Source organism: Heptranchias perlo, chromosome 9 (assembly GCF_035084215.1).
Source record: "Heptranchias perlo isolate sHepPer1 chromosome 9, sHepPer1.hap1, whole genome shotgun sequence".
NCBI lineage: Eukaryota > Metazoa > Chordata > Chondrichthyes > Hexanchiformes > Hexanchidae > Heptranchias > Heptranchias perlo.
Window position 1 is genome coordinate 26,459,210 of NC_090333.1, and position 61,739 is coordinate 26,520,948.

A 61,739-nucleotide genomic window follows, 5' to 3' on the forward strand; every position below is an offset into this window, starting at 1 on the left:
GAGCCACTCAGCGTTGAGTTTGAGGGAAAGAAGAGCTTTTTCTAGTGACGGCATTTAAACTCCTTTGCAGCACACTGCTGACAAGTTGATATTTCCCTATTGCAGAGTTCCAAAAAGCTGAATTCAAACCCAGTAAAAGAATGAGGTTTGCATTTATTTTTTTCTCTCTTTTTTTGTCTTTTTAAGGCTGTCAGAGTACGTTAGTCTCTCAGAAAATTAGTCGTTTGGATCATCTTCTTACCAAAACAAAATCTGAGCTTTTTAAAGCAATACCGGATTATAGCAAGAGGCTTTGTTTTGCTAAATCGAAGGATTAGAGAAGATTTGCCACCATAACGTTGTGGTTTTATCGTCCCTTTATCCCTTCGTGTTGGTAAAGCTGTGTTGCTTCAGGATTAGGGTTTTACAAAGACCTTCCTTGTGCTGCTCTGAGGCAGATAGGTGCAAATCCACGGATATGGGAGGCTTGCCTAGGTTGCTCCTGGCCACAAATCCGCATGTAAATTCTACTGCCGCCAGATCTAGTGGCCAGCAATATGGATTTTTTTTTCGTCTCCATAGTCAAGTTTAGAAAAAAAACAGTTATACGACGAGGCCCTTCACATGGTTCTTTAAACCGTTAACATCTTGAGGATTTTTTTTGTACAGAGTCAAAATATGTCAACGATAGTGCTCCGTAATACTTAATCAAAGGAAGAGCGCCTTTATTTGTATCCACGTACTCTTGATGATCACGTTTTCCATTTAAAGCAGTCTGTATATGTGTGTAGAGGAGGCTTCCAAATAATGTAATTAAAGTCGCCTAGTTCGAAAGCACACGACTTTTGTAATACTATATACTGACACACATATTAAAATAATAGGCTAATAATATTGCATATTTTATTTTAATTTGACATGTTAAGCATATCATGTACTGGTCAATAAATTATATTCATGTTTGAGTATTTTGTTCTCCTTTGTAAAGTTCAGCGTTCTAAATGTATTCAAAGTGTGACAGGATATGATAGATATCATGATAGTGGGTATGTAGGTATGGGTGGGTCTTTCTCCCTTAGAGCTATATACATTATTTGCTTTACAACGACCCCGCAAAGGGCTCAATTATATCACACAAATATTGCTCACGCGGTTAGATTTTACCTGTGGTTATTAATATCCTGTAATTGCATGATACTGGCATATGAACCTGTCTCACTCACTCAAGTGAAGATTTAGATCCTTTTTAGAATTGCTGATGAACACCAAACGCAATGTTTTCAAAGTACACTTCCCTCGGTCCAAAAAAAGTACAGAAACAGAAAGGGAGCGAGAGATAGAGAGCGAAAGAAGGACCTGGATACACGCACTAAAACATGTCCATGCCCAAACTCAAGCATACACATATACACACACAGGCACTGAGACACACATTGACATGCACACACATACATATACATACATAGACAGACAGACAGAGCCCCAGAATACTGAGGATCCCAGAAGTGCGCCAGAAAATGTTATTTCCATCATTTCATTTAGTTGTCTGTAATTAGTACAGGTTAGAAAACAAACCCAGAGAATCGGCCAATAGGATTGAACAACCTGGTGATTGGGAGAGTCACTTGTTCATAATTGTAAATATACAATGTAAATCGAATGACGGCATTGGTGCAGGTTCATCGTATATGTAGAATTATTTCGTCTCCTGCGCCACTGTTCAAATTAAGTTTCATATGTTTGAATATAATTTAATGAGTTTTGAAAACCATAATAGCTTCTTTTTTTCCAGAATTACGGGGAACTAAACAGATCAAATGTAACGTTTACAATGTAATAGGCAGACTATGTTTTGATTTGGGGTAAACAATACTTCCATGTGTATATGGAACTTTCAAGAAAATCGTGGTTTTGCAAAGGTTATGAAAAGTCTAAGGCGATTCAAATGCTATCTTCGGTCCTGAACCTAGCCATATTAAAACCTGACAGCTATTCAGTGAGGCAGAGAATTTGTGCCGCGTTTCATTGATCGGACAGGGAAGTGGAAGGGGAAAGAGAGAGGGGCAAAATAAGTATTTAACTTACTTATATCCGAATGTCTTTAAAAGTTCACTAGCTTCCCTCTTAAGCACTACCGCAATAAATATATATCTACTGTGATAAATATATCTTCGGATAATACATGTGCTTTCAAAACCTCTTCTTGGGATCTACAAAATGGATTTGATTTATTTAGTTTTTAATTGTGGTTGTTCTTTTTATAAATTTGAACACTAATTGTGATTGTAACGGGAACGGGAGAGGGGGGAAACGCAGTTGGTCAGGTAGAAAGTCCTACCCCAAGGCTGCGTTTCTCAGATCATCAGGTTGCTAGAATTGGGGCACAATTTTAACTGTAAAGTGCTTAGTCTTTTAACTTTTGTTCTTACCATTTGTGCAGAACTTCCATTCTAATTTACCTGGTGTCCACCAAGTACTTAATAACTACAGAACCTGCTGATTCCCGCCGTGCGATATTTCCTCCATGTGACTTGGAATAATATTAGTTCCCAAACTTTTAAAGAGGATTCCAACAGTAATGTTGGTAGAAACCCTATCTGTACACGTGACGTTAATCCAGAGAGTTTGCAAAATTCTATTGAAGAAATCGCTTTTCTTTGATAAATCCTGCAGCCTTTTCAGATAAGGCCCTCACAATATGTAATAGGGAAATGTGTTTACTATAGGTAGTAGTTTCTGTTTGATTGAAAAAAATTAAAATAACCTATTAAACCGAGTGTACGGCGAAATTCGGTATATAAGAGGTCGAAGCAGATGAAAGAGAGAAATAAAAGTTGCACACGGACAGATCCACACACACCAGGAGGGATTGTGCCATTAACTCACTGGAGCTATATTAAGACCTGGAAACAATTTGCATCTATCAGGACCAGGATTGAGTTCATATCAGAAGTGTTGATGTGCAAGTTTGGTCCTATATAGAGCTGTATAGTCATCTATATTTCTATGTATCCCTGTCATTTTATCAAGAGAGACGTTTGAAAGTGTGGAATAATGCGTACAAGGCCACCTTAAAGTTCACAATGAAAAGAAAACGGCCTTAGCAATGGACAGGTTATGCACACGTGCGCGTAGATGCAGGGATTTATTTTGCTCCAACCGCACTAATCTTACCAGTCAAACGTGAATGGAACTTTTGCCCAAAGATGTGTGTATCTCTGTAAGCACAAATTGGTTATTATACTATTGGGAAAAAATGATCCAAAGTGTCATCTATATATTTTAATTGAAAATCTTATGTAGATGGGGCAGTTTTATTGATATTCTGCTACAATGCCCTCATTCTATTACATATCGTAAATTAGAGGTGTGGAGAAAGGTGCTTAATTATTGTTAGACATTTTGTTAGACTGAGGTGGTAATAAAAATAATAAATGTTAGTAAGTTGCTTAGAAGCTGTGTTTTTTACTGCAGTAATGAAGTTTCAAATGCCAATTACCTCGCAGAAGGAATTGCAGACCAGTACAAGTCAAGACGAAGCCCTAGATAGGAAAGAAGTAAGAAAGAGAGAGAAAAAGAAAGAAAGAGGAAAAGAAAGAGAGAAAGAAATAGAGAGAGAGAGAAAGAAAGTTTTATGAATCAATAATTTCTAGTCAAGGAAGTCCGTTTCATTTAGCAACTAAACAAATACCGGCCGTATTAGGTTCAGAGATGATTAATAATTTATTACACTTAAAGTAATGACAATGTGGGAAAAACAAATCTTTTGGAAAATTACTTGTCCATTGCAGCGAATTGTGAAACTGCCTGTTCAACGATATTGATCAAATCTTTTATTTATAGACCATTCAAATATATTTACTCAGTAATTTGACTACAACACGCTGAGTAGACTCCTAGTCACTATAACCTTTTCGACTGAAATTGGAAATTATTTTTCCTGCTATTTTGCTGAAAATGCTATAGAAAATGTCCGAACTGAGCTGGTAAGATTAGTGCGCTTGGACTGCGATATACTCCCTGTAACTAATGGGACTTGATGTCATCTTCAGGAATTTGAATTTCAGTCGTATATTAGAACTACAAGTTATTAATATATGTGCAAGTATTTGATAAATTGATTTTTTGTTATCTTAGATCATTATTTTGGATTGAAATTATTCGGTTTTAAAGATGACGAATACAAATGTTAAAGAATTAATTACTAGAATACTTAAAGCGAATGAGCTCGGTAATGTAGAACACCATTCCCTTTGTGACATTCAAATCACCTTAAACTCCTTCTTTGGGCAGTTGTAAAAAAAAAGAAAGAAAATGACATTCCAGTCACCTAAAACTTTCTTAAGCGAGATTAGAAGGAGAATTGGCGGCTCTTGTCATCAATAAAACGATTTTCTTTTGGTCGGTGTGTGAAGTACAGGTGTAGGAGAGGAGATCCTCGCTAACAGGTAGGTCTATTCACACAGCCTGCTGCCTAATTCTCCCACAGCCCTGCTCAGACGAAGCCCACGCTAATAACATGTCGTAGAGATGGCTGCTGGCAAATTGCTTTGTTATTCTTGTCAGAAGAGGTCCCTAGAAACCAGTCAATTTTAAACGATACATCAAAATGATTAATTGCCTTTAAATGAGCAGCTGTTGGGTACCCTTGGACGGGTTAGATGCAAAGGGGGGAAATAGAAAAGAGCAAGGGGCTGCAAATATAATGTATTCATAAAGTAAAAGTGATTAGATCTATTAATTAGCTGACAGCCGCCAATAGCTTCCCTTTTCTACTTTCAGATGTTAAGTTGTTTTAAGAGGGGGGGGGGGGAGAGACAAGAGAGGGTTAGCAATGTGTTGACGTGTCTGTAACTCTGAGGAGCCTCAGAGTCATTCCGAAGCTTTTTGTGGGTCTTTTTTCTCTGCCCGTCTCAAATATTATTGCACATCGTCCAGAAAAATAAAATTGATGGCGCATTGTTCTTATTAATGGGCCCACTAACAACATTCCCTCGTTAATCAGTGTTTCACTAGAGGAAATAAGAGAAATAAGACTGAGCGTGAAGATAAAAAAGGAGATAGATAAGCCATGAAAAAAAGAAAAGGATAAGTTTTTAAAAGAAGGCAGGCAAGTTTTTGTGAGCTCGCCAAATAAAAAATTAAGAGAAGGGGTAGAAAGAAGGGATGGAGGGAAGGTTATAGAGAAACCAACCTTCTTAATATTTTACTTCAAATCTTCTGATGGGCTGGACGCTAGTCTGCATTAAGCCCCACTGAAAGCTGGCTTTAAGGAAAAGCTGAGAGGAATTTATTCTCGCTTTAATTGCTTTAGAACGGCTCCCACAATGACTCATTTGAGAGATTTTGCGCCCATTTAAGTCCCTACTTTCAGCAGTTCACAAGTTAATCCCCTTTCATTCTGCAGACCCGCAGTTGGCATGAGACAAGGGAGCCTGCTAGACAGAAACTTAAACATATAAGCAGCCAGTGTTTTTAGCGGGCACTTCCAAACAACAGCAGCAACAGCAGCGTGGAAACAAGAGAACTCTGTGAAAAAAAAGGTGTGAAAGAAAAGAGAGATGAAAGAAGGATTGGAGAAATATGCAAAATAAATAAAAAGGCTGAACAGAACAGTTAGTTAAGAACAGGAAAGCAGAGCTAAATCTTGAAATAAGGTAGAAGTAGCATCCAATGACAATAAGCAGCTACACAATCTGTTTAGATAACCAGACACAAACCTCTTAGAGCAATCTTTAAGAGAAATGTCTCAAGTGTTAATCGGTAAAGGTATAACCATCCCTATATTAGAGTAAAGTTTTCTTCCGTACTATGGGAAGGAGACGCTATCTAACACACATCAAGAAGAGACGGGCATTATTGTTTTAATCCTCTTACCAGTAGTCATTTTAAGGCAGTTTTTTGGTGTGTGGAATGGCGTCGTGTTGCCCCAATCACAGTTTAAGCCGTCAGGGCTGGGAGAGATTGTATGGGAAGGACCCGGGGCTCTATTAGCAATATCCAGAGGGTTAGAGCCGTCCATTCTGCTGCGAAAAGCATGACAAATCTGAAAAGCAAATAAAATCAACGGTTGAGTTCGTCAACTCTGTACCAAAAACTGTCTGTACAGCTCTCACTAACAGAAAAATGATATCCATGTACAGTAGGCACTCCCCACTTAAATACTGTGCATTGTTTGTTCTGTGGGGAGGGGAAAGTTGGTCCTTCTTGTCGAAAATATATTAGAAATTCCTTATTGTGTTTTAATGTTTGAAGCTGATTTGATCTGTGTAGATAGGAATGTGACGCAGATTGTTTTACAAGAAGTTTGTGCAGAAGTGAGAAAGGGAGCGAGAGGCCATGTTTTGATTGACATATTGAAGGACCATTGAGATCCTGCAGACTTGCTCTTGGCTCCTGAAGCACGCCAGTGATTCTGTTTTAAAATCCTGCATCAGCCTACTTCCCAGCAGATGGCAACATACCCTGTCATTGGCTGCAACTTTCTAATGTAATCTGCAAGAGCGGAGTGTGAGAGAGACTGAGAGAGAGAGAGAGAGAGGCAGGGTGATACAAAAAGAGAGACAAGAGGTGCCCGTAGACAGAAGTAAAACGACAGAACTGTCTTACTGAACAATTAAGAGTCCTAAGTGTTATATATTCGGCCTTATTATTGAGGAGCTCTTAAACTAGGGGTGTATCCTCCGTGGGCTACTGCAAAAGGTTCAGCTTTAGAAAGGTAAGTGTAGAATTTAGTCTTTTAAATTAAATATGTATACTTAACAAAACTGCTCTGCTTTCTCTCTGTTTTTGAATATATAGCTGGATAGATAAAGACGTATATGTATATATGTATACCTATGTATAAATGTATGCAAATTAATGAATTTTCCCTGCTGTTTGGTATATTTACAGGCTGCTAGCTCGGATCTGATTGCCCACTTGCCAAGTTTAATTTGTGCTCGTCTGATAGTAACAATTTGGGTTGCTGGTGGGTCCCACCATCTGACTTCCTTCTTTCTCCTTTTTTTCTTTCTTGTTTATTTTATGTGATTATCAAACAAAATAGTGTGCACGCAATGGAAATTGATCCTGTTTTTTTTTAAAAATACGCTATTTATCAGAATAATCTGATGATTTCAAATATCTCATAGTGAGAAAGCCAATCTTTCTAAAGCGTCCCTTGGTGTCATTCTCTGTTAAAAGCCAACACTCATTCTCTTCACTGGGAACAGCTTCACCAAAACGGGTCACACCTGACATCCAAATATAAGCTGGTCCCAGTTCCGAATGTCTATATTAGTTACACTGCTCTGTATGCGATCTTGTAAGTTGACAAGTTTTATAAAGAAAGATATAGATAGATAGATAGAAGATAGATAGATAGATAGATAGATAGATAGATAGAAAGATAAAAACGAACAGACAGATAGCCCTAAAAACTGAAGTCCTTCTGCGAAGGAAATTCCTATTCAGAAAAAAAGCATAATTTGGATTTACTTCAGAAATTTCTCACAACAATCAAGAATTTAAAGATACTAAACTTGTGGATGCGCGTTGCGATATTTTACTCGGCAACATTTCCATGTTTATTTTTCGGCGTCAGATTTTTGTAACAGCACAAAACGCCTCGTTTTCTATGGCTAGATCTGTAATACACTTCTGAGTCCCACTCTTGAGTTTTACTGAAACACGTCTTTACAGGAGACAGTCAAAGGGGATGCAGATGTCATTCTGTGGCGGCAGAGGGTGATTGAAAAAATGTTCGGCTCCTGAATCAGTCCCATCTTGTCTTCCATAAAGAATTATTCTGGCGCTGCGGAGGATTTTTAATATTTGCAAAAACGCTTTAACTCAGTTCCGATCATTTAAGAAAGGGGCAAAGGTGAATAGTAGAGGATCAACGTAGCCCAAATATTTTGGAGGAAATTTCCTTAGCAAAGTTTCAGAATGTCTCCTTGAGTAAACTCAGCTGGAGTTTTGAAGGTCTCCCTAAGTCCGGTATATTTACCTCCAAACGCCATCATACCTTTGCGATAAATTGCTCAGGAACAGTATGAAATAGGATCTCCAAGCTACGTACCTCATTCAGCTACTTGTGGGTCGGTTCTAGGTTCTTTCGGAATTTCGAAGACGTTGATTACTTTTACCCTTGTGAATTATTAATTTAAATAGTAGTTTGGTTGGATGAATGGAGATTAGATAGATAGATAGATATACAGACAGACAATCAGGAAAGTGGTTGTCTTGCTATATATATATATATAGAGAGAGAGTGTAAAAGAGAAAGTTAGCAGGAGGATATCTGAATACGTATCACTGCTATAAAAATGTAAATGTATGAGATTATTTGGCCATGAAAGCACGGTCAAGTTGTAATGGAACGAGCCATTGCCCATTTCAAAGTACACTCGCCGTTACCCTGTATATTTGTAGCACCTTTGTTGCCAATTTAGTCTTAAATTATCTGGTAAGCTCTGCTCTGATTGGACACAGGCCTGCGTTTTACTTCCAAGAGTGCCAAACAATTAACCACCCACCCACACACGCAAGCAATGTGAAATAAGGAGAAATTGGGGGCAAAACATTGCATATTAGTTTAGTAGTTGGATAGAGCACTGCGCAGCGCTGTATGTGTTACAGGTTAGGCAAACATAGATTTAGGTCAAGAGGAGATATAGAAAGGGATATAATAAATCAAGTCGAAGAGAGAAAAACAATTCAGAAAGGCATATTGCTGAATGCGATTTCTGAATAGGTAAAGTTTCAAAAAATCTAAAATGAAAAACAAGTTTAAAAAGCTGTTTTTAAAAAAAATACACAGATTAATTGACAGGGGGTCAATGGTATGGAAAAGGAGAGGCAGAGTGGGAATATAGGTACTGAGAGATGTGTACACAAATATATTATGCATCAATTTTAAAAAAATAAACATCGATATAAATACATTAAATATTTATGGTATTACATATATCCCTGCCTGTGTCAATATGGCAAATATTTACAAAGCTTGTGCATATATAGATGCTTAATGATACAATATATCTACTCACATATAGATATTGTGCGTTATGCATAAATAAGAATGGTAAGAACAGTCAGATAGGCATACGTAGAGGGAGGAATGTTGGTCACAGTCGTAGAAATATGAATAGTTGGACAGGTGTGCCATCAAAATATGGCATTGGGGAGAAAGAGAACAAAATGAGGATATGGAACTAGATGAAGTAACGGTGAGGAGTGTACAGGATCTGAATAGAGACATTGCAACAGAAATAAAAATGAGAAAGGAGCAGATTCCCTGAGAAGTATATAAACTCTGTGGTGTATCTTTTGAGTATGACTATATATATATATATCTATATATGATCAGCAAATAAGGTGGGGGGGGGGGGAATCAACCTGGTGTCAGAGAGGATGATGAATGAACCGCACTGCAGTCGAAAGCTATTTCCACTTCTATTAGGTCCTGAGCCAAATGGGGATCAGGATGCATATTTTAAGGAATATCTAATAAATCTTGCCAAACTCGCCCCTACGGCAATGATCCCGATGCAGAGGTGACTGCTGAATGCTGGCCTACTTTGTAGCAAAGTAAATGTTTAGGAATCGCCTCTGTCGAAGTAATCAACATTCCTGGGCGCTGCTGTAAATCTCATTTCAATGAATTTTTTAAACTGTTTAGCAAGTGTCCATAAATAATTAGTTTCGTCCCAATGTACAAAGACTTAAGGAACCGAGCCAGCCCTTATAAATGGTAAATCCCAGCGTTCTGAATTAAATCTAATTCAAGTGCAATTCTATAAATCACAATTTTAAAACTTATGCGTTTTGCTTGTATTTGTCTAATATGTAATCAAGGCCCATTTGACTTTATTTAATAATTAACAACAATTAAGAAATAATTAATTTTTTTGCATGAGGTTTTAATTTTACATCTGAATATAATTGCTTTCAATTTCACTTGGAGCGACGGTCCACAATTATATACTCTTTAGCGCACTTTGACAGCGAGAAAACATCTCAATTAACTATAATTAGTACATTTGAATATTGTCTGCCCTAAAGCTACACCCTAAAAAGATTTAATTATGAAAACTTAATTATTTAAACTAAAGTTACCAATGTTGCAATTATAAGTACAAACCCCTTGGAATGCACAGCAACTATTTAAATGTATTTGTAGGTTTTGATATGATAAGTTTATTTTATTATCTTTAGTTGTAAATTATTAATAAGCTCTCTAATTAATTTGTTAGGATAAGGAATTTATAAGGAATTTATTTGTAAACAAGCTAATGTTTTAAAAACTTACACCCAGAGTTTCCAAAATAGTCAGTGATTGAGTGAAGTAAAAGGTTTATTTTATCTAATGATTATAATTCTATTGTGAACCGAAATGACAAATGATTACAAAGATTTTAAAGTGTAGTAATGCCTCCTTTGGTTGTTAAAAAGTCGGATGTCTTATCTAAAAAAGAGACTACATTTCTCCTCTCTTCGCTGTCCTCTCTCATCCTCTTATTCTCTATTTCTCTGGCTTGCTTTGATTTATGCAGTTCGATTAGGATTACTGTATATTTGGTTCCAGATCGTCGCTGCCGTTAGATTTGCCTTTGCAGATGTAGATGATAGTAATAAATATATAATCATGTCCCGCAGCAAAGAACCCTTACGGCAGCTCCACCATGCCAAACTTTTAACACTGTACAAACCAGGAGATTATCAACTTGAAGAAGGAAATGCAGTTAATAGTAACTTTTGTTTCCCTCTAATTTGGTATGATTAAAAACTCAGAAAATACATAGAAAGACATGCGACCCGGTTTAATAATTGTACCGTAGGTATTTAGTTTTTGCGATTACGATCCTGAATATCATAAAGGAATGCCAACACCACTTTCATAACCCAAGTATCTTATTTTTAATTTTTGGGGGGATAAACATATTTGCTGGAAATTGAGATAAAATCTCAATTTAAAATATGTTTAACAAACATTTATTATTTGATTACTTAAGTGTGCTGGGTCTAACTACTTTTTTAACGTTGGCTCTAAACTCGATGTCTCATTCAGGGTATTTGCTGGTTATCTGCAGATGTTTCGGGTTAGTTCCGATGCTGATAATTATTAATGAACTTTAGAGTGCTGCCTTTCTTGCATTGAAGTCGCTTAGCATCTGCCTCCCTCCACGGGCAATTTGTGAATCAGATAATTCCCGGGATAGCAATTGTCAAAATAATACCTATACGCGTTAACAAGTACAAACCATCATCTTTTCGCCTTTGATAATCTCTCTCCCCCCTCTCTATGTTTATTTCTCTCTCTCGTCCATCAGCTATATCTCTTTCTTTGACACTCGGCCCCTGTTTCTATCAATCACTCTCTAACTTTCTCTTTCCGTCACCCCAACATAGATAAGCAAACCTGCTAATGTTTCTCAAATTGATAATATACACCCTAAGTTTACTAACTTTGTACAACTCTTAACCCGGTAGAATGTATGCGTCTGTTTCTGAGATCCCATTTGTTTCAATTTACTGTAGTAAAATGACATTTTAAACAAAGTCCACTGTATGAGCAATCTCTTGGTCTAATTGCCGTCGCACCTTGAATCGGTGGGACATATCCTGAAACATTTTAACAATCTAATACGGCTATTTGACATCACTGATATTCGACATTTCAGTGGCCAAGATTATAGTAAATTTGCTCAGTCTCCTAAATCCCAAAGGGAGACACAGCATAGGCGTCCATTTATATGCAGATTTACTGAATCAATAGAAGGCAGTTTAAGGCACAAATATACACCGTATAATCTTGAGGGGGTGGGGGGGGGGGGCTATATATAAACGAGACAATCTGAATGTATATACACATCTCCATATTACATAAAGACATTAACACCCATGCATTGATACTGAATAAATAGAGAGAAAAGCAGCTTGATATGTGGAATCTGTGCATGCGGAATACATGAACGAGATTACTGGTAGATGGGTAGAATGAATCAATATCAATGGAGGAGACAGAGATATCCTTCAGTAATTATGCAATTAAAGTTTGAGTTTAACCGGATTTATGTCTCTTAACACGAAACAAATCGCCTGATTAAATTCGACAAAAAAACGCATCAGTCACACTACATTAAAGAGGATGGAGATAATTATACCAATTACCTCTTTGTAATCGCGTGGTTCATAATTAATGGCTTTTTCCCCAATAGATAATTTGATAATAATAGATAACACTGTTGCCGAAACAACTTGTCACCCTGCAGGTCACGTTCCATTTAGAGAGAAAACGGGAAAGAAACTGAATTAGGACAAGTGGAGAAAGTTTTGCTGCCCATTAGCATCAGATGGAACTGTTACAGCAAGAACGCGTTTCCTGTTCTCTCACAGCTCTTCTATTGACTTTTCGAGCAAACAGCACTTGGTATTGCTTTCAAGCCAAGGAATCGGAGACAAGGGGTTGTTAAATAGGCTCGTCTATTGACAGTCTGTATTGAGCCCCGTGTACATCAGACTGGAATTTTACTGCACTTTTTGGAGACTTAAACCTGTGTAAGACGACCCCTTGGACAAGAAGTCTCACACCTCAGGGCATTAATGCGCTTGCTAGTCTCCTTATGCCTTGATGCTCATTCCACTTCGCATTGACACAAATGTGACAGTATTAATGCAGCCGGACACAGTGATATAAGGGTAAATTCGCCGATCATGTGGTCCCAGGGGGAGCTGTGTGCAAATTGGACCACTTATTCCGTGGAAACTAAATGGGGTAGAGTAGCAAAGAGTTCTGGGAATACAGATACATAAGTGGCTAAAAGTAGCAACACAAGTTGATAAGGCCATAAAGAGTCCAAACATTGTACAGGGGCTCATTTCTAGAGGGATAGAATGCTGAAGGAGGGAGGTAATGTTACATTTACATAGAACCTTGGTTAGATCACACTTGGAGTACTGTGTGCAGTTCTGGTCTCCATATTATAAAAAGGATTTTGAAGCACTGGAGAAAGTGCAGAAAAGATTTGCAAGAATGTTACCAGAATTGAGAGGACGCAACTATCAGGAAAGATTGAGCAGGCTGGGGGTTTTGATAAGGTGGATGTGGAAAAACCGTATGTACTTGTGGGTGAGTCCAGAACAAGGAAGCATACATATAGGATAGCCACTAACAGATCAAATATATGATGTGGATATGCCAGTGATGGACTGGGGCGGACAAATGTAAGGACTTGCACAACACCAGGTTATAGTCCAACAGTTTTATTTTAAATCAGAAGCTTTCGGAGCTTTGCTCCTTCGTCAGGTGACAAAGGAGGTAAGCTCCGAAAGCTTGTGATTTAAAATAAAACTGTTGGACTATAACCTGGTGTTGTGCAAGTCCTTACATAGATCAAATATAGAATTTGGGAGGAGTTTCTTTACACAGAGAGTGGTGAGAATTTGGAACTTGCTGCCACATAGAGTGGTTGAAGCAGATAGCATTGACACATTTTAAGGGGAGGCTTGGTGTATACGCAAGGAAGAAGAGAATAGAGGGATATGGGCGCAGTGTGGTAAAAGGTAATTAGAGTGGGAGAAGTCTCATATGGAGTATAAATGTTGGCATTGATCATTTAAGCCAAATGGCCTGTTTATGTGCTGCAGATTATATGTAAAAATTAAAGCTAGGCGTACAATAGTATAGTATGGATTTTCCAACCTGCGCTCTCTTCAAATATGGCTCCCTGCTGGGATTGTGCGATTGGTGAATTTATCCTATAATGTCAGTCTATATTGGGTCCTCCATTCAATGAGAAGGTCAGTCTAGTATTAATTTTATGTTATTGATAAGTTAGTTGGACTTATGCCAGTTCATGGTTAGATGCATATCTGATACATATTGAACTTGTGCCAGTCTATAGCTAGGACTGCACATAATAAACATTCTGATCTTGAGTTACTCTATATAACCCATTGATTAAATACCAGTCCACAATAAGATGAAATACATAAGCTTATCTAATATCAATCTATAGTGATGCCTGCCAATCTATAATGAGCCATGTTACCATGACAATGTGATAGTACGTCATTCTTTGTGGTTAACCTGGAAATATCTTGAATGTTGGCTTTCTGTATCTGGTTAAGTGGTTCACATATGTAGCTATGAAAGCAATGTAAACAAATAATAATGCAATTATGTTGCTGATACTGAGCATCTGCAATGGCTCAGTTATAGAGGCACCACGAAATGTGAAAGTTGGCTATACAGACCAGGAAAGTCCTAGGTTCAATCCATGGTTGAGTCAGCCATGGTGTTGGCTATCCTCAGCAATCCTGGGCTAAAGAAGGGAAAAAGCAGCCAAGGTTCCAGCTCTTGATTGCTCTGCTGCAAAGTGCACATTCGTGGTTGTCCAGTTGAAGATGAGCTCCAAGGCCCTCCCCCTCACCATAATTCAATGGCCTGCAGACACACTCATGAAAAAATGGCTGTAAGGATAAGATATGGGAAGGCAGCTGGTACCCATAATTCCATATCTTCCATCTATGACTTGGTGTCTTTGGGAAATATGGGGAAAAAAATCATACCAGTACCATTTTTGGAAATAATATGGTAGACAGCACAGCATTACTCTGCCTCATCACATCGCTCTCTAATTAGAGAAACCAAAGCTCAGCTCATCGACCTGTAACTGCCAGAGAGATGATTAAAAGTAGAAAAGACCTTTAGTTTTTTCCACACATTAAACAAGTTTGCAGTTATACTGCCACTTTTTAATTGATGCAATACAATGTTCAAAGGTGCAAAAATGACAATATAACATAGGTGTTAACTTGGCATACCGAGGGCTGAGTGTATTAAAGCAGAAGGAGCAAAATCCCTTCCTGTCGGGGTTTCAATGTGCAAGCAGCAGTATATCTCTGGCCTGAGTTCAGCTATAGAGCACAATGTTAGATGAAGTGCTAGAAACCATTTAAAGTTTTTTTTTCTCCTCACAGAGTCCAGTTGCTGGGAATAGAATCCACTGCTTTTTACACAAATTCAGACAGACTTTTAACCTACTTTTGCAGGATATGTATATGCATGAATAAACATTCATAATTGTGTGCATCATTATCATGCCAAAGGAATATCCTGGAGCCTGATACCAGCTTTCCTATTGCTTAAGAAATGCAGCAGAGCTGAGTGGCAGTATAACTCTGATCTATCTAACTAGTGTGCAATCAAGCAGGTACTGATTTCAAAATGATATACACAATGGAACTGATTCCATAAAGTTCAGTGGACCACCTGAGAAGTTTCAAAATTTGATCCTGCACTGATTTCAACTCGATTGCAATCAACAGAAAACTGACATGGTGAGAGACCAACTCATGTAGAAAAACATTAAATCAACTCAGCTTCAGCATAGTTACGCTCCAGTTGTACCATTTGTTTTACATCAGTATGATATGAAAACCTCTTCACACCAACTCAAGATGTGCTGTATACCAGCCCCATTAGAAAGCTACTGAAGTGTTCTTTTAACTGTCTTTATGGGCAGGGGTTTCTCTGAAATTCCAACTCAGCTTTTCTTGTTCCTATTAACCCAACACTTTACAGAATTTCAACCATGCAAGTGAGACATTATAGCTGCCCTCGGTCTCAGTTACAGAAACAGCAGTGTCCAAAAAAGACTGGTGAGTGCCTTTCAGAGACAGTTTAGAAAAATATTGGTACTTTTCAGGATTTCCGAATAAAAAACAAGTAAGATGAATTCAAATGTTCTTAATATTAACTCAATTTCAAAACTGGATCAATGAAACCAGCACTATTATTTATCACTTTACTGATCACATTCCATTTAAAGAGGGGGAAAAAACTAAATGATAGGACAGCTAGGCCCAAAAGCACCAGGCAGAAAGTTTATAGAAATAGAGGATATCACCACCATCCAAGCTACATCCTGGTGCCTGTTGGTCGGTTTCAGCGGCGAGACATTCTGCCAAATGGCTTCGACCGTCTGGTTGGGAAACTGCCGATCGGATACATCCTCTCCTTTCCCTGCAGGACTCCCAGAACGTTCCGTGCCAACCACTGCCTGATGGCCTTGTGGTCGAAAGGTTTCCTCTTTAGGAACTTCTCCATCTGGGACAGGTGGTGGGGTACGGTCCAGCTGGATGGGATGTCCTGCATCTGATCAGCCAGCAAGGCCAAACCCAACCTTCTCAGTGTAGTGGACAGGTAGAAACTCAGCACATAGTGACACTTGGTGTTTGCGTACTGGGGCTCTAAACACATCCTGAGGCAGCCACACACAAAGGTGGCCATCAGAATCAGGGCAGCATTGGGGACGCCCTTCCCCCCTTTGTCTGGGGCTTGTACATGGTGTCTCTGCAGACGTGGTCCATCTTGGACCTCCAGACAAAGTGGAAGATGGTGGCAGAGTGACCTGACTCTGGGGTGAAACTGAGAAAGACTGTCTTATCCATGAATCTTCTCTTCACATGCTCGAGAGTCAGGCCAGGCTGACTTTGGATTTACACTATAACATTAGCATTGGTAAAAAGCAAATCTTCTTAGCCCCAATGCTACAGCTCCAGAGTAAAGCCAGCCTAAAATCATGAGAGAGGGGAGCTCTATATATACATCCATCACTTGCATAGTGGTTGCCTGAGCTTGAATGCCAGTGAAATGTTTACGGTTAGTAATGGCATTATACAGGTACCACATTGAGTTATTCTACTTGCTCTGCACCATTCTTCCACAAGGCAAAATGGAGTATGTGCAGAGCTCTGTCCAACAGTGTTCAAACACTAGTTAAAGTTTTAATGTCAAAAGTACAGTCAGCTCATTGTGAACATTTAGCTGTTTAAAAATCATGGTTAAAAAGTTCCCAGGTAATCCCCCAAAATGGTGCGAGACCACCTTCCCAAAATGATTTCACATAGCTTGCCAGAATACAATCTGATTAATTTCATTATGCTGCACAATTCACATCAATGTGAAACCAAAACTGCTTTGTATGGATGCAAATTGTGTTATATAACTGACTTGTAAAGAGATAACTAGCCTATTGATTCTGTTACTAACAATATGATTTTAACGGCAGTCTAGTGGACTGACTAGGCATTTTTTAAATTGTAAAACTGAAGTTTAGAAAGTTGCCTTTGCACCAGTTGCAGTTATAGTGTTTGAAACTGAAGTGGTTTGAGACTGCCTTCTTAATACCAAATGCTTAACTGATGCCAGTTTGATTGCAATTATTTAATACCACAGAGTACATTTTATGAATGGGAAATCATAGGCATGTGTCTGTGATTTCCCAATATGCACTCCCGGCAGGTGAGGGTCTGTGCCAGCAGTACTCATTCATAAAATGAATTCTAATGTTTACAACTACTTTGTCGTGCTGGAAACAATGCAACATAACTGCCCTATTTAGATATGGAGAAAAACATAAAATCCACAGGAAATATTTGGAATGCATTTTCTCTGATCATGATATTTCTCTGTTCTATGACTTTTGTGCTCATTAAGATGAGGTTGTCAGTGCCTTAAAATGAAACATTTTCCATTTTGGCACCCAACACCAGCACCAGGCAATCCCAGGTCAGGTTTAACATAGTTAGATGGATAATAAATCTCTTTAGTCGGCCTCAATAATGTGTATCAGCCCCAATCTCAGAAGCACATAATCCGCTGCACGTGATATTTTTCAATTTCTTACACTAGCCATTTTGTTGCCCTATTTGAGCAATATTAGTGCAAATTAGCATCAGTTTTATTGCTGTTAGCCCACTCCTACTGGAATAGATCTTTTTGTCATCTCTAGGATGCATAGTTTTCATTAATGACACTGGAGGTGAACAGTTCTTCTGAGAACAATGTCAATTGCAACATCAATAGAATCATAGAAATACAGCACAGGAAGAGGTCATTTGGCCCAGAAGTAGGCCAATATGATTGAGTAATGTTTCGTTTAAGGATTTTGAACATTGAATATTATAATTTTTCACAAGGAACCTTTATTCAAATATATATATTTGTGTGTGGCCACTCCTCCAGGCTGGTAAACATTACCAAGTCACAGGATAATTAGTCTTTTTAAGGTGATGTGCACATGAGCAAATGGAACTTAAGTATGTCACATCCAAGCAAATTTCCATCAATAATATGGCAGAGGTTTTTACTGTTGCTTGTGAAGTCTATTTTTCCATTTCAGATTTACAAAACATTACAAGGAAAATAAAGTGAAAACTCTTTTTAAAAGCAAAAAGCAAGACTTTTAGGTCTGGGTAAATCCATAACCCCCGCCCCAGGTGTTTAGAAGCTTGTTTATCCAGCGATTTGCGATTTTAAGCCACTAAATGTCAATTTTATGTATATTACTGAGTTTCCAACTCACAGTGTAAAGATTATTGAACTGAATTACCACTATCACCAGAAAATTAGTATCTTCTGCTCATTTTCCTGTTTTGCCTTTTTATTGAATTAGAAAATCATAAAACATCGTGCATACTTCATGGATGTAATTCATAGTTCTGGACAATATTTAATGGTCATTGGTGCTACTCTGTAATTTTGTGATGTTTTATCTGAATCAAAACTTGACAACAGCCTTTAAGATTTTAACCGGTATTGGATCAGAAAATAACATTGTCATATTTCTGCCAGTTTTTGTGGCTCAGGCTATTTAGTAAATGTTCTGAACAAGAGTTTGTCAGGATCTGTACATATTCACTTCAGCTATTGGTCTCAGACTGGTAACTGTAGTGCAGGTTCCAGGCAGAATCCTGTTTAGACTGCTTGGCTCCTGCCTGGCTAGAACTTTAACTGTCCTGTTTAGGAGAGAGCTCAGCACATGCCTGAAAACAACCATGCCAGAGCTGTCTCCCAAAAGTTAAAAATTTAAATGTTTAGAGCATAGAGAGGGGGAAATGCCAGCCCTCTAAACATTTAAATGAAGGTCAGATAGGTTTACAAAGTGTCCATGGGGCACAACAGACCCATTGAGCAATTTGTAAACCAGGTTTGACACTGCATTGGATTTACATTCCACACAGTGTCAAACCTTAAGCAATGTGAGGCAGCCCCTCCAGGGAGTATCACTCTGCTTTACTCCAGAGGCAGGTCAGGTCCTCACTCCAGATTTACACTTTCAGTTTTGTATTGATGCAAAGCTGAAATCCCTATGCACTGATGCTAAATTTGTAGCATAAATGCTCCTTAAAAATGACACACATGAAAACCCAGATGACCTACACACTAAATTAAAAATAGCTCCCTATTAAGCATTTTATTTCAATGTAAGTCTGTTTGATATTTGAATATTCATCAATCATGACTTTTATATAACTGCTTGCGTTATACAGGAAGGATCTCTTGATAATAGATTTGGTTCAAAACCTTGTAAAAGCAGATGAACATCTGTTCCAATCTGTGATGTGCTCCAGTTCTCAACTAGTCCTGTATCCTAATATACAAACCTAACATTACATTAATAAATGGAGATCATATGTACATCAATGGGTGCAATACACCATATATTGACCAATTTTTTTAAGGCATTGACTAAACTTTGCATGAATGTCAATTGCCCCTTTGTACAGAAGCATGCAGTTAGCTCCAAATAAATACCCATCTGATCTAAGTATGATTCTTTTTCTGGTTTTCCTCTTGTGCTCAAGCTGAGGAATGCTAGGGCTGGGGAATGGAACTTTTCCAATTTCAGGCACCCAGTATTAGCATCAAGTACTTCCAGGTTAGGTATAGCACAGGTAGATGCAAAGTAAATCTCCCTCTACTCTGCCTTACCAACATGCCACAGCCCAAAAGACCACCCCCTAATGGACCAATGTGACAATTTTCAATTTCCCACAACAGCCATCCTGTATCCTCTATTTGAGTGAGATTGCCAATTAATGCCAAATTAGCAGCAGTTTGTGTGTAGGAACACAATGAATTAGGAGCTAGATTGAAACTATCTTCATTTTGTTGGACACTTACAGACAGCAGGAAAAGAAGATTTTTCAGCCCTCAGTTTAGGCTGGGTTTAAACTCAGGTCCCTGAGGTGAAAGCACAGTGTCCAACCCACTGTATCACCCAGGTCCCTTTCAAATTCAAATGCAGGCAGAAAATTCCAATGTACAAACCTGCCTTTCTATTTAATCCTATTGCAGAAATTGTGTTTAATGCACAGCAATTAACTACAAAATCCTGATTCAATCGAAAACAGTTCTGAATACTTGCTGCAAAAATATAACTAATCCACTGCCAAATTTTACCCGGGCATCGATATAAGAATATGTATATTGGTCATATTTTCTGTAATTTTTGTCTGATTACACTTCTGTGAAGAACCTTGGAACATTATTATTATCAAACCCTCTTGGTTGATTCATAACCGATTGCAAAAATCCCCTCTCCCATCCTTAATGATAAAGTGATGATATTTAGAGCATTTGCAGGTCTAAATTAATTGCAGATCTAAATAAGGATTTATGTAGCTATACAATGGGACTTTGTGTAATTGTAGATTGGAATTTTGTATAGGAGTCATTTTTATTGATTCAACTATGGAAATTCAATCTTGAGACTCCGTGATATCCTAATGGATAACTACACTGTATTCCAGTATATAGCGTTCCAACTGTATATCATGCCAAGATGTGTATTTCTAGATTGTGGTGTGCGTTGGAGTGTTGTATAACTATAAATTCAGATATTGTGCACTATTTTTTGAGAAATAAAAGAGAAATCAAGTCCCAGAGTGCAGAAAACCACCAAGGTTGAAAAGAAAAAAAATGGAGATAAATCTGATATCAAGTTTGGGTTTGAAAAGTCTCAAGATTGTAGAAAGAAGAAAAGACCATAGGAAGTAAGGGGTTCCACCGTTTTGCGGTCCTGAATGAATGAAAACCAACGGAATTAATTAAAGTAGAAGATTGTGGCATGAGTCTTGATTTCAAATCATTGAGGTTATAGGGGGATGGGGTTGGGATGTGGTATCATATATTGAAGCAATGTAGTCGTACAGTGGATACTGCATTGGAATGTGTTAGTACTGATACTTCCAGTGTATCAAAATATGATGTACTTACAACTAATGAGGAACAAAACAAGAAAGGTCAGAGGAACACTGCCCGTAATAATATTGATTAAAGGATTGTATTGTTATACATTGGAATATTGTGTTGTAATATATGTGGCTGTAAATTGGGATATTGTGTAGGAGTACATTGCAATTGTACTTCGGGACATTGTTTTGCGATCTTGTGTATTAGTATATCAGGATGATGTGCACTTACAAATTCTCATTTTATGTTGGGATGTGGTATATATTGAAACAATGTAGTTGTACAGTGGATACTGTGTTGGAATGTATTATTACGGATACTTCCAGTGTATCAAAATGTTGTGATTGTAGTATTGTATAGTTTTACACTATGATGTACAAGTTTACATTGGGTTTTGTGTTGGGATGTTGTGTAGTTGTGGATTAACGTGTTATACAGTTATACATTGGGTTGTAGTGTAGTTGTACTTTGAATATTGTGTGGCAGTGTTTTGTAGTTGTACATTTCAGTATTGTGCTTGGAATCTTGTGTATTAGAATACACGTAGTTATCCATTAGGATATCATAGTCTCAAAATTGAATTTCCATAGCTGTTGAATCGATAAAACGACCCCTATTTACACAGTTTTAATCATGGCTTAGAGAAGCCCTCGTGCTGGTCGCCCGATCTGATCCGTTTCTAGTCAAAATGTAGCGCAAAATTAAGGTTAATCATAGAAATTTACGGCACAGGAGGCCATTCGGCCCATTGTATCTGTGCCGTTAATATAGGCACGTTTTGAAATGTGGGAACAAAGAATACTTTGCCCATTGTCATAATTTTGTGATTTTATACTTTTATCCCGGTGCATTTTATTTAATTTTCGAAATTATATTTTAATTCCATTAAATTTGAAATTTAATACATCTGATCTCAAGTGCACAGAAATCGCCAAGTGTTCAATCTGTGAGCATACCCGTCGGTCTTAGCGATGGGTAACCACTGTTCTTAGTGCCCAGCATCAGACATGAGGAACTGTCCTTCTTAATTGTTAATCAGTCAAATAATTCGGACAGGGTGGAAGGAAAGAAATCAACACATCAGAAACATAGAGAAAGTTAGCTCTGGTGGATGTGACGCTGGATTGCAATACAGCCTGAAAGTTTCCACACTACTGGTGTTGAAAGATCCAGGAGAAAATCGAGATAAGGAGAGAAATGATCTGTTTAGGAAATGTTAATAACCCACGACATTGGGCAAGGGCGAATGTGGGAGCTGTTAATGATCTTTAAAGTCTGACACCTTCAAAGGAAGTGAGTTTTCACGCGTTGTTTTGAAAGTATCTTTAACAGACGGTGAAATGGAAAAGATTGTATGGATTCATAATTTATTGAAACTTTTTTTTCCTCTTCGTTTTGGTGTCTCGGCAGCCTGGTTGTAAAATAATACGGCTAGGATGCAACTCTACTAAGTTGGAAGTAGTATATGTTTGGTTTGAGTAAAAGATCATACTTTGGACACTCCTAGTTGGAAAAGTATCTCTTCGGGGTGCTCAGAAAAGAACACCGACACTGCTTCCAACTGATTAGGGTTGCATCCTAGTATTGTTTTACAATCAGGTTGCTAAGACACGAAAACGAAGAGGAATAAGCAATTTCAATAAATGATTATGGAAACACAAAGGGCATCCTCTGAAGTTCTTAGATTACGAGAAAGTAAAGTTACATTTCAAATGGGTAAAATCCGGGCAACCGCTGCAGAATGGAGATTACATGTATGTATTTGTTATCCATTAAAAGAAAAATGCAATGCCAAAACAATAAAACACGATTCCCTTTCCCTTAGGTAAGAACGCAGATATGATGATATACACATACACGCCACATGTGGTTGTCTCTGGTATGGCCACAATATAAGCACGCGCGTATATCAGCAGTTTCTCTGATCCTCAAGTTGTCGGATGGTTACTGGTTAGTTTGTATTGAGAACCATCCGCTACGATTTCCTGTACGGAAATCTGTATTGCCAAAGAGCGCCGATACCAGTGTACAGAATAGTGCACCATTATGGTCTATCCTGTACCATATCCACCGCCCCCGCCCCCATAGTTGGAGAAATTACATGCCCTGAAGTCATTTTTGAAGATGCCGTTGCACTGCCTTTTCTGCCCATGACAGGAATATTTTCCAACTGAAGGTAAGAACAGTTGTTTCAGAAGCCGACTGTCCGGCATCCGAATTATGTGGCCGCTCCAAGAAAAGTGTGGTTTTCACGCTGGTTGTAGTGGCTCCTGACAGGAAGTATATTATTTGAAGAAATAGAAACCCTGAATAAGTCAACATAAGAAAGCCTGGTAGGAGAATTCGTCATCCCCCAGGAACACAGCCCGAGGTATTCAGTGGAATATCTGATCATCTCGGTCTATTACTATCTCTATAAACTCTAATTCCATTCAATTAGATATGTTTGAAGAAGTTATTCTGCGCAGCATCAACTGCTTCTGCCGTGACTTGTAAATGTCTATATTCAAACTGTATTGCATCTGAAGTAAACATTCTAATTAGCGATGACAACAGTAAACAGCAAATTCATCTCTCATTGTCACTCAACTAACAACAACAACTTGATCAGCTTGTAACACAGTCTTGCAACAGCTTATTTAGTCATATAGCTACTTAATCTAAACAACATATAATAGCTATCAGACATGGAACTTGCCATTAGCCAAGAATATTATTTCTGGGCTGACTTGCAATAATGATATTATAATAAAGAATCTCCTTGCATGAATGCCAATGTGCATCAAAGTGTGGAGCATGCTTTCAGTTGACTTTGTAATGATACTACCGCAATAGAGTAAATTTGAATAAAGACTCACCATAAAATTAAAACAATTTATATACAGTTAGAAATAAATATCAGGGAACGATGTCAAATCCAGAGGTGAAATTCCTCTTTTAACAAAAAAATGGGACAATGCCTGATTTTCTCCATAATTAATGACCCACAAATGAAATCACATTTCAAAGTAGCTTGCCCCTGATCAGCAGGTGAATAAGTATGAAAATAAATACATATTTCCCCAATGTTTTATGAAAAGAAAAGTTCACCTCCCTGCAATTTAATCTCAAAGTACAGAATATAGTTATAAACCATCAGAGTTTCATTCTCATTAATTACATCATCATCTAAGCTCCGAAACTAGATTACTGTCTTATGATGTATACAGACTTATAACCAAACCTATTATCTGTTCAACTCACATTGATTACATCACAATCATGAATTCTTCAGTTTGGATGCCCTCACAAATCATCTACGTTAGGTACATTGAGTATCACCATCTAACATGATCCTCCCCACCACCACCACCACCCCCCCACCCCCACCTCACTCCCCATTTAATGGACTCAAAAAGAAAGAAATGAACCAGTTCACATACCCAGCAGTATGAATCACAACAAAAACAAAAGATAGCCTGCCATAGTTGTAAAGCTCTAATATTTCTGGCCACTTTCAATCACTCAAGCTGTGTATAGCATCAGTTGAGTGCCTCAATGTGATTATTATCTTGTAATCAGTTGCAGGTATTCATTATTCTCTATATAAGCCATTCCAACCTCATATTTATATTACAGCCATGTAACCATTGCAGTTATTTATTCTTTTAGTAATGAACCATATAAACCTCCTCAACTGGATTCCAGATGTAATAATTCCCATGTGTCCATCCTTTCATGTATTAAACACCTAAGCCCTTAAGTTGTATTATAGCCTATTACTCATCCATGGGTACCTGTTGGTTCCAAATATATTTTGTATAAAATTGGTTAGATTGATAAACCATGCTTCTTTCTTCCTGTGAAATTCACCAACAGGTTTATTACATTTAACATGTTTAGCTCAAAACTGAATCACAAGGAAACAGTTTTTGTTTCTTTAAATGTTTTAGATATATCCTTGTTTCAGGAATTTTAAGTAATAGCAAAGAACGGGGAATGGCTTTGTGCACTGGAATTGTAAAGAATGGAAAATGATTTGGTCCATTGAAATTATGTATGGGAATGAATTGGAGATGAGTTGATCTGCTGAAATTCCATAAGAATAGAAGTAAATTGAAGTGTTACCCTACCTAATAGCATTGTGGGAGTACCTTCTCCACATGTACGGCAGCTGTTCAAGAAGAAGGCCCACCACCTTTTCAGGGAAATTAGGGATTAGGAATAAATGCTAGCCTTGCCAGCAACACCCCATTCCAAGGATTCAATAAGTTGGAGTTCTCTATAATGAAAATTAATGAAAAATTATTTCACCAATGAAATTCTATACAATGGAAGTAAACAGGAAAGGTTCTATCCATTGGAACAGAACTACGATTAATAAGGGCATGAGTTTATTTGGTGTCAATTGTACTGCTATAAAAGTTTATGTATTTTCTGTGGAATCAGCCAGACCAGTTCATATTTTGAAAATCAAGTGTGATGTTCACCTTAGATTTGTTGTAGGAAATAAAGGCAGAAAATTAGTTCGGCAAATCTTCCAATATCTACAATATACTAAAAATCCTACTTCTGCACACTCTCCTGTCTACAAAACCTTACTTCCTGTTGTCTCATTTTTATCACACATTTTTGTTGACTATTATTGTTACAATTTTCTATGTCCACATTTATAATGGAAACTGTCCAAGTAAACTTGTCACGCTGTAATTATATCCTCCCACCTGTAGTGGTGCTGTAATGCTTCAGTTTTACATTTCCAACTGCTCAGCCTGTACAGAATAGAAACTCTTATGCTCCAATCAACTTTATTTCTCTGCTTCCCAAATTGCCCTACATTTTGCTATTTAGCTATAATTAATAATAGCCTGAAGCCCACACTTGATTTTGATTCTCCGTGTACAGCGCCAGAGGAGTTCGACTAGTATTCATAATAAATAGAAATGGGGCACATAGGAGTCACTTACAAATAGGGGTGAGTTACACAATGTTTTCAATCAAATGGTTCAGATCACATTATAAATCATGAGAATAATATGAATATTGAGCCCAACCTCAGCCTTTTAATGTACTCCTTGACATGTTAGTTTATGTATTAATGGCCTGGAATTTCCTTGGAGCTGCTCTCATTCCGTCACCATAACGTTAGCAGAAGTACCGCGGAGACACCATTTACACATGTAAATGGGATTTCCGACGCATTTCCGGCAAAGTTGGAACGGACCTGAGGAAATTCTGGGTCCACATTTTTACCCATTGAGCACCAGGGTCACTCAGCCTCCGGTGTGAGATTGACACAAAGCCACAAGTATAACTGTAAATTGTAACATAGGGTCTCTGACCTGTTGTTTTCCAAAGATTATCAAAATACTGTTCAGTGATATTTTATTATATACATTATTATAGAAGCACATTGTATCATAAAATGTTCCATAATAACTTAAAATATGTGGTGTGAACGTTGTAGTACCATGATCAGTTAGAACATCGCCTTTTTATCTGTACGACCTGGGTTTGAATCCAGTCCATACGAATGGGATGAAAGTTTCCTCTCTCTGTTGATGATAATAATCCTAAATAAAATGAGTTTGGAGCAGTCTCAATCCAGCTTCTAGCTGACATGAGTCCACATCACAAACTGTCCATAATTTAACGTTAATTGGCACTAAACTGGTAATCTATTATAATGCTACTTAACACTTTAGGACTGATGGATCGAGCAGTAAGGATTAACACCGAATTATTTTCCATCTGCCATTTGCATTTCCTTTAGTTATATCAAAACTGCAGTAAAAAAAGAGTAAAAATAAAATTACTGGAAAATAAAGCAGCACCTAACTAAAAAAAAATCAATTTAAAAGGAACGGCAATAATACAACGAAGTCCCAAACTCAACTTCTTGCATGCAGGGATCGATGCCACGCTACATCTAGCTGAGCCAATTAAATCCCTTCTGATCCCTTTGCTCATAGAGCGCTATTGGATATTATGCTATGGCAACTGAACAGCAACAGGAGAGTCATGTTTCCTGCTGGCCTCAAATGAAACCCATCAATACAGCCACTGGGCGAGTGCAACGTATCTGGCTGTTTAATGAAATATAAAGATTATTTTAAGCACTGTAAGCAGAATTCGACAGCCTGAAAAACAGAGCTTCCATTTGACAAATGCATTTGTAATTTAAAAAATGCTGTATAGGTTCTTTTCTATAATTGATTTATGTATTTTTTAAAAGGATCTTAAACATGAGCAAGAACTGCTTATTATCAGTGACCATTGTAACAAATATTCCTAAACCCTGAAGCTATGGTCGCAGCAAAGCTTTCAGATGTCCAACATTGCATCACTCTCTTCATGGAGATTTATTTCCCACCACATTACCTGATTTATTGTAAATTGGACACAGCCCGCCAGCTTTAACAGGAGGGTGCTAGACTCCCAACCAAGATGGAGTACTAGTTAAAATTAGCGATACATTAGCCATTTGTTCGACAAAGATATTTTAATTTTCCATTAAAATAATCTTTGTCCCACTTGTATATTGTGTGTTTCATGCATGATGCCAAGGTAAGTTAAATCTGCCCGGTGGTCTTTTCTCATTCCTGCATCTATCAGTGCCCCAGAATGCTTCTACTTTTCTGAAATTGTTTTTTTTTAAATTTCTTTCTCCCTCTTGCTAGGTGTCCTCTGTGTCACAAACATTTCCCTGGATAGAAAAGCAGGCAGGAGATCTGCACCAGGCCCTGCCTCTACAATGATTTGTAATTGGTCATGAGCAGGTGCATGAGGGAGCCCCTAGGATGTTTTGCTGGCTGGTCAATGGCACAGCTGAGATCATGAAGTCAGCATATACAGACTGACAGAACCAAAGCTGAGATCATGAAGTCAGTGTGTACAGACTGACAGAACTAAAGCTGAGATCATGAAGTCAGTGTGTACAGACTGACAGAATCAAAGCTGAGATCATGAAGTCAGTGTGTACAGACTGACAGAACTAAAGCTGAGATCATGAAGTCAGTGTGTATAGACTGACAGAACCAAAGCTGAGATCATGAAGTCAGTGTGTACAGACTGACAGAACCAAAGCTGAGATCATGAAGTCAGTGTGTACAGACTGACAGAATCAAAGCTGAGATCATGAAGTCAGTGTGTACAGACTGACAGAACCAAAGCTGAGATCATGAAGTCAGTGTGTACAGACTGACAGAACTAAAGCTGAGATCATGAAGTCAGTGTGTACAGACTGACAGAACCAAAGCTGAGATCATGAAGTCAGTGTGTACAGACTGACAGAACTAAAGCTGAGATCATGAAGTCAGTGTGTACAGACTGACAGAATCAAAGCTGAGATCATGAAGTCAGTGTGTACAGACTGACAGAATCAAAGCTGAGATCATGAAGTCAGCATATACAGACTGACAGAACCAAAGCTGAGATCATGAAGTCAGCGTATACAGACTGACAGAACCAAAGCTGCATCCCATCAAACTACAACGCAGAATGTTGGTGCAAAATAATTCATTATATCATCAGAATATCATCACAAAACAGCCAGTTCTTTTCAATGAAAAAAACATGAGATTTTCTCAGGGGAGATCGCCAGTCACTCTCACAAATTGGTGGTTACATTTTTTATGCATCAGTTTGCTTCTAAAAGTGAAAATTTAAGAAAAAACTGTTCTTTACCAAAGGAGTAAAAATGAGCAGAGCAAAATATATTCATGCCAATGACACTATTGTATCTAAACCTTTGAATCTCACTTAAATTCACCTCAGCTCCAGTTCAGATCTCACCCTCAAATTAAATTGGAACTCAGCACCCCTAGAGACTGACTGATCAGTGCATTCACACTACAAGTTGAGCATTGATGTGAAGCAGCTTCGGCTTCACACCAAGACTATACTTGTGTCATATAAATCCAATATCGAGGCCTGAACTGACTCCAAAGCATGTTGTAAATAGGGTTTCAAGATCCAGATTGACTTCAAAGTGAAGTAGAATGCCAGGGAGTCTCACTCCACTTCTCTCCTGTGTCCAGTCAGGCCTTGACTCTGGATTCAGGCTGAATTTACACTATAACTATAACATCAGCATGAAGCAAAAGCACTTCACACTGATGCTGTGGCTGTAGTGTGAATACACCCTAAGACTCCCAGTGAGATTCCTTTACAGTGTCAAACTTCATTGATAAAAGATATAGCATTCCTATTGAATACTTTGCCCAAACTTTGTTCATCAAATTAAAAAGTAGGTTGCATCCTGAGGGCATATGTTGAAAGAGTGTGTGCAATCCTGAATGGATAACTGGCAGAAATATATTTGGAATATCATGAGCAGTTTTCAGCATTTTATCTTCAAAAGGAAATTGGCGTATTGGAAACAGTTGAAAGCAAGACCAAAGAGCAAACTAGGAACTTAGAGCTGTAAGTTATGAGGGGAAGGTTGTAGAGCAAAGCTTGCTTTCATTGGGAAAAAATAGATTGAGGAGCACATGACTCACTGCCAAAGTATTTGAGGCTGAATCAATCAGATAACTGATTAGGAATGGTCATGGAGATTCCAGGGACAGGTACAGACCGATAGAATCAAATACTTAATGGGAAATAATATTCATTTGCTACTGGGGAGAAGAGGACTTTATCTCATTCACTAATGTTCTGATGGAAGCAAAACTCCCCACTATTCAACCTTGGACCATTGCCCAGGACTGTTGTAGTTATTTTACCAAGTCTCACTTATTTTCTCTGTAATATCTATAACATGGCTACTTACCTAGGCCCACAGTGTATCTCTCTATTTAATGTCTTGTCATGTAGCTGTTTACCCAGCCTCACATTGCCCCTCTGTGTAGCTTCATATCCAATTCCTATATTGCTGCTCACTTCAGTGTCTGCTAATGCTATACTTGGAGTGCCTCTCTGTGCTGCTATGACTCCCGGTGCCAACCCCACAGTGCTCCTCTCTCTACAGCTGCTGCCACGTGGCTGCCTAGGCAGCCCAATGCTGGCAATCATAGTTTCAAAATGCCTGTCTTTGCTCAGTCAGTCCAAAAGTTCTTTAACCTGATGACAACATCTCTTTAAGGCAGCTGGAGAAGGTTATAATGAGGAGGGCAGATATTTTAAAGTTAATGCAATCCAAATCCAGTGGAATTTTAAACAGTGATCATTGCTGTGTCACATAATGCAGCTGCCATGGTTTCAGTTACTATTTTTACTCTATTGTTGTTTTGCTCTGTAACTACTTCTCCACAGTTTCTCTAACAAGTAGTGGTTAAGAGCAAAATGAAATCTGGGGAGGATACTTTCAGTAGTGAGCTTACCCCCCACCCCACCCCCAGCCATAAACACATGCGCATTTTATATGTATACCTTTTTTTTTAAATTAACAGATCTCTTTGTTAGAGGTAATTTCAAAATATTGATCTTTTCTGCAGTGTGATCATCATTTTATGCCTCCATTTACACTGGTGGTACATGTCATTTTGTGCACGATTTTTCCCTGTTTTGACTTATTTGTGTCCCAGAATGGCTCCATTCATTTACCTACAGATTGGCATTTTGTCTGAGTGCCTATCTAGAGCTGGGAAAAGTTAACACTGGCTGGATCCTACACAGGTATCTTCTTATTTTAGTCCATAAATTATACATGTGGGGAGCATTTTATACTGGAAGCATTTTCTAAAGCTTTCCTTGATCTTTAAAGGAATGTTTCAGGCTCTCCTGTCAGTTATTCTACGGGGCTTAAATTCAATTCCAGCAGCGCATAATGACGGCATGCCAGAATGGAGGGGACCAAGGACTGTCCTAAATTCATCCTTGCCTCATCATCATAATTCAGGCGAGCTGCGGGCACCAAACAAGCGCTCTGACGCAGCTTGCTTCTTGGGGCCTAACCAATTGGCCAGTGCAGAAGCCCACAGAAAAGTCTCTGGGGGATGGGGAGAGGTAATCAGCAGGGGGCGAAGGTGTGCCAGCAGTGGCCTACAATTGTTTTGTGAAGCCAGGAGGAGCACTCCTGCTCCTTCCGACTCCACAAAAAGAACATTTCAGGAGGTTTTGGTGACTTTTTTTGAGCAGCCTCCAGCGGTCCCTTTAAAGATTGGTTAGGCAGCTCAAGGCCCGGAAATACAGGTTGGAGCTTTCGAAGTGCAGGCTCCGACCAGTCTAAACAAATTTAGGCTCTCGGGTTGGAAACAAGCCCAGGTGCCAGCGCTCATTGAGATATTTAAATGAAGCCTGTGCTTAATTCAGGCAGCCACAAGGGCCGCCTAATAAAAGGCCCCAGCCAATTTAGCAGTGGCGCAAACACCCATGCAGGTCAGACTTGAGCCTCTGCCCTGCTAAACTGGTTCTCATTGCCTCTGTTTCACAGTTAACTTTAGGTTCCTATATGTGTCTTAAGATGCTGAGGAATAACTGATCTTTCTTGAAATCAGTTTCAGGTCACTTTACAACTAGACCTTTATTTAAAGAAAAGATTTTTCACGGTGTCAGCCTTTTAACAGAAAGCCTTTCATGAGTTTGTGATGTTCTTTAGCTGGGAACTCACTTAAATAGCCTGTGCAGTGCAAGATACATAGTGGAATCAAAAGCAATGTGCAGATTATTTAAATAAGCTTTTAACCAGTGAAGGTTCTGTTTAACAAACCGAAAAACCTGTTGTCTTTAGAACTATTGTTATTAAAACCAAAAGTATTTATTTGAATTATTATTTAACTCTAAATGTTATGAAGAGAACCATCTTTGCATTGACAGTTTTCTTTGTGTCACTTCATTGTTCTTATGACTTAAAATTTTAAAACCGAGGGTCAAAAGTCACCTTTGAGCTTTCATATTTTGTGCAGGATTTACCCCTACTTCACCCTTCCCCTAACATTATGGCTTTTTGTTCTGATATAATAGCTGGGGAACACTGCCCAGAGCCCACTGTACATATTTGTGATATCACTGACTTTAACAGGGCATCATGAAATTATTGCAGTGCAATACACAAAAGAATAAAATCTGGTAGAGAGAAAGGACTGTACGCCACCGGGAAGTATTATAAATATACAACATCTGAGCAATATGTGGCAAGTCAAGGCAAGTAATCAATGTTAGCAGAGAGACTAGTTTCATAATAGTTTGGAAAAATCTGAGATTAGTCAGTCAGTAGAGCATTTCATTTCAATGTAATGTCCCAACATGACCAGACACCAGTCAGCTACATTATTGATGGTGTGACCTACAAGGACTGTAACAAGCAAGGGACCTCTGCAAGAATGGAAACACCTTACTCTGCTTTCAGGATCAGTAGAGCCTGTGGGTAAGCTATTCATAGACATCAGTGGGACAGATTTGTTTGGTCTCTTGTCAGACTAACCGGAAATCCAAATTGTTGTGAGAAGATTGTTTCTGAATTAGGCACCTATCATAGTAAAGGTGCACTTTCTACAGCAGGGGTGTCCAAATTACAGCCAGTGGGCCACATGCAGTCCCTTAACTCTGGCAATCTAGCCCACAGAGCCCATGCAAATCAGTCCTATATGTGGTTATATTTATTATTCTTGGGGTTGTCCAGTTTGGAATTTGGAAAGGGCTGTTATTAGCACTCAAGATCTGTTATTATCAGCAACTTAATGGGAACTTGGATTTAAACTTTATAAATGACCCCTGAGGCTCTATATTTCACACGTAGGTAGCCCATGAAGACAAAATAGTCTGTTATTCCTGTTCCAGATGGATCTCTTATTTTAACCATTACATTGAGGATCCAGAAAAGCCTATAATGATTAAGAGCATGGTGGATAACTCCACCCTTTCCCTGAAATTCAATGTGAAGTGGGTTGCATAAAGTTGATGCAAATTACAAAAAAATGGGTATCATAGAATTATATACCAGTATCAAGTTTGATAAAGAACTGGCTGGTAAATTCACCCCTGGACCTTGAGCTAGAAAGTAGGCCAGACTAATCAGTTGAAATTCTCCTCTCCTTAATAATTATAAGGCTTGTAAGTAAAATGACCTTATAGCAGTCTCACATCAGTTTCCAGTGGGTGTGAGCCATCAGGTCAAACCTGCCCACAATTCAGTGCAAATCAGCACCATATCTGACACAGAGAGATTATAAGACTGGATCTTGTGAGAAATGAAATGAAACACTGTTTGAGCAAAGGAGAGGGGGCGTCAATGTACATTATTGGAGCAGTTTAGAGGGTAGTTTACTCTGCATCTGCCTCATGCTGTCTCTGACCTGGAAGCATTTTATGCCGATTTAAGAAATGCAAAAACGGAAACATTGTTCCAATCCCCGTACCAGCAATCTATATCTCGATGAACAGAAAAATATTTTAAAAGAAAACATTAAGCAATTAAGAATAAAGTATGAAATGAATGTTCCAAATTTATTATCAAAAAACTAGGGTGTTTTCAACTGGTTAATATTTTGTTGCATGCTAGCTTTGTACATATAATGTTACCGCTTCTTTGAATTTAAGTCATTTTGTTGATTGCAGCATCCAGATTAAGCTACCATTTGCCTTACTTGCTATTGGGTGAGAGAGAAAGAACAGATCTTTATTCCCATTTTAGGTGCTGTTTGATCCAAACCAGCCATCCCTATCCCTATCCCTATCACGGCCAAAGATAAAAACTTATTCACCCGAAGACTTCTTTATTTTTCATCAGATTGAGGTCCTATACCTTGTAATACTGAGAAATTCACTTCTTAGCCCATTATCCGAATTGTGGTTAAGGACTCTGAGTAGAATATATTAACGTATCGTTATAGTCATACAGTAAAAGTGGAACCCAGCATGGGTGACGTGAATTACAAGTCCTCTGACTTGGCAAGTTTTGTTTGCAGATTGATCCAATTTAATAGTCATTAGCAAATATCTAATTGTTTGAATTTTAGATTGCCAGCAAAAGGTATCTTTACAAAGCCACCTTGAGAACCCCATCCTATCCATGGATGCTATTGCATGCAGACCAAGCAATAATGTTACATAGGTGGTCAACTGTATTTAATGCACTGAGTCTGAAGTTCTAACCATTCATTGATATCTTTGTATGTTTGCTGTTTCTCCCAGAGATCGGCAGCCATGCAGCACTATGGGGTCAATGGTTACTCCCTTCATGCCATGAACTCTCTGAGTGCAATGTATAATCTCCACCAGCAGGCAGCACAACAGGCTCAGCACGCTCCTGATTATAGACCATCTGTCCATGCACTGACTCTGGCTGAGAGGCTGGCTGGTAAGATACTTATGTCAGTTTTCATTGTGCAGTAGAATTGAGCTTTTATTTCCTCTTTTTCTAAATACACTTATGCTGGATTCAGAATCTCAATACAAAGTGATCAAATTTGTAAATGATAACAAACTAAGAGCGGCAGTAGTATCAGAGGAGGCAGCTCAGAAATTATAGAATGAGTTGGATACAGTATGTAAGTGGCAGAAAAATAGCAAATCAAATTTAGTGCAGATGAATATAAAGTACTGCACATAGGAAGAAATAATAAGCAATGTGCTTAAAGAGCTAAAGACAAAGCCAAAAGAAACCTAGGAGTCTTAGTAAACACAATACGCTCAACGAATGCAGAACAGCAATCAACAAAACCAACAGAATGTTGAACATAGAAAATAGCCAAAGCAGTAGAATACAAGTCACAGGAAGTCATGACAAAGCCATGTAATGCTCTCGTCAGACTGTACCTTGAGTACTAGTCCAGTTATTGGTGGCAGGATACAAAGGAGATATTAAAGCACTGAAGGCAGTTCAGAGAAGAGGCATAAGGCTGATGTTTACTGTCAAAGGTCTGAGTTATGAAGCAAGACTGGGGGAAATTGAGCTGGAAAGGAGGCATCTGAGAGATGATTCTATAGAGATATCTAAGATAGTTAAGGGAATTGGGCAACCCAACGAATTGGGGATATTACTAACATAGAAGAGAAATGGAATACCTTTTAAACTACCCTAATGCAAAAGGAAGCCATGTATATCTCTAGGGTCAAAGAAAAGCACATGGTAAAACAAAGCCAAATTGGCCCACTGGCCATATGCAAGGACAAATCAGACTTAAGCAAAAATACTTCTCCAGGCTAAAAGAAAATAACTCTCAAAAGAAGAGAGATAGGTATCAAGCTTGGCTAAAGGCAATGAAAGCTGCTATCAGAGCAGCCAAGAGGTCATTGGAGAAGAAGATAATGGATAAGTGTGGTAGCAATAGTGAAATCTCTTACAGCTATACTAGAAATCCGAAGGCCATTAAAGAATGCATAAAGCATTGAAGGATTTCTCAGGACAGATTAAGGTGATCTTCCAGGATATGGCAGAGGTTTTAAATGACTACTTTGCAATAGTCTTCACTCCAGTACATGATTCTCCAATAATGCAGTGTACAGTCAACTCAAAAGTTGAACATGTCAAAGTGGATGTAGATATAGCCTTGAGTAGAAAAAGAGGTCTCAAAGCAGACTGGGCTGCTGGTCCTAATAGCATTCATCCAAGGATTCTCAAAGAAATGGGAGCTGTGCTCAGTAAGCCCCTTGCTTTTATATTTAACAGAACGCTAGGGTCAGAGATTGTTGACATGGACTGGAAGGAGGCTCATGTTATCCCAGTATTCAAAAAAGCCAACAAGAACTGGGAAATTATAGGCCCATTAGCGTGACTTCAGTTATAGGCAAATTGTAATAAGGGATCATTAGAGATACGGGGGGTAAAATTCAACTTTAGCGGGGCACAAAAGGAGCAGTAGCGAATCATCTGCCTACTATATACCCTGCCTTATTTTTCTTTCTATTTAAGTCAACGAAAAGGAAACTTGGATGGGGTGTATAATAAGCAGGTGATCCACTTTGTGCCCCAACTGAAGTTGAATTTTACCCCCACTCTGTATGACCACCTGCAAAGAAAAGGGAATATTAGAGACTCTCAACATGGCTTCTGGAAAAGGAGATCACGACTTACCCAAGTGGTTGAATTTTTTTTGGGGAGGTCACTAGATTGGAGGATGAAGATAGCCTGGTTGATATCATATACTTGGATTTGCAAAAAGCTTTTGACAAGGTGCTACATAACAGGTTACTAAATGATAAAGTCCTGTGGGATTGGCGAGTGGATCTTGGGTTGGATAAGGAATTGGTTGCATTCTCATAGGCAGAAGGTTGTTCTTAATGGTAGTGGTTCTGCTTGGAGACCTGGTTACTCGTGAAGTCCTGCAGTAATTGGTGTTAGGCCCATTGCTCTTCACAATCTTTATTAATGATTTCATGGGGGCACTGGGGGAACTGCCACCATGTTCATAAATGATACAAAGATTTGAGAAAGTATTAGAATGTTGGATAAGAAAAAATGACTAAAATCAGATCTACATGTGATGGGGGAAATGGGCCTGTGTCTGGCTGATGTCATTGAATATAGAATGAATGTAGTGTTATTTACAATGGGAGGGATAATGCCAAACATATGTATTATGGGGCAATTTGGACAATTTGACCATGACACCGTGGTACAGGAGGCCATTCAAGTGGCGGGAGTAAAAAGGAATGTGGTAGTGGTAGGGGAGAGTATAGTCAGGAGGATAGACACTGTTCTCTGCAGCCATGACCGGGAGTCCCGAAGGCCGTGTTGTCTGTCCGGTGCCAGGGTTACGGACATCTCCTCACGGCTGAAGAAGAAATTGGAGTATGAGGTGGTCGTGGTCCACGTAGGAACCAACGACATAGGTCGAACGAGGAACGAGTATCTGCTGAGGGAGTTTGAGGAGTTAGGGTCCAAATGAATAAGCAGAACCTCAAAGGTAATAATCTTTGGATTACTCCCTCAGCCATGCGCAAATTGGCATAGGGTCAAACAGATCAGAGAGTAAATGCATGGCTCAAAGATTGTTCTCAGAAACAGGGGTTTCAATTCATGGGGCACTGCACCAGTACTGGGAAAACAGGGAGCTGTTCTGTTGGGACGGGCTCCACTTAAATTGGGCTGGGACCAGTGTCCTGGTGAATCGAATAACTAGGGCGGTAGATAGCACTTTAAACTAAAAAGCAGGAGGCAGGGTTCAGGTGAGGGTAAATTAAAAAATCTAAAGAGTAAAGTCAAGGCCGTAGAGCAGTGTAGCGAATTGGGTAAAGATAAGCAGGAAGGGACAGAGAGTTTAACAGTAATAGTGCATCAGTGAACAAGGTCAAATCAGGGAAAATTAGTAAAAAGTTAAAATTAAAGGCACTTTATCTCAATGCACAAAGCATTTGTTACAAGATAGACAAATTAATGGCACAAATAGAGATAAATGGGTTTGATCTAGGAGCCATTACTGAGGCATGGTTGCAAGGTGACCAGGTTGGGAACTAAATATTCTAGAGTACTTGACTTTTCGAAAAGATAGACAAAATGGAAAAGGAGGGGGTGCAGCCCTGATAATAAAGGATGACATAAAGATAGTAGTGAGAAAGGATCTTGGCCTGGAAGATCAGGAAATAGAATCAGTATGGATGGAGATAAGAAATAACAAGGGGCAGAAAACATTGGTGGGAATATTTTATAGGCCCCCTAACAGTCATTATATGGTTGGATAGAGTATTAATCAAGACATGAGGAGCTTGTAGGTATTGCAATAATTGTGGGGGACTTTAATCTTCATATAGACTGGGCAAATCAAATTGGCAAAAGTAGTTTGGAGTACGAGTTGCATTGGAATGCATTCAAGATAGTTTCCTAGAACAGTAGGTTGTGGAACCAACCAGTGAGCTGGACATTTTAGATCTTATCTTGTATAATGAGACAGGGTTAATTAGTAATCTCATAGTAAGGGATCCTCTGGGGAAGAGTGATCATAATATGATGAACTCAATATGAAATTCTGAGAGTGATGTACTTAAGTCAAAAAATAGAGTCTTAAACTTAAACAAAGCCATTTATATAGGTACAAGGGACGAGTTGGCTAAGGTTGATTGGGAAATTAGATTAAAAGATATGATGGTAGATAAGCAATGGCAAACATTTAAAGAAATATTTCATAACTCTCAACAAATATACATTCCATTGAGGAATGACAACCCCACGGGAAAAGTGATCCATCCATGGCTAACTAAAGAAGTTAAGGATAATATTAGATTAAAAGAAGAGGTTTATAATGTTGCCAAGAGTAGTAAACGTAAGAATTGGGAGAGTTTTTGAAACCAGCAAAGGATGACCAAAAAATTGATAAAAAGGGCAAAAAGAATATGAGAGTAAACTAGCAAGAAATAAAGAAACAGATTGTAAGAGCTTCTACAAGTATGTAAAAAGGAAGAGAGTAGTGAAAGCAAACATGGGTCCCTTAGAGGCTGAGACAGGAGAAATTATAATGGGGAATAAAGAAATGGCAGAGACGTTAAACAAATATTTTGTATCTGTCTTCACAGTAGAAGACACAAAAAAATACCAGGAATAATGGGGAACCAAGGGTTTAATGAGAGTGAGGAACTTAAAGTAGTTAATAATAGTAAAGAAAAAGTACTGTTGAAATATATGGGACTAAAAGCCAACAAATCCCCTGGACCTGATGGCATACATCCTAAAGTTCTAAAAGAGGTGGCTGCAGAGATAGTGGATGCATTGGTTGTCATCTTCCAAAATTCCCTAGATTCTAGAATGGTCCCAGTGGGTTGGGAGGTAGCAAACGTAAAACTGCTATTCAAGAAAGGAGAGAGGGAGAAAACAGGGAACTACAGGCCAGTTAACCTGACATCAATAGTTGGGAAAATGCTGGAATCTATTATTAAGGAAGTGGTAACAGGGCACTTAGCAAAGCATAATATGATTAGGCAGAGTCAACATGGTTTTATGAAAATGAAATCATGTTTGACAAATCTACTGGAGTTTTTTGAGGACGTAACTAGCAAGGTAGATAAAGGGGAACCAGTAGATGTAATATATTTGGATTTTTAAAAGGCTTCAATAAGTTGCCACACAAAAGATTGTTGCACAAGATAAGGGCTCATGGGCTTGGGGGGTAATATATTAGCATGGACAGAGGATTGGCTAACAGACAGAAAACAGAGAGTAGGAATAAACAGGTCATTCTCAGCTTGGCAGGCTGTAACTAGTGGGATATCGTAGGGATCAGTGCTTGGGCCTCAGCTATTTACAATCTATATTAATGATTTAGATGAAGGGACCGAGTATAATGTATCCAAGTTTCCTGACGATACCAAGCTAGGTGGGAAAGTAAGCTGTGAGGAGGCCAGAAAGAGTCTGCAAAGGAATATAGACAGGTTAAGTGAGTAGGCAAGAAGGTGGCAGATGGAGTATAATGTGGGGAAATGTGAGGATATTCACTTAGGAAAGAAGAATAGAAAAACACAATATTTTTGAAATGGTGAGAAACTATTAAATGTTGGTGTACAGAGGGATTTGGGTGTCCTTGTACATAAAATACAGAAAGTTAACATGCAGGTACCAAAAGCAATTAGGAAGGCAAATAGTATGTTGGCCTTTATTGCAAGGAGGTTGGAGTACAAGAGTAAGGAAGTCTTGCTACAATTGTACAGGGCTTTGGTGAGACCACAGCTGGAGTACTGTGTTCAGTTTTGGTCTCCTTACCTAAGGAAAGATATACCTGCCTTAGAGACTATGCAACAAAGGTTCATTAGATTGATTCCTGGGATGAGAGGGTTGTCCTATGAGGAGAGATTGAGTTGAATGGGCCTATACTCTCTGGAGTTTAGAAGAATGAGAGGTGATCTCATTAAATCATATAAGATTCTGAGAGGGCTTGACAGGTGAGGCTGTTTCCCCTGGCTGGAGAGTCTAGAACTAGGGGGTCATCGTCTTAGGATAAGGGGTTGGACATTTAGGACTGAGATGAGGAAGAATTTCTTCACTCAGATGGTTGTGAATCTTTGTAATTCTCTACCCCTGAGGGCTGTGGATGCTTTGTTGTTGAATATATTCAAGATTGAAATGGATAGATTTTTGGACTCGAAGGGAATCAAGTGAAATGGGGATCAGGCAGGAACGTGGAGTTGAGGTTGAAGATCAGCCATGGTCTTATTGAATGGCGGAGCAGGCTCGAGGGGCAGAATGGCCTACTCCTGCTCCTATTTCTTATGTTCTGATACAGAGTTCTGAGTTAAAGTCTGTTGAGCGGGAAATAGACCTACGTGTTATGGTACATGAATCTCCACAGGTTCACGACCAGTGCCGCAAGGCAAATAGGGTATGTAGATATAGTGCTAGGGTGACCCAATATAAAACAAAAAGCACTATACTGCCTAGTATAAGAGACCTCATCTAGAATAGTGTCCAGTCTTGGTCCCATCACATGGTGAGTGATATAAAGGCCCTGAAAAGGGTTCAGAGGACAGCCACGAGATTGATACCTAGCTTAAGACAACAGCAATAACTTGCATTTATATAGTGCCTTTAACGTTGGAAAATGTCCCAAAGCGCTTCATAGGAGCGTAATCAGACAAAAATTGACACCAAGCCAAAGAAGGAGTTATTAGGACAAAAGCCCTTCGTTACCATGATAGGATAAAACGACCCAGCTTTCTGAACCTAAGAAAAGCTTAGATTTGGAAGAGATTTGATTGGGGTCTTTAAAATAATGAAGGGACTAGATTGTGTCCATGTGGATAGATTATTTGAATTAGAAAGATTAGGAAGAACCGGGGGACATGCAAATAAGTTATGTAAGCATAGAACTAGGTTAGATGTCAGGAAGTTTTTCCTTTTGCTGAGGGTTATTGACCTTTCGAACAAATTGTCAGCTCATGCAATGAGTGTGGATTCACTGCAAGCATTCAAAAGGGAGCTGGACGTGTTCCTGGCTGTGGCTGACTGCTCACTATACAAAGGGTAGGTGTGGTGGTGGGTGATCCTCATGGTCACTGTGGTCTCCTGGAGCTCGTTCTGATTGCCTCTGAGGGCCAGAGAAGAATTTCCCAGATTTTTTTCCCCTCTTAATTGGCCTAGGAATTTTGATGTTTTCTTTTGCTTCTCCCAGGAGAATATGTGGCTGCTTGTGGGTGGGGTGCATTGGGGTTCATTTGATCAGTTGCAACATGACTGTGTGGAACAGTCTTGATGAACCAGCTGGTCTTTTCCTATCTGTCAATTTTGTATGTTCATAATAGAAAAGGTAAACCTAGAATATTACTTTAAGTTAACTAATGACAATAGGACAAAAGGACATAGATTCAAAACAGTAAAAGGTAAATTTAGGACTGATATCAGGAAATCATTCTTTGCACAAAGGGTGATCAAAGTATAGAATAGACTTCCAGGATAAGAAGTGGAGGCAAAATCCCTGGAATCAGTTAAGAAACAATTGGATGGTGAAATAGGGGGACTTTAGGATCTTTCTGGGTGATGAACTAAGATAGGCCGAATGGCCTTGCTCATCCATAATTACCTTGTGATCTTGTGAATTGCTGTTTGAGTTGAGAGAGCTATATTGTGAAACAATAGGGCTGATTTTAATTTTCAGAGCTGGTGGAAAATGGGGAGTAGAGGATTAGCTGCCCATTGTACACCCTGCCCAGTTTTTCTTTCATTGACTTCAAGTTTGGAGATGACAAAAGCAGGGTTTCATTACCAGATGGACTGAGGTAGGGGTGGAGGCAGGTGATGTTATGGAAGTGGAAGTCGGTTATCTTTGTAATGGAGAGGATATGGAGTTGGAAGCTCTGCTCAGCTTGAACAGGTCACAAGATTGTGAACAGTCTGGTTCAGACTGACATAGGTTGGAGTCGGTGACAGGGGTATGGTGTTTGTGGTGGGGTTGAAGATGAGGACTCGATGAATAAACAACTCATCCAAGACTGGATATTGGACAGTTAGACAATACAGAGGCAGTACAGGAGAAAGGCAGTGGACAGATAGAGCTGGATGTCATCAGCATACAGGTGGAAGCTGACCTCATGTTTGTGGATGATGTTGCCAACGGGAATAAAGGAGGAAGAAGAGGGGGCCAAAGATGTGTCCTGGTGCAACTCCAGAGGCGGGGGCTGGAAGAGAAGCCATTGGCGGACCAGCTCTGGCTATAATCAGATGGGTAAGAGTGAAACCAAGCAAGGGCAATCTCACTGAGCTGGATAACAGAGAAGAGGCATTAAAGGGGGATGCTGTGGTCAATCTTGCTGAAAGCTGCTGAGAGGTCACAGAAAATGTAATTCTTCAATTTGGTTAGGCTCATTTCAGTGCTGTGGAAGGAGTGGAAACTATGAGGGTAATTCAAACAGGGATTTGTGGAAGAGGTGGACACTGATCTGGGAGGTGACAACATGGTCAATGACTTTAAAAGGAGATTGGAAATGAATTGATAGTTAGAGAAGACAAAGGTGTCAAGGGTGGGGTTTTTGACAGAGTAGAGTGATGAAGGCAGTTTTGAAGAGGAGGATACAATGCCTGAAGAGAGAGAGCAATTTACAATGTCAGCTAGGAAGGGAAGGTGGTTGGTCAGGAGTTTAGTGGGAATTACATTAAGGGAGCAGGTGGTAAATGTGTTTGGACAGGGCAGGGAGGAGGTGGGGAGAAACTGGAGTTATATATATATATATATATATAGATAGATAGATAGATAGAGAGAGAGAGAGAGAGAGAGAGAAAGAGAGAGAGAGATATTGGTTCAGGGCTGAAGTGGAGGTGGGACTGGGGAGAGTTTTGGCTTAGTCGGCAAAGAAAATTAGGGAAGCAGCAGAAGCAGTTGAATCAATGGTCTCTATCAAGATAACAAAAAAATCCATTAGCTCCTTGCACGTTGTTAGAGGTGAACATGAAGGGGGCAGGAAATGGGGGCTCAGGGTGGTAGAGGAAAGGAGCCTAGGATTATCTTTGCCTTACAGGATGATCTATTTAGTTTCAATAAAATTTGAAAAGCCATACTGAGAGCTCCCACAGCAGCAGATGTGTAGTGTTCCCTACAGAGCAACCATGCCACAGGAACCAACACTGAAGCCATGCAATAGAGATTTGAAGGTGGTTGTTCCTGATTGTTCCAGACACTGAGACTGCCTATAAACTCTATTATGAATTTATTAGATCAGGATCCCAGCTGCCTGTTCTGGTGGACGGTAAACAACCCATGACATTATTCGAAAAAGAGCAGGAATTTCTTCCTGTGTCCCGGTCAACGTTCCTCCCTCACCAAAATCACCACAAAAAAAATAATTAACTGGTCTTTCACCTCATTTAGATCATCCTGGAAGGCAAAGATATTTGCCTTTCCCCAGCTCAGTCACTTGAAACTCTTATGCTAGTTCCACATTTGACAAGATATGCTTTGCTATGCATTCCATTGAATAACAATGAAGCAGAGAGGCCTGAGAAATGTACAAGAAACATGTTTCTCACCCCCAAAGCAGAGTGACCACTACATGGACATTCTCACTCCAGCCATTTTCAATAGGAGAAGAAAGCGTCAATGTGACGCACCAACAAACCACTTACAAAAATGAAGAGTTTCATCCTCAGAGTTAGTTAAATTTCCTCGAACACCATATATAATTTGTTATGATATTATTGCCGAAGTCGTTGTTTTAGTGATTTGGATGCCCCACAGAAGCATCTTCTACTACTGATCCTTTACCCAACTCGGTCATTGGTTTTAAAACCTCAGAGAATAATCAATTCTCACTGAAAAAAATCCAAGCTCATTCCTTCTAGCATAACAATCCCATAACAACTCAACACCATCATTAACATGGACTGAATGTTTGTAAGTCACTGTAGGAGGTCGGTCAGTTTTAAAGAAGGTGCTGCACGAAAATGAGACCCCAACAAGATGAAAGGGAAAAATTGAGAGCAAATCAACTGCAGGGCAGCTTTTGTACATCTCTGGGAAGAAGTTGCATGTTATGAGCTTGGTTGGATACTGAAGAAAGGCGACACAATTACAAGCCAAATGATTTAGAAAAGTTTGTGAAAGTTAGGCCTTTCCCAATAATTAAACTAGATGTGTTTTTCTTTTCCAACGGCTGTGCATTTCAAGATATTATCCTCGAGGCAAGGTACGGCTCCCAGCACCGTAAGCAACGTCGGAGTCGGACAGCCTTCACTGCCCAGCAGCTGGAGGCGCTGGAGAAGACATTCCAGAAAACCCACTATCCGGATGTAGTGATGAGGGAAAGGTTGGCCATGTGCACCAACCTGCCTGAAGCTAGAGTGCAGGTACAGGATATCCTCTCCTTTGCCTCCCCCATCCCTCATTTATCGTAATGTCCCTGGCTCATTGGATGCCTGGATAACTAACTACAATTTCTCAAATTTTATTATCTATCTAGTTTTTAAATATTATATATGTCCAGTTATTTACCCACAATCTCTCTAATTACTGATCCCTACAAACGGCTGTGCCTCTGGTGTGGTGTGATGAAGCCAGTGTTGTAATGAAGCCAGTGTTGTACCACTTTTTCATGGGATTACTTTCAACCATCATGAGCTGACATTCCTCCTGCCACCTCGCTCGTCCAGAGTCAACTTCCACCATTACCTTCAATGGGTGGAGCTGAGTTGTTAATTAACTATTGCCATTTGTTGAATATTTAGGTGTGGTTTAAAAACAGACGCGCCAAATTTCGAAAGAAACAACGCAGTCTGCAAAAAGAGCAGCTCCAGAAACAAAAAGAGGCCGAAATGAGCCAAGACGAAACAAAATCGGAAAAACCAGCCACAGAAACCCAGAGCTGTTCAGAAGTCAGCGAGCCACACAGTGCTAGCGGCGAGCCGATTAACATCGAGTTAAATGTCACCTCGGCCGAGCAGTCAGACAGTGAATCATCAGCAGAGGAGCAGATGGACAGGGAGCGAGAGTTTAAATCACCGACAGAGGAATTAAAGCAGGATAAGAACTGCAGCCCTGAGAGCAAGCCAGCGACCTGTAAACGGGGCAGCCCCAAATCAGGTAATCATGAGCTTTCTGTTCACATTTAAGGATCGGGGGAAATTAGGAGCGGGATACTTCTATGCTTTTACATATGTATTGGGATTTTAGATTTAAAGTCTCTAAATCAGTTGCAAATTGAATGGTTCAGATCACTTGCAAATCAAAGTTTCACATTTGATTCTCTTTAGATCTCAAAAATATGAAATTTGATTTGGTTTGAAGTATTTGGATTTGGAGAATTCTAAATTGATTCCATTTGAAATTAAATCAAAAGCAAAATACTGCGGATGCTAGAAATCAGAAATAAAAACAGAAAATGCTGGAGAAGCTCAGCAAGTGGAGAAAGAGTTAACTGCCACATCGCAGTCCAATTGCTGCCTGTCAATCAAAGTCACCTAAACTGCAATCCCAGGTCCACTTGCTCTCAGATTCACTTGGATTCCAGTCCAGGGCCAGCTTGTTACTTCGACCTGCCCAGAATCCAGAGAAGGGCTATCTTTCAATCAAATTCTCGAGGGATCCAGGTTTGAGCCAGTCTGTTCAAAAGTGATATGCCATTCCAACACACTTGGGTTAAGGTTCCAGAACTCTTTCATTCAAAGTTACCTAAATTCCAGTCCCAAAACCACTTGTCGTTTGAAGCCACTAGGATTCGAAACCCGTTGTTGTCTGACACTGGAATTCATCCAGATTCCACTCCCACGGCTGCCTGTCCAAAACCCAATAGCTGGTGTCTGTCACTCAAGTCTACTCGGGCTCCAGTCCCAAGGTTGTCTATGATTCAAAATCATCTGGTTTCCAGAAGCTAGGACTACTTGTCAATCGAAATCAATCAGATTCCAGTCCTAGGTTTATTTATCACTCTAGAGTGAATTCCAACAAACCTCTTTTTAGTCATTAAATTAATGGTTCACTATTACATCAACGTGTACCGAATGTCGTGTATGTCTACCGAACAAAATATGTATAGGGTGTGTGTCCCCTATAGATGGCGTAGTCTCCCGAACAGGCTACATACAAGTCTTGTGCAAAAAAAATATATTTCCTCCTATAAAACAGGTACACTGTAGGCTAGCTTGCCCATTGTGTGGAAGTTAAGCAATGATTAGAAAGCAGAAAAAGTACATTTCTTGATGTAAGTAGAATGTGCGGGGAAGGGAAGGGTAATAACAATTTATTTCAGTTAGTGTAGATTAGAGTACATAAGAGATAGAATAAAGAACAATGACAACGAAAATTAACAAAAATATTAAAAATATACAAGTTTGAACATGTAAACCAGGTTACCACCATGGAATTGTTGTTTGCCTGTCTAGTGAAATCGATGTCCGGACTCATGATTGAACACAAACAGATTTATGTGCATTGGTATCCCAGAAGAAAAATATTTTGGATTGATGACTGAAAGTCCTGCATTGGCCTGACTCCGTTTAGTTTTGCTTCCCTTGTAATCTGTGCTCTGCGTTTCCAACCGACAACCTCTGTTAGTCTCTCGTGGCCCATGATTTGAAAAGCTTGGCACTTTAATGGTTTAAAATCCCTCCTAATGAAGTGGAGGGGTGAGAAAAGTTTGGATGGGATTTTCCATTCAAATCTCCTGGCGTCGGTGTCACATTGGTTTTGATCAGATAAAGATTATATTTCTAGTGATTAGTTTTCTGACAGCTCGTCGGGTTTCAAATGCAGACGAATGAAACCAGGGGCTGTCAGTGATGATAAGCTCTTTGTTTGACTACAAGCTGATGTGATTTTTGTGGTCACCAGGTGTGTTTACCAGAGCAGTGCTTGAATTAATTGCATATCACCGCGGACCTGAGAGTGGAACAACTTAAACCTCTTTCACTTACACAAACTTTGATTTAAGTCTCAATGACAATCCTCTCTGACAACCAAGACTGTACCTGCACATGCTAATGAACCTACCTGGATTTCACCACAACCTCCAGTATTTCGATCCTCATCCCACACTCCCACACACATACTAACCATTGTTCTTAAACAGTCAAGTGGCAAATGCAATGGGATGAAAGAACGAACCCCCCATACAGGATTGCATGACGCATTACTGTCCTTTCACATCTGGGGCATGGGTTTGAATCCAATCAGATGACTAGGTGGATAATATTGTCTTAATTATAGGGAAGAGACAAGGAGTTAAAACTCCAGTTCTCCAAGAGCGGGATTGCAGAGAAGACAAGGGGCCCAAGCCTCAGCTCTATGAACTAATATGCCGCGAGAGATGCTCGCCGCCTCTACTGTGAGGGATTAGGGATGAGAGAAAGCAAGATTCGTACAATAGAAGGCTTCACAGGCCGGCACATGCAGGATATAAGGTTCTCCAAAAACAGTCAGTCTGTGCAGTTTTCTGCATTTAATGACCCTTCGTGTATCCCCATACGGGTGGTTATGATCATATGGGTGTAACACGTGAACCTGTCTTTGTTTTCATTTGTTCTAAGGATGTAGGCCACCTTGACCAGGCCGCATTCATTGCCCATTCCTAGTTGCCCTGAGAAAGTAGGGATGGGCCTCTCTGAACCATTGCAGTCCTTGTGGCGATGGTGTGCTCCCGCACTGCCTGTGGCCTTGAAGATGGGGAGTCTGGGAAATATTATGCACTTGCATTATTTTTTCAACTATTTGTATGTTACTGTTCAACAACAGCTGAAATTGGGAAGTTGGACAAAATATATCTGTAGTTTTAATTTTATGATTTTAACTACAATCAGAAAAATTAAAATCCTCAATGATTTACATATAAATAAAGACTATGTCCCTACTAAATGTGCACTGTTTTCATTGTTTTTTTTATTAGATTCGCCAATCAACACGACAGGGACGCCTGCATCCAGCAGCGGGAGTAACGTGGTGCAAACCCACTCCTACTCCTCTTCTCCTCTAAGCCTGTTCCGACTCCAAGAGCAGTTCCGCCAACACATGGCAGCCACCAACAACCTCGTTCACTACTCCTCCTTTGACATGGGTAGCCCGCCGGCCATGCCATACCTGGGCATGAATATGAACGTGGCCCCCATCAGCTCTCTCCACTGCCAGTCCTACTACCAGTCGCTGTCGCACGCCCAACAAGTGTGGTCCAGCCCGATCCTGCAGGCATCGAGCGCCCTGCCCAACCTCAACAGCAAAACCACGAGCATCGAGAACCTCCGGCTCCGAGCCAAGCAGCACGCAGCCTCTTTGGGACTCGATAGCCTACCAAACTGACATGATTGGCTTGACAACAGGAAGAGGAAGCGACGTGCTTCTTTGGAACGAAGACTTGCCAACAATACACTATATTATTGAGTTTAGGCTTAGTTAGATGTTGCTAGCTTTAAAGATGCTTTAAAAACACGTGCATAAAAGAGAAATGTAATTGCTTATCTATTTCCTATGATCAGTAGGAGGAATCAAATAACTCTACTTGCACAGGAAAGCTAAAATTAACCTGTTCTTCCGGCAACGATATCATTAGTACAGTTCCACATTTTAAAAATAACCCAATACCAATCAGTACACAGACCAGGTAACATTTTTAAAAATTTGATATTTAGCTTTTAAAGATGCAGTGCTCAAACAACTCTCAAAACTATTAAAGAGAGAGTTTCAAAAGAAGCGCCCTGTTAGAAGAAAATTAGTTACATAACAGCATGAGTAAATTAATTTAACACGTAGACAGTTGAACTGGGAAGCATTTCCTCCTGGAAGCACCTCCTCCTGATGAACTAATCGGTACTCATTTTAACTAAAATTATTCAAAAAATAATCAACGAAAAAAACAAGCAAAGAAAGTTATTTACAGTCTTTTACAACTTTTTTTTAAAGGGCACGGACAATGAGACTCTTTCTTAAGATTCCGTATTAAAGCAGGTCACTTATTAAATATATATATTTTAAACTGTAGCCGAGGTTGAACTCGACGGCCACGTGTACGTGTTTCCGAGTGCAGCCTGTCCGTCCCTGATTCCACCCAGTTCCCACACCGATCACAGAAGCGTTTAGCAGACAACGGAGCACTACTCGCAGAAGAGATTGGGAATGTGGAATCCTAGCTCCTCAGCAACTTTATTCCTGAAATTATTGGCAAAACAGGACCACACATGATAAGTAAGATGCCCTAAAGTAAAATACGTAGTTATGGGTCGACTCCTAATTATCATAAAATCTGGTATATAAATTGTGCCAGTTTTACGTCCTCTAATTATGAGCGCAACCAATACACCACTAGAACGACAAGCAGAGATACAACGGCGATTGATGCAATTTATAATCCAGAGTTTATGACCGTTTTCAGACATCAAGTTCAGAATTAAATTTAGTTGCTTAGCATTATGTCTCCAATACTCTCGATCAAAGTAAACCACAAACTGTTACTAATCAGAAACATTAACGTTCTGACAAGTAATGTTTGAATGTTTAAAGCCATGGGTTTTAACCTTCATTAATATTGCTTCACCTGTATTGTTCTGTGGACTATCTCACTGATTAGATGGGCAGGCTGGACTAGTGCTCTTCTTCCTGGTGGTATTACGTGTAGATATTCGGACGTGGACTGTAAATTATCTGTCCAGCTCCTGACACAATTCGGCGGAACTGTTCATTAATAAGAAGGGAGGACCATCATTTTGGCAATGAAACTCAAGGCTTTGAACATTTCAGCAATGTCCTTTGATCAGGCTTTCGCCAACTATCAGGAATTTGCTTAATTTCTCTATCAGAAATCTGTGCCCCTTTGTTGAAACAGGGCCGTCGCTGCTACAGCACATGGTTCTGTTGAAGTTCCCAGCCCTTCGTTCGTTGAAACGAAAAACATGGAGACCAGCACCAACATAATCCAGGTCACCATAAATTGTGTCTGCATTTCGCTGTTGTGCGAAAAAAGGTTCATGTCAATTTCACATACACATTTCAAACAAAAATATCGTGGGACAGGTTGCGAACACCGATTCAAAAGCGAATTTATAAACCGGAAAGAGATGATTATAGGAACCACCTGCTTCAAAGATACATTTGAAAATTGCAGGTGTTAGAATCAATATCACAATCCAGAGTATCCTTAGTACTTCCCAAGAGCAGCATCCCATTTTCAAAAGAGAGGCGTTACCATGACGATAGATTTTGCAAAACACTTTCCCGCATTTCTAAATACAGGTAGTGCAATGAAACAGTTACATCACCTAGCCGATCGGATCTGTTGGTCCTAATTCATTTTAGTTCTTGATAACAATACATATCTTTAAAAATATACGGTGGAAATTTGTAGTGCAACAGATTTAAGTGTCTCTTTGCATCGTAAATTTGGCGCTAACAGCTAACACTGCCTCACAACAGCAGAGTTTTTCGGAGTTGAGTGTCCAGGGAGGGAGCGTGCCTGAAAATTCCTCATGCAGTCAATAGGGTTATGTACCAGTGTCTTGTCTGGCTTTCAGCGCGACAAAGACGACAGCTCTCCTTACAGAGTGTACACACGCTGTTTCTTGCATATATTTAGACAACAGTTTATGGCAAAGAGTTAAGTAGAACTGGTAGCCTAAGTTCTGAGTGATCATATCCAGTCTTTCCAAATGATAAAAACATAAAACCTTTACAGTCTCACATTTAAATAGTGCTAAAAATCTCCTCAGATGCCGACACGTGGACATCAAACCATTCATTTATCGTCATGGCAAAGACGGATAGCCAACTGGACTTTTAATGTCTGAAATTTGGAAGCCCCAGCTAATATTGTGGTTACCCGGAGCTAAGGGCTATTGTATGCTATGCCCGCCTTTACTAATAATGCCCATTTAGACATCAATCTCAGCTGTAAGGGCATCCTGGTAAACATTACATATAGTCTAAATAAGTTGGTTGAACTTAACAACAACTTGCATTTATATTGCACCTATAACAATAGTAGCATGTCCCAAGGTGCTTCACAGGAGCGCAATCAGACAAAAATTGACACCCAGCCGAAGAAGCAGACATTAGGACAAAAGCTTGGTCAAAGAGGTAGGTTTTAAGCAGCATCTTAAAGGAGTGAGAGGTGGAGAGGTTTAGGGAGGCAATTCCAAAGCTTGGGGCCTAGACAGCTGAAGGCACAACTGTCAGTGGTGAGGCAAAGGAAGTCAAGGATGTACAAGAGGCCAGAATTGGAGGAACACGTAGTTCTCGAAGGGTTGTAGGGCTGGAGGAGGTTACAGATATAGGGAGGGGCGAGGCCATGGAGGGATTTGAACACAAGGATGAGAATTTTAAAACTGAGGCATTGGCGGACTGGGGGTCAATGTAGGTCAGCGAGCACAGGGGCGATGGGTGAATGGGACTTGGTGCGAGTTAGAATACAGGCAGCAGAGTTTGGATGAGCTGAAGTTTATGGAGGGTGGAAGGTGGGAGACTACCCAGGAGAGCATTAGAATAGTCGAGTCTGGAGGTAACAAAGGCATGGATGAGGCTTTCAGCAGCAGATGGGCTGAGGCAGGGGTGGAGACGGGCGATGTTACAGAAGTGTAAGTAGACAGTCTTCATGATGGAGAGGATATGGGGTTGGAAGGTCAGCTCAGGGTCAAATAGGACGCTGAGGTTGCAAACAGTCTGGTTCAGCCAGAGACAGTGATCAGGGAAGGGGGTGGAATGGAAAAGGCAGAGTTGTCATCTTGGCCAATTGCTAGTGTAATTATTAGTGATCTGTTGCTGATACAAAATGTAATCATTTTAGATCTGAATGGGATCACTTAAAAACATATAATTTGGTGTTTCACAATGAATCCACTTTACAAGCAGAGGTTACTGTGGCATTGGGGTGCATATGGCTGTTAAACAGCCAGCTGACTAATGTTTTATTCAGAATCTTCTCCTCGAAGGTCACTTTGATCAATAACACTGTTTCTGTTTACAAACAATTTTTAATGGTTCTGTGATTAGAATTTCAAACTTAAATGATGTAGAATCCCATTTCCACTTAAGGTTCAATTGAAGATCCTATGATTTGCCTCATGAGCAAAACTTTAGTTCAGTGTGAATTATCATAAGAAAAAACAATTCTATCCCTAATATCATGCTTAAAATCAATACTTTTATTGAAATCAAGGTTCTCACAATCTTTTATATATCACAAAAAAATGGTAATGATATCACCAAATTGTAGATGCACATTAAGCCAATGGCATTTCCTACTTATTCTGCCCCATTAAAATTCCTTTAATTGATTTTATCACATCTGTTTGGCTTCCCTATCCCCACATGTTGTTGTCTGGCTGAAAGGGTAGCCATCAGTCACCAGAAAGTTCATCCACAGCCCATATTGGCTCACCTCCTCATTTCTGTGTTCCCCACCCCAGTGACAGTATGGCCAAGATCCAAGATATTCTGCATGTGGGAAATCTAAAGTTCAGCTCCACACATACCACACTGAGGCACAGTGCACAGTGATGTCAAGATGTAACACCACTGCACTTACCATCTTTAACATTTCTAATCAATTAACATTAGTAAAACCTACAAATGACATTTTCTGACTGTTGCTTTGTTCATGTTTAGGTTAAATTCACTCTATTCATATATGCCTAGAAACTACAGTTGCCAATATTAGTGGACAAATAATTAGCACATTTGTATGACATCCCTCTGCTATTTCAGTGGATGCATCAACCCATTTAAAATAAACAGATTAATGTATGCATTCATTCACTAATATTGCAAGTAGTATTTTCTGGGCTGTAATGCTTTTTTAATTAAGCGCTCTTCCAATTAACTGCTATTAGATGTCTCCAACATGCTTTAAAAACATTGCCTGGTGGAGTATTTACTAAATGAACCAGCAACAGCATCTAGTGGCAAAAGTAGAATCTTTTATTACATTACTGAAAACTTAGGGAGGTATGGCAGTTGCTCTCTGATCACTGGAGTTTCTCACTGGCAATTATAAGCTTCTCTTAAAGAGCTTCCTCTACAAAGACTGGGTGAAAGTAATGAAGCAGAACATTGTCCTTTCACTTCTTTCACCTGAACTGAAAGCTAGCTCAAACTGGTGAGATGAAAGTCTTTTTGTTCTGAGAGCTGTACGAGTTCTTATTAAAACAAATTAGCACTAAAATGTGTCCAAATATAAGGTTAGCAAGGATGACTAGTTAATAAATGTAAAGAGGGTTGAGACACACTGCTGAGGGCAGTATTGAGGGGATTTTAGGCTGTATTTAATCTATGTTGTACCTGTCCCAGAAGTGCTCAATGGAAACACTAAATACAGAAAAAAAGAGTTCATTCTCAGCACTGACATTTCTCACTTTAATGCACATAAATTCAGTTATCCAATATTGGCCATCTAATCACTGGGATGTTTCTGCTATGAAAGCAGTTCTTGTAATACACTGCAGCTTAAAATCCCAAATCATCTCTTTTCTTAGCTATCTAGATAGAAAACAAGCAAGAATAAATAGTCTGTCTTCATGATAATATCATCACTATGTTGCAATGACATCTAATCATATCTCTCATGCCAGGAGGTTTGCTTATATTGTGGTCAGTATTTTTCTGACTGTAGCTGATCTTACCCTGACACTGAGCTCCAGCCCACACAAAACAGTTAGTGAGAGACAGCATAGAGCCTTCAAATGCATCCTCTTCCTACTCAATTGCTGGGGGTTGGTGTCTAAGTCAATCTATGGACAGAGAAGGGTGAGACAGTAACCACATCTGTATGTAACCAGTTCCTACAGTTATAGAAATGTGAATCAATTAATGATTGATTAATCATTGTAAAATACTTGCTGTACAGATAAGATAATTTTTATTTACATTTTGCAAAAGGTTAGTGAGGTGTGAGCTTGATCCCCAGGATAGAATATTAAAAGGGGGAACAGCCAGTGTTGTCTCTGAAATGTAAATACATGTCTGTTGTGTTGATGAACAGTGTGTTAAGTCAGTGTTGCCTTACCCAGATGGTGAGAAGAATCTTTCCTATTTCTTTGTTCCTCAGTAATGCCACAGTTCTGTAGAATGTTCAAAAATAGATTATTCAAAGAACTCAGAGTCCTTAGCAATAAACTATATTACTACATCAAAAATGCTATAGCCGACATTAACAAAAAAGCTTCTTAAAAATGAATTTAAGTCCTCTTTCTCTCTCACTTTCGAGTCAGAGTACATTCACAGTCCATTTTAAAGAATTTTCAGGATCCACGATACATCTTTAACAGTGTATAGTTTATATTTTTAAACAGTCAATTTAAGTATTAACATGGGTAGCTGTGCACTGTACAGGAGAATTGATGACAGGCACGGTGACAAAAAGACATGTTCCTCAATGCAATGTACAAGATCAAGATCATACACGTGTCCACACATACCAAATGCTATCATCATACCTTTCAATATTTGGAAGAGAAGGTCAGTAGATTTGTTCAAGTCAGGAGAATATGTTTTAGAATGATCCTATACCAACAACCTGCTGCTAGCCACACAGTGAGAGGCAGGCCACCTTGCAAGCTATCTTCAATTAGAAGTAGAAAGTACAGCTGGGAGCTAGTTAGATGAGATTGTTCACACAGGTGCAATCAAGTAATACTTACTGCTCTTGAACCTGTCACAGTCTGCCTGTCTTAGGAAGGGGATTGAGGGTAATGTTCAGCCAAAGAATTGAAACCAAACAGCTTAATTTTATAGAAGAAGAAATCAATTTATACTTCAGAACTCTGGAGTCATGGGGACATGAAAGTTGATCACTGATTTATAAGGACTTGACCTGTTGACACTCTGTTCAATGAGTGAGGGGCAGACAAATACAATTATCAATTCTGCACTGAACTCTTCCAGACAATATGTGGCTTCATAGAACTAATGTTTGGGGTAAGGATAAAGGCTATCATTTATTATCCAGTCAGTTCAGTGTTTGTGGAAAAGAAAATCACATCGCATAGGCCCAAAGCAAGCATTCTATTTAAAATGTCACCATTTTCAATTAAATTGAATAATTTCTGTTTCTATGTTAAAAGTTGTATTTTAGTGTGGATGCTTGCTTCTGTAGTAATGGAGCAGAGCTTGGCATGGCCCTGCAACATGCATTGCTAAACATCAAATGGCATCAAGAGACTTTGACAATGCCTTTGGAATCACATGACTATAATGCTAAATCCAGCTCCTAGACATACCAAGATCTGGACCAGCAAGGGGAAAGATATCAAACTGTCCAACAATTATTTAAAGATTGAGTAATAGGGAGTTAGGACACTGTCCAATTACCTCTTGAACTTGGCTTTAAATCCAATCCAGAAAAGGAAATCAAATGCCTTTTGCTCTGAAAGGGACAGCAGGACACATTTGGTTATAACTTGTACCTTAAAGAAAGAACAAACTTGCATTATATAGCACCTTTCATGTTCTCAGGATGTCCCAAAGCACTTCACAGCCAATACGTTACTGTTAAAGTCATGGTTGTTTTGTAGGCAAAATAAAAATTGAATCAAACAAAGGAGACCTGTTTCTGATGGGGAGATTTAGTGGTGCATTGTATTAGAGTCTTTGGGACATGAGTTCAAATTCAACCTACAAAAGGGTTTGATATTAAGATGTAGAAGGGAGAAACTTCCCCATTTAAACTCTGATCTTCCTATCTTACCGGTGTACTAGATGGTGTGGTGCTCTGTATCAAGAGATAAGAATGAATAAATAACATTCAAGCATAGTATTAATAAGTTCCATCTGGACTAACTCTACACTAACATTGAAATTTAAAAATGCCGATGACTCTGGGTACTTTTCAAAACAATAATTGTGAATTGTTTGATTTTTGTAAATAACTAAGTTGCCAGTGATAATTTAGTAAATGAACTGTAGTATGTATTGCCACTGAAGAAGCTTGCCTCTTGCAAAAAGGGAAAGTGCAAAGCAATTATTTAAAATAAAAATAAAAGTGAGTGAATTCCATTAATTGTATTGTGCAACGTGGCCTTGTAAAATGTTTCATTATAAAGAGCTTCTGCAGCTAATTAGATAAACTGCACTTTGTGAAGGTCACTTAAAAATATTTTTTAAAAAAGGGGATTTTTGTTTGTGTGTATGTAATGTATAAGTAACGCAATCAAGGGCTGAACTCTAGCAGTTCATTGGCAAATGTTCCTTCATAGGCCCGTGTTTCCAGAGGTAAAGTATGTGATCGCCTCAACCACCATAGTAAGGTCTACAAGACCATTTGTGCGTCTGCTTGTTATGTAAAAAAACACACAGAATGTAAAAAATAACTCAAATGGTAAGAAATTTTGTGGACATGTTTTACCGTAGGCACTATAAATGTTTATTTTGATGATTTTTAATGGGGGAACTGTATTTATCTGAATAGCCGCATAATTCTGGATGTATATAAAGCAAGGTATCTGTACCTTATGGCGTCTCTCAGTCTTCCTTTGTTCCTTTCAGAACTTCTGTTCAGAGGCTGACCTTAATTGCCAGCATTTTATAGAGAACGTTCCCTTGTAGTGAGATCATGATGCGAGTTTCTGGGTTTGGGAAACATCAGTGCTGCATGCTCTGACATACATTTGGGACGATGAGCATCCAATGCATGTTTCTGACTTTAGATATGGGTGGGCAAAATGTTAATTAAGCTCATTAATGGGGGAATCAATTAAAGTGGACCATTCTGCAGTTTCTGCATAGTTGAAGGACCTGCAGACCTACTGCCCGTAAGTCCCACTTGGATTTGTTGCTCATCGAATGAATTCCTCACCAAACCCAGCAAGAGCACTGCAAATATAATTTTGTTCTATATTGGCTACCGTCATCCTTCCAGATGAGGAGCAATATGAATGGGAGATCCAGAAAAATCTAACTGCCACCTATGCCAAGATGAAAAACATGGCGATAGCAAAGCACATGTACTGAACCTGCATAACAACCTTGCACTCATAGAAATCATTAGAGACTTGTATGTTGCAATTGTTAGATACAATAAATCACCAAACATAATTAGTCTACTTTCTTTTTTTGACATCTTAACAATCAAACCTATTATCTGAACTTAGTGTTGCCCTGTGTTTGGCCAGTAATACATGTAACAGTGGGGAACAGATAAAGAGTTGAATATGAACCTATGTTGTGGTTTTCCCTCATGGCACCTATGCGCTTTTCAGCATGTAGGTATGTGCCTCTTGTGATGCCTTCTATACTGTTTTTGGTGGCCATACCAATGATGAAAGGTAGATTGTCTACAGGTTTCAGATTACTGTGAGGATGGAGGAAGGATCAATTCCTTCTGTTATGGTGCAGTATGTGTCTACTAGAGGAAAACAGTTGCTGCAGAGGGCTTCCTGTGATGAATGAGATTTCGATTGTAGCCACTGTCTGGGATGACATTCCCTTCATGCTGTATTGCAATGCTGTGGAGATGCCGGTGATGGACTGGGGTTGACAATTGTAAACAATTTTACAACACCAAGTTATAGTCCAGCAATTTTATTTTAAATTCACAAGCTTTCGGAGGCTACCTCCTTCCTCAGGTGAACGATGCGGAAATCGTTCACCTGAGGAAGGAGGTAGCCTCCGAAAGCTTGTGAATTTAAAATAAAATTGCTGGACTATAACTTGGTATTGCAATGCAGTCAACCATTGGTCCAGTACATTATGGATTTCCAAGATGGAAGTATTCACCTAAGAAATGGAAATATTTCTCTCAGAAATGCATATCTCAATACTGCTAGACCCTCATCCATCTTAGTGTGCAAGGTGACCATAATATGTGGCATATGGTTGTTCCAAGGCAGGTCCACTGATCATCTTACCTTCAGATCTAGGATGCCAATCACCTTCCCACCGCCTACTCTCCTATTGGCCTTTCCAAATCATTGTATGGGTGCTCCTGCACTGATGACCCACTAAACTGTAGAGGTATAAGTGTTTGTTCCTTTCTGTACCCAGCTGGATGTTACAGTAACAATAGTTATGTGAGTCCCTTCTGCTGCAGTGTGTGGTGTATTGGTGCTTTGGAAGATCCATTTTGTTCTGTGTAAAGAGCATAAGATTCAATATTTTCAAGTTATTAGAGGTAGTGTTTGAGCATTCTTCCTGCGTAAACGCTGCCAGGCAAGTAATGTTATCCATAAAATAATCTATAATAGATGACAGCATGATCTGTAACTCATACTGAAGATTGCACTTTTTATCTGGTAAGGTGCATAGGAAATCATAATACAGGTGGAAAGACACTTACCAGAGCCATGGAAAAGACACCGTTTCAGGTTCTGTCACCCCCACCCCCCCAAAGATTTCTTTTAGCTCACTCCCCATAGTTCTGTGCGCCTGACTGTTTATAACTAGCTTTTGCTTGATATTTCGTCCTGACTTCTGACCAGGCTCTGAATGGTGGGTAAGATGTTCACCCAGCCAGTGATCTTCTCCCAGGCCTGCAGGAAGGGGAGTTGTGTCCCAGAGCCAAATATTACTGCTTGCACTCAGTATAATCAAATTGCTTTTTGCATCAGTGAAATGTGGCTTTCTTATAGTTTTTTTTCTACCAAACCTCGGAAGTTTCTGATCAGCACATCTTTATTGCTGAAGAGTTCATTTTTTAAAGTACTTAAGAGGTTTCTTTTTGTTTGCTAGGTTGCATACCTGTGATAATTGCAGGTCTGTTGTGATTGGTTCCATACCATTTGCTAATCTTCGCAAACAGTAGTCAACCAACAAATGTTCGTATAATTCTTGAAATTGTTTGACAAATAGGTTCATTAGAGACCCAAACTTTCAACACCTGGAACTTCATCACCCTGTGAATTGGGAATGAGGGATGGCCAAGAAATGCCATTAAATGCCAATATTTCTCCAAATATTTCCGCATATAACACTTGTGATTATGTGGTAATTGAAATGGAATAGTTCTATCCTTAAAACCTTCATTTAAAAAATTTAATGAATTCAACTCTTCTGCAATACAATGTAGCAATGCACCCCCTGTGTGGCAGAAAAACAGGGGCTCTATACCCCAGTGGAAAATTCTAAAACAGAATGAAAGACAGTTTACTAGTAGGAACCAATTCTACACAATATAATGGAATAACAGAAGGAGTAATTTTAGCCCCTCCATGATGCATGGGAGAGGGTCTGGGGTGGGGGGGGGGGGGGGTTTAAATCAGTAAACATGTGTAACCCGACCCCAAACTATCAGAAGTAGGCCAGCGCGCCAACTTCTGATTTACCTGCAAGTTTCGAGGCCTCCGAGTAACCTGCTCTGGAGAGGCAGGTCTGTGATTATAATATTGAAATGAGACTCCATTCCTCAGATTTTGGGAGCCATTTGAATTTAACGGCTGCAGGCCGGGTTTCCCAGGGCTCAGGAAACCTGGCAACTAAAAGGAGGCGGGAGCAGCCGGCTCCAGCAGATACGTGCTTTTCCAGCACTGCCCTGAGGTGCAGGAGTGTCTCCTTGGCCCGCCCCGAGCAAACCTTCTGCCGGGATCTTCAGACCCCCCCTCGATCTTCAGATCCTCCCCTCGATCAGTCAACCCCACCGCGATCCGCCTTCCTCCCTGTGATCGGACAAACCCCCCACAATCTGCCTCCCTCCTCGCAATAGGCCAAACCCCCCACGACCTCCCCCCGCGATCAGCCAACCCCCCCCCCCCCAATCTGCCTCCCTCCCCACGATCGGCCAAACCCCCCACGACCTGCCTCCCCCCCGCAATCGGCCAACCCCCCCACGATCTGCCTCCCTCCCTGTGATCAGCTGACTCCCAACACAATGCCCCAATCATTCCCTCCCTGCAATGCTCCGAGCTCCCCCGCCCCCCCCACCACGACCCGATCTTTTCCGATTGCCCAGGACCGTCCCCAAGGCCCCCGGCTGCGGCCTTGTACTGCAGGCTTTTTCGCCCAGTAGCAGCCCAGCTTCTCAAGCTGGTTGGTTGCCGGGCGGGAAATGGAGTAAAAAAATGATCATGAGGTTAAATTCGGCAGGATCTCCATGTTGCTGGCGTTTCCAGGTTAAAATAGTAAATATTGGGGCCAGAGAATCTGTTTAGTACTGAGGTGCTGGAAAAGTCCAGCCATGGATTTTGCACATGCGGACTTGCATGAGTAATCTTTCAATTCTACCCTTCTCATACACGATGTATATTATCCAGTATACCCCTACCATCAGAAACTGTTTCAATAAATATTTTGTCTTGTGTCTGCAAAGTACAATTATAGAAATCTGCAAATATAGACCATCACTGCAATGTAAATATGCAGAGTGGAACAATCTGTTTGCATTGTTAGTATTCTCATGTTTGTCCAGATCACTATCACAGGGTCAAGCAATGACAAAGTAATAGGTATGTGATGTTGTGGTGACAGTCATTAGCACAACAATGACTTTGTATTTACACAGTAACAGTCTGCATTATTGAGAACCAGTCAGCCAGGTAGCAATATGAAAGCATTATTGTGGGGTCAGTCAGTTACACTGCAACAGGTCAGTCCCAACATACGAGATCTAAAAACAGTGAAACACTCTGTCTTCAAGAAATACTTTGAATGCTAAATCTAATTCAAAGACATTTTTCTGCACACAAAAAATATTTGTAGCATGGCCTATGTGGGCTCCTAACAGTAGGTGCAAGTACATATATGGCCCACAGAGCTAGAAATCAACATCAGTCAATAATCCACTCTCAGGTTCATATTTAGTCTGCTGCCAATGCAACAATGTTCACATGGGTGGAATTCCTGAAGGAAGTACGGGTTTCCCGGACGTCCTTATGATTTTGACCTAATCAGGTAAGTGTTAGATTGGTGGTGGTGGGGTTCAGTCATCGGGGGCGTCACAAATTGTTAAATGTTGATGTTGTCACAATTACTAGAATTGATTTTTGTGCTACAGAAAGAAAACTCTAGCAACTCCTTGTTGTCGGAAATTATTGCCTAATTGTTTTTCCAAGTTACATCACAAAAGGATTATATAATTCTTCATAAGAATACGGTTTAAAGCCAAGCGTGGTCAATATCCCATCTCACATAGCTTGCATAAAGCTCCCAAACATTTAGCGAGAAGGCGGTGTTAATAGGAGGGGTGTGAAGTTATTTCTCGGTGTGTGTGTGAAAGACAGCTGTAAGAAACAATCCTGCTGAAACTTCAGAACTGAACACCCAAAGGTCAAGAGATGGCCAGTTTCTAGAAGATATAATGTCAGAAGGTGGTTTACACTAAAACAAGAGATGTGGTTGCTAAAGTAACCACATACCGTAAACAATAGACATCGCAGTCGCCATGTTCAAGGCTGATTTGGAAAAAACTGTTTATGCAGCAGAGATAAGGAATAAGGTAGCCACACTAACATAGTATAAGCAATCCTTGGTGGTTTCTGAGAGTCAGCAAAGTGGGATGGTTTATGACCACGAGATAGACCAGCAGAGCTTACATACAGAACAATGCAGCCAAATAGTATAAAGATAGGGCATGCTCCCTCTCAAAAGTTAGAGCTCTCAAGAGGGGATGATTGGGAAGTCCATTGCCACAGGCAGTCCACGGAGGTCAGGTCTGATCTGCCTGGATTCATGGACAGATCTGGATGTATGATTGTTTGTCATTAATGTAATCTGTAGGCAGTTGTATTATAACTATAATACTGTTGAATGTAATGTTGAAGACAGCTGTAGAGCAACTCTGTTGTAAGTCAATCTATTAAACTTGCTATTTTATAACCACTTGGGTTAGAATCAAACGGAAGTTATTGTTGATGGATTAACAACCCATGGTTGTGACAGTAACGGGAGAAATCTGCTAACACTCTTTTATATAGATAATATTTTAGACCATCCTACTGGAGTGAAGGACCCCTACTGTTCGACTGTTATTGGAGTGTGCACTGATGATTATTTTACATTTCAGTCTATTGGCCATATTCTCCAATGTCCTACTAGAGTAAAGGCCCCCTATTGTTCTGCCATATAGG

At 39.6% G+C, this 61,739-nt stretch overlaps 1 protein-coding gene across 2 annotated transcripts; it reads left to right on the forward strand.

Annotated features, from left to right (window-relative positions):
- Positions 1-34,063: 34,063 nt before the first annotated feature.
- On the forward strand, positions 34,064-48,063 carry LOC137324981 (diencephalon/mesencephalon homeobox protein 1-like). 2 transcript variants are annotated; one of them, XM_067989678.1, is made up of 4 exons: positions 34,064-34,226; positions 43,948-44,126; positions 44,505-44,859; positions 47,657-48,063. In XM_067989678.1, the coding sequence occupies exons 1-4, from the start codon at positions 34,073-34,075 to the stop codon at positions 48,061-48,063; spliced, it is 1,095 nt and encodes a 364-aa protein (XP_067845779.1). In that variant the 5' UTR covers positions 34,064-34,072. The 2 variants fall into 2 exon arrangements, with proteins under 2 accessions (XP_067845779.1, XP_067845778.1); XM_067989677.1 differs by having other exon boundaries at positions 34,073-34,226; positions 43,912-44,126.
- Positions 48,064-61,739: the final 13,676 nt, after the last annotated feature.

Excerpts from the sequence above, each read along its gene's own strand:
- LOC137324981 (XM_067989677.1), top strand. The coding sequence starts at position 34,073 with ATGCAGCACTATGGGGTCAATGGTTACTCCCTTCATGCCATGAACTCT. Across the intron at positions 44,127-44,504 it reads TGCCTGAAGCTAGAGTGCAG|GTGTGGTTTAAAAACAGACG; the intron begins GTACAGGATATC and ends TTGAATATTTAG. Across the intron at positions 44,860-47,656 it reads ACGGGGCAGCCCCAAATCAG|ATTCGCCAATCAACACGACA; the intron begins GTAATCATGAGC and ends TTTTTTTATTAG.